The following is a 60,948-nucleotide window of genomic DNA, read 5'->3' as shown; positions in this document are numbered from 1 at the left end:
TTTCAATGATGCTTTCATTTATCAGCAGCAGCAGCAGCAGCAGCAGCAGCAGGAGTAGTAGTAGTAGTTGTAGTAGTAGTAGTAGTAGTAGTAGTAGTAGTAGTAGTAGTAGTAGTAGTAGTAGTAGTAGTAGTAGTAGTAGTAGTAGTAGTAGTAGTAGGAGTAGTAGTAGTAATATTAAGCACAGCTGCTGTTCAAGATTATTAGTAAAAAAACTAATAATGACTTATTTGAAATTAAAGTGACTATAAATGTGGTAAACGGTAATAATAAAATATATACAAATGATAAGCATAAAAATTGTAAATGTATGATATCACAAAATAAAAAACATCTCAACAGATTCTAGGTAAAAAAAACAGAAAAAAAAACTTTATGCCATTTTTAATTTTCCGTTTTTTTCTTCAGTTGTTTACAAAGTGTCTGTCACTATTGAACTTAACATTCAGTTCAAAGACTACGAAACATTTCTGTTTCATAAAAGTTTCTTTTGTCTGTCCTACGTTTTTTAACTTTGTAAAATGTACAAACAGGTTGGTTATGACGACAGCAAAACAAGTTAGATAAAAGTTTACATATAAACACACAAATATATATCTACACATACATAAATTCAAAGACACAAATACACTTTTATGTACACGTAAAAAAAAACATATTCATACATATTAACGTACACATCGAGATATACATCCTAGAATTCCTAACAAAAGAAAAAAATTAATTAAATAAAAAATAATAATTTTATCCAAGCATTTCTATTGGTAGAACACACGCTATAAAAAAATGTTTATTTTCATAGGCCGAAATTTTAACTCAAAAACTCTGTTTCAAATTAATATTAGTGCTAATTAAATTGTATTTTTACTTGTATTCTCCAGAGTATCAATAATTACTTGATGTTTTTCCAATTGCAATGTTTGCAAAGTACATTATTATGCTTTAAATAACATTGAATTAAGTTTTGTTTACGAAACCTTTTTAAATTATATAAAATTGTTGTAGTGAAAACATAAATCTTTATTCGAAAATTTTTTCAAAACTAGTTTATTTTTATAAATATAAAACCTTTTTTAAATTAAGAATAACGCATAACGCGTTGCTTTAGAAGAATGAGAAAAGTTTATAAGAAGTTGAAACTTTTTACTTTTATAATTAAATGGTATTAAATTTATTTAAATTAAAATTTTTATAATACATCTAACCGTACGTCTATTTTTAGGTATTCAATCGTTTTTAGAAAATTCGTTTTCACGCACGAAACTACTTAGTGACATTCAACATTTTTTTTACAAGATGCAAACAACTCAACTTTAGTAATACATGAAATGTCGGGTGTTGGAAAGACACATATTGTCAAAAAATATTGTGAAATATCTTATAATTTCTATCACAACATTGTTTGGATCGACGCAGCATTTGGAATGTTACAAACTTCAATGAGAAACCAATGTCAAATAATAGGACTCGAGATTCATGATTCGAAAGGAGATTATTTTGATATAAAAGTGATTGTTGGAAAAATTCACAACTATTATAAAAATGAAAAGACTTTGTATATTTTCGACAATGTCGACGATGAAAGTGTTAAAAACTTATCAATGTACATTTCAAGCAAACCGAATTCATTCACGTTGATTACCTCTCAATGGAGAACGTGGTCGAATCATGTAAATAAAATGCTAGTTGATGTTTTTTCTTCTGAAGAAGCATTCGCTTATGTAAAAAATAATACCAGAGAAAACAGTGACGAAAGCATACGAAACTTAATTAAAGAACTTGGTTATCATCCGTTTGCAATAACTCTGGCAATAAAATATATAAATATACATAAAATTTCGATAGAAAAATTCATAAATCGATATATATCAGAGCCATCAGAAATATTAGACAATAATAACTTTCCAACAGAAGAAAAATTAAAGTCTCCAATAAAAGCAATTAACTTAGTTTTAACAAAATTAGAAACAACTAAACCTTTTCTATTTAAAATATTAAACTGTTTATCTCATTGCGACTGTCAAAACATCAGTAAACACTTTATAACGCAAATCTCAAATCAAATAGAAACAAACAACGATTCTTTAATAGATGAAGCTATTGGATTACTAATGAGTTATTCTTTACTAAACTGTATTGATGATAAAAAGTATACAATGCACGAACTAACACAGCTAACTTGTAAAAGTTTTCAAAAGAAAAATGCGAGTACAAATGCATATCTTGATTTAATCGAAAATTATTTTAAAGTTTAATTGAATGATGTAAAAGATCACATGAACTACGGAAATCATTTTGTTTTTCATTTTATCTATATGTTTCGTACTAACGGAAAAAAACTTTCAGAAACCTTCCATCATATGACGACTTCTATTCGAAAATTATTAGTATGTAAAGGTTTAATTCAAGAAGCAATCAAGTTATTAAAAGTCGTTCAAAATTTTAATACAGAAACTTATGGTAAAAATAATAAAATCATGCTTGATACAAAAGGTAATATCGCAAAGTGTTTAAACAATATAGGAAAATATAACGAAGCTTTAGAAATTTATTATTCTGTTGATAAAATGCAAACTGAAGTTTTAGGTATCAACCATCTGGATACAATGACAACAAAACATAATATCGCAAGCTGTTTGGACAATATGGGAAAATATAACGAAGCTTTAGAAATTTATTATTCTGTTGATAAAATACGAACTGAAATTTTAGGTATCAACCATCCGTCTACAATGGCAACAAAACATAATATCGCAAACTGTTTGAACAAAATGGGAAAATATAACGAAGCTTTAGGAATTTTTTATTCCGTTGATAAAATACGAACTGAAATTTTAGGTATCAACCATCCGTCTACAATGAAAACAAAACATAATATTGCAAGCTGTTTGGACAATATGGGAAAATATAACGAAGCTTTAGAAACTTATTATCCTGTAAATAAAATACGAACTGAAATTTTAGGTATCAACCATCCGCATACAATGGAAACAAAATATAATATCGCAAGCTGTTTGCACAATATGGGAAAATATAACGAAGCTTTAGAAATTTATTATTCTGTTGAAAAAATAAAAACTGAAATTTTAGGTATCAACCATCCGTCTACAATGACAACAAAACATAATATCGCACGCTGTTTGAATAATATGGGAAAATATAACGAAGCTTTAGAAATGTATTATTCTACTGATAAAATACAAACTGAAACTTTAGGTATCAACCACCCGTCTACAATGATAACAAAACATAATATCGCACTCTGTTTGAGCAATATGGGAAAATATAACGAAGCTTTAGAAATTTATTATTCTTTTGATAAAATACAAACTGAAACTTTAGGTATCAACCACCCGTCTACAACGACAACAAAACATAATATCGCATTCTGTTTGGACAATATGGGAAAATATAACGAAGCTTTAGAAATTTATTGTTCTGTTGATAAAATACGAATTGAAATTTTAGGTATCAACCATCCGTCTACAATGGCAACAAAACATAATATCGCACTCTGTTTGAGCAATATGGGAAAATATAACGAAGCTTTAGAAATTTATAATTCTTTTGATAAAATACAAACTGAAATTTTAGGTATCAACCATCCGGATACAATGAGAACTAAACGAAATATCGAACGCTGTTTGAATAATTTAGAAAAAAAGCAAGCGAGTTGTTTTATTATTTGATTATTATATTAGTTTTAATAAATATAAAGTTTATCTGTTGATAAAATATATTATTGATAAATGTTTTTCTTTAAAAGTTAAAGAACTCCGTATTTAATTCTTATAAATAAAATCTTAAATTTTAATAAGTTTTTAAATAAGAAAAAAGTTTGTTTATTTCCGTGTTTATAGCTATAATATTTTTATATTTTAAAATTTGAATGTATTATTAATTATAAAAATTAAAAGATTCACCTTTTTTAAGTTTTCATAACTAAGTTATGGTTTAAACTTCTTTTATAAAGTATAAAATTATTTAAAAGCAAAGATTTTGTTATTGCATGCATCTTTATATATATATATATATATATATATATATATATATATATATATATATATATATATATATATATATATATATATATATATATATATATATATATATATATATATATATATATATATATATATATATATATATTATATATATATATATATATATATATATATATATATATATGTATATATATATAAGATGAACCAAATTAAACGATTCTCTCAGGAGTTAAGGTATGGAATATTAAGAAAACGTTGTTTGATTTAAATTTTAACTCTCATGATAATAATTTTCTATATGTTAGTAAAGATGATTTTATTCTTTCGTTATAATTAAATTAAATTAGAAAAATAATTATATGGAATTACGGCGTACACGTCAACGTACCCTATTATGCAAATTTTGAAATCATTTAGTTTTTTGTTTAAGTTAAGTGAGATTTTTAAATCATATTGTGACAATAAAAACACATGTAGAATGTGAACCACTACATATAAAATTTGTTCAAATGTAGGATATAGCCACAACAAACTCTGGTTAAATTTTATTTGGAAATTTTTACTGGTTAAAAGTTTATGGCGGTTTGAGTTTATATTTTGTTATTTTTTTGCTAGACTTCAAAACTAGGGTTGGTCACTTTTGAAAGATTTTGAATTTAGGTTTGGCTGGGCATTTTTCTTATGTCTTCGACCATATAATACTGAGAACCAATTCTCTTTTTATTTGCATTTAAGGTGGTATACCCCTCAGAAATATCAAGTTTTTCAAAAAAATTTTTGTTGTTTTATTTATTTTAAAATTTATCATGAAATCATATTCTAAAAACCATTTCTTAAAATTCAGTATGTAACTTGAGGAAAGCAAACTTTACTGAACCTTACTTTTTAAAGCCCCCTTGACAACCTCCATAGCAACGGTTAAATTTTTACTAGGCCAAGAAATTCTCCCCAAATATAACTTTTGATACGGAGAAAAAGCTTGAAGAAATGAGTTTATAATTTATTTCTATTTTCTATTAATCAAAACATCTATAAGATTAAAAGCAATAACTGGATTTCTCATAAATTTCTTCGAGAAGTTTCTTTAAACTGATTTGCTACCTTAAAGTTATAAATATATCTAAGCATCTGTTTATATTTACATAATTTAAACCTTATACTTTTAATGGGTAGAGAACGTGTGAAATTTGCTACTCAATACATCTTCCCATCATAAAATACTGGTGTTCTACAAATTTGACCACGTGCTCTATTTTAGCAAGGTAGTGTCCACAGGGTGTCGACCATTGGTCAGGCGCCAGACCTTCGAAACATTTTTGCTTTATGCCATTTATTTACAATGGATCCTGTAATGTTAACCTAAGAGAATAAGCACACACCTTTATTACTTGACTTTGTTTTATTCACAATTATATTCACATACTATGTTTATGTATCAAAATATTTATTTATAGGTATATATTTTGCTTTTTTCACTAAGTTACTTATTACTGTGTTCCTAACTGTGGTTAGACATTTTAAATATGAATCAATGTGACTATCAACTCATGTTGTATGTCTGTGGTACATATAATATGGGTAATGATAGCTATGTAAATGTCACTATTGGCATTTCTATATAGATATACTAAAACCCTAATCAGGGTTAGACATCAAGAGAACAAACTAAGATCAAAGCACATCATCCCATCATAAAATACTGGTGTTCTACAAATTTGAGCGCGTTCTCTATTTTAGCAAGGTAGTGTCCACAGGGTGTCAACCATTGGTCAGGCGCCAGACCTTCGAAACTCTATGATGACAACTAATGGTCCTGATGAGAATGTCATCTTGACACTACATGGGTAATTAGATAATAAAACACCTATATTTTAATCATATACCACTCAATAGACTGATGCTTGTCATTCTAAGATTTATACTAGTATTTTTAGAATTTATATTTGCTGATTTATGCCTATAGAGTTATACTTAACCCGAATTGGGTCATTAAAACATTACTCTAACACCTATTTAACACAATAAATGAGTGAAATAACCAGTGTAATGTATATAATACATATAAATAATTTATGGATGTCTTGGAATATATATGTATGTCCATGGGGGTATATGTGTGTGCATACCCATGCGTGAGCACATATATACTCATATGTGTTTGTATGAATATATACGTAACTATATTTTATCAGTGGGTGTATGTGCATATGTATGTATCTATGTATATATTTGTAGACAGATACATACCTATTTTTATGTATATGTATGTATGTTTAGGGGTGTATATAAATGTATAAGGGTATGTGTATATATATATATATATATATATATATATATATATATATATATATATATATATATATATATATATATATATATATATATATATATACATTTAGTTGGTGTGTGTGTATAGCCAGAATGCATGACCACTGCCCAGTACTACCTAGTTTCACATTAGGTGTCCAGTACTACATAATGTGCTTGTGCATATCAGGTTGTACATAATATGTCTAATGTTACTATAGATATACATGATATTTTATACATAATTACTGTCAAATACACTATAGGTACTACATCTAATATTATTTTTATAGTCACTGCATCTTTTTACTATATATATTTATCATACCTATAACTCAAGCCACACCACACTAACTATATATAAAACGAATCATTCTACTCCAAGTATTTCTACTTCAGCTCTGTTACTTGAACCATCTGTTAACTACTTAAAAAACGAATAATTCTACTACAACTCTGTAACATACACCCATACACATCCCTCTATAAAAGATAAGTAATAACACTTAAATTATAACTTAAATATACACACATGTTATTGGTAATGTATCATTCTCACATTGTTAAAATACTATAATAATTCTAATAAAGAGTTATTAAGCTAATGAGGAATAAAAAAACACGTATTCACATTATTACTAGATACCACATAACTCAATTTTGATAACCAGCTTCTTTCCACTAATATTGTTTTGATACTAAAACTCATACTAAAGACACAAGTCACCATGAATATAAGTAAACACTATCAGGGTTAGGGTTAGGGTGTAGGTTTATTGCTACTCAATACAAAAAGAAAAAAAAATTTCATGGAAATCAATATACTTAAAATAAAACAAATTCAGCAAATACTAGTCTTCTACTAACAGATTAACAGAGCTCAATAAATGTATATTATTCGAAGGTAAACCCTATTAATACTTCTGCAAGTTGTAATAAAAAAAACATATGTGGATACAAAATAATTGATAGCACTTTATTAGCCATTGTTGTTCAGTTGTTATGTTGTCCAGAATGTAAAACTTGTCGACTTAATTTAGTTGAAAAGGCAAAAAATAAATTTGGACTTTCCAGCTCATTGATTATATTCTGTAAATGTGGATTCAATCATGAATTTTTTACACTAAAGAAATGTGGTTCTGAAAGTTGCAGAGCCTTTGATATTAACCAAAGGTCAGTTTATGCGATGCGTTCATGTGGACAAGGCCATACTGGCCTTAAAGATTCTGTTATCTTATGGATCTTCCACCGCCAATGACTAAAAACACTTACATTAAAATTGTTCGAAAAATTGCTATTGAAGTTGAAGCGATTGCAGTAGAAACCATGTCTGATGCTGCACTTGAAATTATAACGGGTGATGCGGAAGTTATCGGACAAAATAAAAACGTCAATAACTTATTTATAAATAAAAAAACAAACAACTATTATTTTGTTTTTAAATAAAGCATTTATCTTTTAATAAAAATATACTATTTTTGATATGAAAAAACACCACCATCTGCAATTGATCTTAATTTTGCTCTGACGCCTTTCATATGCGACTGTAAAAAGTTTAAATCAATTTCTTGTAGTTTTAGTTTAATGCGATCAATCAAAACTTGCTCTGTTGAAGCTTGCCAATCTCCCTCGTAAACCTTCTGTGCCAAATGTCCCCAAAAATTTTCAATTGGTCGTGCTTGAGACACATTTGGGGGATTGGATTCTTTATCAACATAATAGACATATTGGTCCATCCAATTTAGAGAATCTTTAGAATAATGAGAACTTGCTAACTCTGGCCAAAATAAATAGTTAAAGTCTCCATCATACTTGTGAGTAAATGGAGGAAGTCGTTTTTCTAAACATTCATTAATATAGATTGATGAATTGATCGCTACAGCCTTGGAAGTGAGAAACAATGGCTCGGACATACCACGGTCAGATATGGCTATCCACATTAATAATTTTATTGAAAATTTCTCTTTTCCTATAAAACGAACACTTTCTGGGCATGTCTTTTTGTTGTTTGTGTAGTATCCAGAATTTCCAGGCATGTTGTCTTGCAAAACAAAAGTATTTTTCGTCATTGATGACTAGAAGCAATTTTGTGTTACAGAATTGGTTAACTAGTTTCCTGCTTCTTTTCTTTGCCTTTATTTGTTGTTCTATAGTGTATTTTGGAGTCTTTTCACGTTTTCTATATTTAGTATTCATTTTTTTTAACTGACGACCAATTGTCGATTGATTTACACCGAATTTAATACCCATTTTTCTCTGACTGACCCCTTTTCGATTGTTGACAAGTCTCGTTAATTCGGCTTTATTTTCTCTAGTCCAGGATGTCGGACGACCAGGGTGCTTTCTATCAGAAAACGATTGAACAGTTTCAAGTCTTTTTAGGTTATCATATATTGTACTTCGAGCAAATCCTTCCTTTTCAAAATGATTTATGGTTTTTTTTTATATATATATTAGGTTTATTTACAAAAAATATTTTTAGTCGCTTTCAAAAAGATTCTCGTTCAGCTGCAGTTAATCTCATTTTAAATAATTGTGTTTCAAATAATAAAGTTTATATTTTATAGAACGTTTATGCCTACGCATAAAACCAAAAAAACTAATTATTATGGTCAAATAATGAAATTAGGATTTGTCCGATAACTTCCACATCACCCGTTAAAAGCATCCCAACATACTACTGATGAATTCAATTTAATAAATACCAGTGTTTCTTGTGATGGTACTTGGCAACATCGAGGTTTTTCCTCATACAACGGTGTTTATACTGCAATATCAATGATTACAGGAAAAGTTTTGGATTGTGAAGTATTATCCAAATATTGCAAACAATGTTTTTTGATTATAAAGAAAAAAAAATACAGACCCTGATGCATATAAAATGTTAAAAAATACTCATTTTTGTAACCTCAACTATTCTGGCCCATCCACCGGTATGAAGGTCGCTGGAGCAAAAACATTTTTTGAACGATCCATTGAAAAATATAAACTTCGCTGTACTAAATTTTGTGGTGACAGAGATAGTAAGGCATTTTCATCTGTTGAAAGAGTGTATGTTGATACAATAGTTTCAAAATTAGAATGTGTTGGTCATAAGCGAAAAAGAGTTGGCACACGATTAAAAAAACTGAAAAAGGAAAGGTGCCTATGTGGTAAAGGAAGACTTACTGATGCAACAATTGACAGATTGCAAAACTATTATGGAATTGCAGTAAGAACCAAAAATCAGTCTGTTCATGAAATGCGCAGTGCAATACTTGCTTCATTGTTTCATATTGCTTCCTCAAAAGATAATAATTATCACACCTATTGTCCAAACGGTGAAAAAAGTTGGTGCCAGCACTATGTTGATTGAAAACATCCCAATCAACCTTCTCTCTATAAACCTGGCCCTGGTTTGCCACGTGATATAATTGAGTTACTAAAGCCAATTTATAAAGACTTTAGCTCTAACGAATTACTTGCAAAATATATGCATGGAAAAACTCAGAACTAAAATGAGAGTCTTAACATATGGGAACGAGTACCGAAAACTAAATTCTGTTCATTGTTACATTTGAAATTTGCAACTTATGATGCTATTGCAAACTTTAATATTGGAAGAAAAGCATCAGTGATGACTTATGAAAAACTCAATATGATTCCAGGAACATTTATGATAGATGGCTGCAATAGAGAAAGTAAAATACATTTGTATCAATCGTCATACAAAAATAAATCCGATGTAAAGTTGCGTAGAAAAAAATCAGGGGCAATAAAAAGAACAAAAATGATAAGGAAAAGCAAAAACAAGGAACTCTACATGCTGCTGGTAGCTTTTAAACATTTGCTTTGAAATTTACAGACATTGTTTATTTTAAAAATATGTTATTGCATTTTTTTTCTCTTTTTTAATTTTTAACGTGTTTTTTTGCTAACTTCTATTTTTCAATCTCCCGTCACAGTTATTTCATTTTCTAGTAATCAGTTTTTAATCAAAGTTTCAACAATGATGTGATTTTATATGATGTATGCAATCTGCCAAAAGTTAATTATTAAAAACATTTCAGAGTTTGAGATATTGCTGTTTCAGCACTAAAAATTTGCTTATTTAAAAATCTTCATAATCCGCGTAGTGCTATATGGAAACTAATAGTCAGATTTAAAAACTTTTGGCAGATTGTATAGATCAAACTGTTTTTTATCATTGGGCCAAATTTTACTTTAAATACTATATTAGAATCTGAGATATTTTTGACAGTGCGACGTGCATATTTTCCTATATCGGCCATTTCAGGTGATTGTCATGACAACATAACCACCTGTAATTTTATAAATCAATTTTGTTTAATAAGATCTTTCATAGGCTTAATTTTAATTTTGACTATAAGATTTCACTTCCAAGATAATTTTGAAGGGGGTGTACCACCTTAAAGTTTAGTCAGGAAATTTTCAGCCTGAAAATTTAAGTTTTATCATAAATATATTGTTTATGCGAAGTTATGGAAAATATAGAAACAATTATTCGTCATTTATAAACATTTTACAACGTTCTTGTTTTACAGTTTTCATCAATAAAATTTAAATAAAAAATTAATAACGACAGAAGCAAGTAGAAGACAGAAGTTTTGTCATGAAGCCCCTATAGTATATAGTATATATGCTAATATATTTTTAGATTCAGGAATTAAAGAGTAATTTATAAGAAAATATAGAAAGTGGTCGCTGATATCAGTTTTTAATATTCCACTTTTGATTTCGCAAGACATTACAATATAAGTGATAATGTTATCAATAATTGAAGAAGTATTGCGAGTTACGCGCGTTGGTTTGTTAATTACAGGTATTAAACTGTTTTGAAGTAGAGTATTTACAAACTGTTTAGCGTTTTAATCATTATTTATTTTTTGAATATCTATGTTAAAATAACCAATTGAGTAAATATGTTTTTTAATGACTTTTGGCAATACATTTTTTAAGTTTTTTTTCAAATGCCATTTTAGGTGGTCTGTAAAGAAAGTAATAAAAACATTTATGGTTTTCTGATTGAGATTTTCAATTGTTAACGACTCACAATTGCGTCATTGACACTGAGGCTTAGTAATTTTCTAATAGTAAAAGAATTACAAATAAAAACACATACACCCCCACCAATGCCGTTTTTCCTGGGTTGGTGTATTGAATTATAACCTCGTAGAAAAAAATTAGAATTTAACTCATCGTCATTTTGACACCAAGTTTCCGTTAGACAGATTACACTAAAATTGTAGTTTAAGTTTTTTAAAGTTATTTTTAGGGATTGAAAGTTTTTACTTATACTCATGATGTTCAAACTTAATAATGAAAAATTGGATTTGTTAAAAGTATCGTGTTTTCTCTAAGATATATCAAAAACATTCAAAATATTAATGTCCGCTATTTTTAAAAAAATGTATATATATATATATATATATATATATATATATATATATATATATATATATATATATATATATATATATATATACATATATATATAAAAGTGCGGCCGTGGCGCAGTGGTTACAGCGCTTGCTATATAATCAGGAGCTCCAGGTTCGAAACGACCTCTGGACATATTTTCGCGTCACGGTAAGGAAGGAGGCGTGAACTTCCCGGTTAAATGCACTTCCGCAGTGCTCTGTGACAAGACCGTTAGGACTTCTTGGGGCACCAAAAAAAAGAAGAAAAAAAAATTATACCTTTAAATATTGATTTAAAATATATATAACTTTTTAATTTTGATTTGATTTATTATTACTAAATTTAAGAAAAAAGTTTTTTGAAGTAATAATTTTATAACACCTAAGAAAAACATTTTCACCATTGGATTGTCTTTTATTCACTTCCGCCAATAACTTTTTTCTTCTATCTACAGTTTCACGGGAAAAGTCTTCGTTCACAAACACGTTAGTTCCTTTAAGGTTATATGATTCTTTCAGAACTTTTATCTTGTCTTTATAGCTAAGCAAATTAATAACAATTGTTCTGGAGCGTCCATTTCTTTTTAACCTGTTCGATGAGCCCGCCCGACATCTATTCTAGTTAATCCTTATTTATTTTCAAAAAGCGATTGATTTTTTTCTTCTGTTTCATTCCATCTTTCTTTTTCAGTTTCTAACAACCCATCAGTTGTCAGATTTTTTCTTCTGGATCTATCTTCAGATATTCTTTGTTTTTCCTAGATATTTTTATTAAATGATGTTTCTCGTCTTGATTTTTCGTTTTCTCGTTCGTTGATATTGGCAAGTTATTTATCGAACAGCTCCTCGTGGAAATTCAAGCTCAACTTAACATCTACATCATTAACTAATAACTTTGTTTCGTTAGAACTATCATTAACATTTTGTTCAATTTTTTCTAGTCTTTCATTGAATATTTAGTGTTTGCACTTAAAATGTCAATAACAATTTGTTCTTAGATTGACCGTGAATAGGGAAGTTTGGTACAATCATTGGATTAATTATAAACTGTATAATATCATCTTTCATCAAACAACAGCAAAAACTGGTTTACTGATTTCCTCTGATTCCAAATTGATTAAATCTATTAGACTATTTGATTTAGTGTTTATGACTGGTATTCTTCAATTTCTGCATTTTCTGTCTCCAACATCCTTATTATTTCTAACATCAATTATTTTCTGTACTGCAAATTTTCTTTCTCCTTCATCTGAACTACAGAGGTAATAAGCTTAGTTATTTACATAACTAAGTTTATTACCTTAAGCTCAAACCACATAATAGAATAAATCATGATGAACTCAGCTAACAATTTCAAGTTTTGTTTGACTTTGTTTTCTAAACCATGCTCGGAGCACCATATTCGAAGTAGTTTATTTGTAAAATTCAACCACCTTGAATGATTGCGTGGGTCTATTTAAATCTCCTTTAAATCATCAGGAAAAACATTTGATGCTATTGCATTATATATTATGTATAAATACTTTTGATCTGTAGACAATGAATCTATAATTTCATTCTCAAATGAATTAGGTCTACAACAAAATAAAGCTGAGGGATGTATGTCAAAAGAATAAGCTTTTGCTATGTTAATAAGTTTTCCGATGTTTCCTGAGCATTTATTTTCAGATAAAGTTTTTTCATCTAAAGCTGTCATTAAATGCCTAAGTGGCAATTCGTTGGTATGTAGCGCACAAATATTCCAGATAAGTTTAAATTTTAGTTTCTTCTCTAAAGATTGAATTACGCCACCCTTCCAATCCATAAAATTTTTTTATTATTCTCAACTCTCTAACTCTAACTAACTCAACTCTAGAGCTGAGTTGAAGAGCTCTTCTAACTCAACTTAAGTTATAAATTTTGAAAGTTTAGAAATAAATGTTTTTCTTATTAATAAAAATAAGTAATATGTGTTGTGAAAAAAGTTTTTATAATTTTTATTTTGCTTGAAGTTTTTTTTTTTTAATATAAATGCAGTAACTTTTTAAATTTTTTCAGGCTGTTTGCATTTCGTACCACATTGAAACTCTCAGTTAAAAGGAATACTTGAATAAAGTTAATTCATAAAAAGAAAGAAAGAAGGAAAACCTTGGGAACCATCAAACGACAGTTGCGTTTGCTCTAACCATTTTGTTGACAAAGAACCAAGCATGGCGTTTCCTAACCCCACTTTAAATCTAAGATTTAATGCAACTGAAACATTGGAGATGCTTTTATCTACAGGCAAACAAAGAATTATAAACTATCAGAACGAACCTTCTAATGAATTAAAATTTTTCATCTAATTCAAGTAGATCTGAGAGTTTTGATCTAGTGATTACCAAAAATGAATCTAATAAATTGGGAATCTTGCGTAAATGGTGAATGGATCAACAAGATTAGAAAGCATGAATCTACTTAAAAGCACATTAAAACCTTCAAATTTCAAAAAATTATTTTTGTAGAAGGAAAAGTAAGGGGCAATGTTCTTATACTTGTCCCGGAAGACGCATTACCAGCGCTTAACAAACTTGCAAGCAAGGACTTTCGAAACTTCTTCCCAAAATTTTTACCTATTTGCAAGCAGTAAAAGCTCAAAAGACCACACAGTTGGTTCGCACGCAGTACAAAGAGTAATTAAAAACTTAAGCTTAACTAGTTCTAAGGCAATATGTGCACAGGGCCGTTCCGAACGGGGGGGGGGGGGGGTGAAGGGTTGTTCCACCCCTCTAAAGCTTTCATATAAGCGTTTGAGTGGGCACATTGAGCAAGTTTCGAACTGTAATTGGCAAACTGCAAATATTGAGAGGCTTTTTTTTTTGGTGTCTTTAGTTGCCAAAAAATGTACACAATTCCCCCCCCTCTCTCCCTCCTTGGAAGACCTTTTAGGCATGGCCCTTTATGCGCAATATCGAACCACCACATAATCAGCTATTAGCATGCTTAAACCGATGTTCCTTCAGATGAGCGTCATTCATTTCATAACTTTATGGGTCATTCGGAGAAAATTAATGAAGATAGGTATCAAACGCCTTTAGCTTCAAAAATGATTTACGCTATTGGCTCGCACCAACAAAGGTGCGAGTCAATAGTGGTAAAGGTAACATTCACATTTAATTATTTTTTTTTATTTTTAATACACTGTATACTTTAATCAAATAATTCAAAAGTTATGCATACCTGTTTAATTTCTATTTTATTTAATTTAAGTTCTGATGACAAACTATCAACAAACAACAACAATAGTGGTAAGTAATAAAAAAATCATAAAAACATATCAACATGTTTTTTTTGACTTTGAACTTTAAGTAAAAATCTATGCTTTAGATAAAATTAACGTTTTAACGAATAAATAATTTTAACTGTTTAAAAAGTTTACTTTAACATATTCCTAAAAGTTTACATTAAAAGTAATTTTTTACATTTTTTGAAAGAAAAAATCAATGAAGATAAAAAAATATAAATCGTAAACAACAAACGCGTATTATAGTTGTAAATTTTAATTAAAGATTGTAAATTGTAAGTTTATTAAAATGATTGTTTTTAATTTTTAAAACATTTTATTGGTAAATAAGTAAAAGAAAAGATTGTTTTTTATTGTTAAAACATTTTATAGGTAAATAAGTAAAGAATTTATACTCAATATATTTTGCGCACTATATGTTGCAGTATTAAAATACTGCTACCATAAGTTGCAGTATTTTATTGTATAATTTTGATAAAAAGAAAAATAATAAAAAAGACTAATAATTGAAAAAATAAATCTTTTTTATATATAAATATATTTTAATATCATGGCGGGGTAGGTTGTACATTTGGGTTATGACTTTTTGAATTTTTTTTTTTTTTAATCAATTTCATGTGTCATTAATCGATGAACTTTTGTTAGAAAACATTGAAAACATGTTTCATTCCTCTTGGTTGTAAAAAAAGGTCACCCCGCAATTAAAATTATGAACCCTCATTTATTTAATCCTATTTCTGTTACGCGTGGCTTTGATAAAAATTATTTAAAACTTGAATAGATTAGAAGTTTTTAGGACTTAAAAACATTTTAGAAAGTTCCAGAATATGTTAAACAACTTTAGAACATTCTGAAACAACTTAGAACATTCTGGAGCAATTTAAGAATTCTCCAGAACAATTTAAAATATTTTAGCTCATTCAAATCAAAGGAAAAAAAGGTGCGAATAGCGGAAATTTCTAAAGAAGTCACCAAATTGTAGAAGGATAAACTGAATTATCCTCATCTATCTGATCAAGTTATACAAATAAGCCTAATAAAATACTGAAATGCTATAATGAATATGACAAAAAAGGAAGCCACGAACCCCTTGATGAAATTTTTGATATTACTAAAGTGGATGGAGCATGGTTATCTTCCGAGGACAAGCGATTGTAATATCTCCAAGTGGAGAGCAAAGAAACAGTGGGATACTCTACAGGCCAAGCGGCCAGTAAAGAAACAATTCATCCCTCTAAAAGGCAAAAACTTTCGAATAGATCATCCAACTCATTATCTAACTATTCTGGTTTTAGTGATTGACTCTGAGGCTAACGGCAGTGATTATGAAAACAATTAAGAAGAAGAGGGTGAGATTACTCCAACACCAAGCATAAAATATCATAAAAGCAAGATTGCAGCCAACTTGGTGACCTACGCAAGAGTATCAACAAACAAAGTTGCTAACATATGCAAGCAATTGGCTCGTAAAGGCATTGACATCCCAACTCCATGTCAATCAGCTATTTGCAAGTCAACAACCAAAGAAAAACTCAAGCTGAAAAAAAAAAAGATTGATAAGTTGCATGTGGAAAGTTGGTCCTTACACTTTGATGGCAAGCACTGCAGCGGAATCGATTATCAAGTGGTCGTCCTTAAAATTAAAAGAAGAGAAATCAAGTTGGATGTCCTGGGCTTTATAGATGGCAGGAGAAAAGTTTTTGCTCAAGGAATTACTAAAGCCCTCGATGAATTTCACCTTTGGAACTTAATACGGATGATTGTTGCAGATTCCATCTGCGTTAACAATGGTGTTGTTGAAATATTGCAACGAATGTTCATAGAAAAATGCATCAACAAACCTCAGTTTATTATATGGCAACACCATGTATTAGATAGAATACTCCGTTTGGTGATGGATGAAGAACTTGGAAATAAAACACAATCGCCGAGCATCGAATATCCATTTCTATCTCAACTGCTGAAGAAGTACAAACAACTAAAAAACATAGTTTAATAAAAAAATTAAAGTAATTCTCGAGACATTAGGCTGGAGAGATAATATGAAATTTTAATTTTATCTCACTCGAGTGGTCTAATTTTTTTATGATGAAAGGGACATTTTCCATTAATCAGGTTTCAGAAATTACCCAACATCAGCAATGCAAGGTGGAACTCCAGCACTATTCTAGCGATACTGGCCTTCATTTTAATACGATATAAATCAACATTTCTCTGCAGAACTGTTCTTCAACAAGGACAGTTCTGCAGAGAAATGTTGATTTATATTGTATGGCTGGACAGGCCATTGGTTTGCATACCAACTGTACAACGAAAAAGACTAGCAGCTTGGCTGAAGTACTGAATCAGTACAAAAAGGCGTAAAGCTCTTTAAAAAATCACTGGAAGCAAGAGCCATTCATACTACAGATCCCCAGAAGTAATCGTTAAATCGTTGAATAATCGTTGAGTGCGCAATCAAAGTAATGAAGGAAATGTATTCGTCATGCAAAAACAAAGATAAATTGCACCTTCTATTACTTCTATTCAACAAGCAAGAGCAAGGTCAACGGCATGAGTCATTGTTGGATTGAAAATTTATTGTATTACATGACTAAGACATCCTAAATACACATGAATACATAGTAGTACTTATGTCAAAATCAATTTTTCAATCGCGGAGTGAACTTTTTTCAAAAAATATGCAAGTAATAGTTCATTTCGTGCCTTTTAGGTAAAAGTTCATCAAACTACTGTACAGGAGCATGGCATTGGAAAAAGTCATAACCCTAGTATACATTCATTTAATATTACTTTTAATATTTTAATTATTTGTATTCTTTTTTTGTTAAAATCAAAACTAAACTATGACCTACTTGTGTTAAGGAAAACTATATAGATATATGTAAATGTTTTTTAATTTTTGGAAATTTTGTATATTTTTGACAAAAAACATTGTAACGACGAACGCCGCTCATTAACGTTAGAAATCTTATTTTTACACGAAGTTGATTTTTAAAGTAAAATCCTTACAAATAGTCTCAAATATTTTACAAAAATTTTAAACAAACATTAATCTAACTTGCTTTAAAGTCTTAAAAAAAATAATATTTAATTACTTTTCGAAGTAAAATTTATTTTAGTTATTTTTTTCAATTATTATTTGTAGATGATTTCAAAATCAAACTGGAAGCACGAGCCATTCATACTACAGATCCCCAGAAGTAATCGTTAAATCGTTGAATAATCGTTGAAAAATCGTTGATTTTTTTTTTTATCTTATTTCATATTAGTATTTATATAACAATTTTTTTTTTATTTTTATTATTATTATTGTTAGTACTGTTTAGATGCACTGTCTGTTTTATTTTAAATATTCCTCTATTAATCTTTATTTTTGTCTTGACAACTGTCAACATATGCTTTGTTTGAAAAATAATTCTCCTTTATTCTAATGTATTTCATTTCTTCTCTCAGGCGTTCACTGCTCGTGTGTGACCATTCGGCGAATTTTATATATGTTAGAATTATATATATGCCAAAGTTTATAAATAAATATTATTATTTGTAGATGATTTCAAAATCAAACCCTCGGTTTATTCTATCAAAAAATACGACTTGAGTAGAAATCGATTATAAGATTGTAAGTTTTTAAATTTTTAAAAAAAGTTTAAATATTTTCTACAGGGATCTCGGAATAAAAGATGCTGCAGTTTTTCCTTCCATGCTATTGTATATAAATGTTATATAAAAAAGTGTATTTAAATGTTTAAAAAGTTAAGTATTTTGTAAGAAAATATATAATTTTTCATTTTAAAATATTTCAGTAAAAAATTCGAAAGATTATGCACTATTTTTTGACTCATGAAAAGATGTTTGTCAAATAAAAAGATCTTTTTTCAAACTAAAATAGAAAAAAAAGATATCGTATTGTATTTTATTGTCCTTTTTTTATTATTAAACAAAATACGAAAGGGACTGTTTGTCCCAGGAAGCAGATATCCAAGGGGTGCTAAATAAAAAGAAGGCATTCGGAGCCCCTTCTAGGATAAATATATGAATAGCTTTCTATATGAGATAATAATAGCTACAATAAAATATATAATAGCTTTCTATATAAAACGGACATTATACGCGTTTTTAGCAACAAATGGTATGTATATACGCTAAAAATGAAAAAGATACAAAATGTTCAAAATAGTTCAAAGCCGAACAATTTCTAATTTTTTAGAACTTCAAACTGGCATCCGTATTTTTGCGTTAAATTTTTAAACTATTTTATTCTAGTAAAAACAGTAAACTTCAAATGTTAATAAGTAAGTTAGAAGTATATATAATATTGAATAATCACGTTATCCTAAACAGAAATTATTAAAATTATTTGTAAAACACTTTACAGCTGAAAGAAAATAAAGTACAAGTACAGTAGTTTTAAAGTGGTCCCCCCCCTACACCCTGTGTTACCGGGCCCTGAAAATAAAGGAAAGAATAAGTACAGAAAGTCAAGGTTTGTTGAGTTGTTGTTAAAATTTTGTATTTATAATCAATAAATTTTTATAATAAATTTATTGATTATAAATATAATTTATTAAAATTGGTTTAAAATGTTTTTTATTTCAAACAATTTTTTTATAAATTGAAGAGCTAATAAATTTTGGAAATATTTAATTGCTAACCTCCATTTCACTGTTTGAAGCTGTCTAATTTCATCTATGTATCTTAAGAGCCCTAGGTTTGATCTATAGTCTTTGGCCTCAAATATATTGAAAACTGTTGTATTATTATTTGAATTTGGTTTAGAAACATTAGCTATCCGATTGCTCATTTTAAATGAACCATCTCCGTGGTCCCCATCAATCTTTACATGTATTTCACAAGGATTTATATTTTCATATGTTAGTTGGTTATATCTACAATAATAAAGAAGAAATAGAAATTAATAATTATAGAATAATAAAAAGAATAGAATTTATACAAATTATTTAAAGAAAATTTAAATATATTTTGAACTTGCCTTTTTAATTCATACAGTAACTTGATTAAATGCGATGGTAAATCATTAATATATGCTGCAGGAGTATCTTTTACTTCAAAAGTTCCTTTTTTATTTTTAAATTCTTTGTTTTCAGCAATCAAATCATCGCCAGAACAATATTTTGAAACTTTTTGCTGATTAGAAAGTGATGGTAGTTTGACATTTTTTGTGTCGAAAAATCTGAAATAAAGATAACTATAAATAAATATATGTGTGCGTGTGCAGGGCGAGATTAACATCCTCTGGTCTCGAAGTACTTACCTAATCATTTTTTTCATCTTTTCCCAAGGTAAACCACAATCTGCCTTTAGTGATACAATATCTTCTGACCCTATCTGAACTTGGGGGAAGTTTGCTTTTTTCAGTATACTAATTTTATCATTTTTATTAAAAGAATTAAGCATAAGTGCTGCTTGATTATTTTTTTTTTGTCATTTGTCCATCTTATAAAAATTTACAACACTAAGAAAAACAAAATATAATAGTTTAAAAACGTGTTCATATTTTCGGTATCTTAAAGTACAAATCAAAATTATTGTAAATATCGAGAGGAAAACAAAAAAACAAAAAGAGACATGCGCACTATAAATGTCTGATAGATATCAAGACTAAACGACCGTTATAGGAGTGGAAAAATAAAGGAATTATGTTTAATTTCTTTTGCACCGTAGACATTTTTTAAATAAAAATCTTTTTTTTTTTTGTTGATTTTGAAAAGTTTTAATAAATGGATTTGTGTCCTTTTTGAAACGAATGATTCAATATGTTTTTCCATATAAATTGCAAAAAACAAAATCACAATTGAGTAGCGATGTTACAATATTTATTTCAATTCTTTTTATTCGAATATGAAAGTTTTTTCAGAAAAATAAATACTAATACTAAAAAGGCCGGAAATTGAGTGATGATTTGGGAGGTGCTGACTCTGTGTTAAATGTATTACAGAATCAAAAACATTTTTAACCGCCCCCCTCTCCTTAAAAAAATAAAACAAATAATGAGTAGTAGCCAGCTTAAGAACGGCGAGATCTGTGAAAACTGGTTTGATAAGGTTCTAACTGAAAGTTTTAATATTGCAAGAATTTAGCGAGAAAATCTTTTTTTTTTAATGTCTTTATAAAATTATTTATATCATTATTTAAAAAAAGAAATAATTTGTTTTCTAAATTCTCTTAATATTGAATATTTCAGAACCTTGGTAAAGAATCACTACGAGATAACAAAGTTCAAATCCCTTCTTTTTTTTTAGTTGCCAAATGTCCTTAGAACACCCAATCCCTTTTCCCCTTCCCTCAACTAAAAACAAACAAAAAATCCTTTTTCCGTTAGCCTGAGTATTGAATCAGTCTGTTAAATTTGATATTTCTTGTGCAGAAACTGTTTAATGACGGACGTCATGCTTAATTAAGAGGAACAGCCTTAAAAAATGTATATAGACTCTATATTAAAGAGTCAAAAAATAAAGGTTCTTACTCACTGCTTCAATGACACTGTTATGGTGTATGTTAATATATATTTATAATTAGACATATTTATAATAATTTAGACTGTATGTTAATATATATTTATAAATGTTTTATTTTATATTTTAACTAATTTTATGTTTTAATTAATGTAATGTTTTAACTAATGTCGATGAAATTATTTTCGATGTATTAAAAAATCCGAAAAAATTCTTTGGAAAATCGAAGCGAATACAAGTAAAGCACGACATAATTATTAAAAAACAACAAAGAGTTATAAATATGGATGAAGATCATCATTTATCTAATGTTGTATCACCTTTAATTGATCTAGGTTTGGGATTAGTTTCTCAAGTACCGTTAGACTACATGCATTTAGTTCTTTTAGGTGTACAGAAAAGAATGATAAGCTTATGGATGAAAGGAGACTTAAAGTATCGATTTTCATCAAATATTGTAAGTAATATATCAGCAAACTTGCTACATTTTCGAAACAGCATGCCAAAAGAATTTTGCCGCAAACCAAGATCTCTTAGTGATTACAAACAATGGAAAGCAACAGAATTCCGTCAGTTTTTACTGTATACTGGGTTATTAGCACTATTTAATATTGTACCAAAAGCAATTTACGATAACTTTGTTACACTTTCCGTTGCATTAACATATTTATTGAGTCCAAATTTAGTCAAATATGTAGAGTACTTAGATTATGTTGAAAAGTTGTTGGTAAATTTTGTTTTTAATTTTAAAGAGCTTTATGGAGAGACCCAAATAGTTTATAATGTGCATTCATTAATACATCTAGTTCAAGATGCAAAAAAATTTGGAGCATTAGATAATATTTCTGCTTTCCCATTTGAAAATCAGTTAAGAATAATTAAAAAAATGGTTCGTCGACCACAAAATCCGATTGCACAGATAGTATGTCCAATGGCTGAGAAGGCGAACGCTATTAATAATATAAACAATGTATTAAAAGGAACAGCATATAAAAAAAACATATACAAAAAAAAACAGACTTCAAGACCAGTGCCAGAATGCTTAAATCAATTTTTCTATCAGCAATACAGACAGTGCAAAGAAAATAATAAATTTGCATCAACTGCCCAAGGCGACAATTGCTTCGAAATATCCGGAAATCCATCAGTGCTGTTAAATATTCTTCTTAATGAAGATAATAAAGCAATTGTGGTGTATGACACATTTAAAGAGTTAGTATTTTTTTTTTGATTACCCTTTAAAATCCACTCAGCTAGAAATATACCTTGCAAAAAATTTGACTGGCAATTTAAAATATGCTTCTATTTCACAGGTTGGTAGGAAATTTGTTACAATGCCTCTGGACAGAAATTTTGTTTCAATTCCACTTCTTCACCAATAAGTTGATTTTATTAATGTTTTATTTTTTCTTATGCTTGTTTGAAAGATATAAATAGTTCACTCCGTAGGAGGTTTTATAAATATCCATATAAATTTGTTTTTTTAATAATGCCTAACAAATTTATAGGAAACTTGTTTGAACCACATTAAATTTTTTTTTGCGAAATGCTTGTTTGTTGAGCAAGAGGCTCATGGAATGACTAAAATATATATTAAATGAGTTAATTTAATTATTACTGATAAACTTTTATTTAGTGAAAAAAAATTTTTATTTTAAAAAAATAAGAACTGTTTTTAATATTTAAATAAAAAAAACAAAAACGATTTTGTAAACATCTGACTGCATTACATATTCACCTTAGAATTGGTGATTAAAACGTAACGTGATTAAAGTTAAGAAGGGTTATTACCATTCTTTTTTTATTATTATATTTTGCTTAATGTATTAGATTTACTTTAGGTTAAAAATATTTTTTAATCTTATTTGTGATAAAAAGTGCACTAAGTACAAAGTCTTGATAATTTTATACTTGTTAATAGATACTTAAACATTTTTATTGAAAGTATTGATAAAATTGGTTAACTATTTAGATTATGTTTGCAATAGTTGAATTTAGTGATTCAGTTGAAATTATTCCAGTGAAATGGTTTAACACAGAAGAGGAAGAGGAATGTTTTTGGCCTGAGTTATTTCTATTTTCAAAAGTATCAAAGCTGGTCAGCCAACAAGCTGATCCTAATCCTGGATGGAGAAAATATAGTGTTCGATCTTTGGGAAAGGCAGGTAATGCTAATATTTTAGAATGTCATTAAACTTTTTCACAATTTGTATTTGTAATTTCACAACTTTAGCTACTTACGAAAGAGCAAGAGAAAATTTAAAGCTTTCAGAAAACTCGTCCGATTTAAATCTGACAGAAAATGAAAATACAGAAAAAGCAACTGGTGTTCTAAAGCGGAAAAGGTTTTGAGTAGTTACAGTGTTTTTAATTATGATCTCAAATGTGTTAAAGCTGAAGCAAAATTCCAACCATTTCTTTTTAATTTTAATTTCAGAGTATCTACGCAATGCTTTCAATTTGACTCAGACAGTGAGGAATATAGGATGTTCTTCAAAAGCAAATTTTAAAAAGCCAAACTGCCAAAAGTCATACTAAATCATCAATAGCTAAAAAAGGTTTGATCATATATACATACATACATACATATATATATATATATATATATATATATATATATATATATATATATATATATATATATATATATATATAATATATATATATATATATATATATATATATATATATATATATATATATATATATATATATATATATATATATACTCCCTTGCGAGTTTTCCCTAAATCAGTCGATGAATGTACTGAAGCCCTCGCCTATCCCTAAATCAGCGTGACGTCATATCGCTGACTAATGTCTGCAATATCAGTTATATATATATATATATATATATATATATATATATATATATATATATATATATATATATACATATATATACATGAATAATTCAAAGACAGAATCATACATTTTATGTTTAATTTAAAGGAATAAGAATATCCCCTCCCCTAATTAACTAAATTTTAATTTTAACGTTATTTTAATTATTCGAAAAGTTATAAACATTAAATTGAGTTATTTTATGTAGGTGCTTTATCTACTTCAATTTTACTGCCACCACCTCCTCAAATAGTTCACAGACAATTACCAGTTTCTAACAATTCAAACTCCCAAGAAAGTGAGTATAATAAATTAATACAATAGCATAAATTAAAAAAGATTACTGTGTATATACATTATAAAAATATAACCCCGTATTGACTGACAATCGAATAACCAAAGGAAAGGTACATCCATTTGCAATCATTTATCAATTGCAATTTGCAATATATATATATATATATATATATATATATATATATATATATATATATATATTATATATATATGTATATATATTTTGTAAGTTTTATATTCATTTTTCCACACTAGTGTGGTTTGGATAGTTCTTCATAATGACATAAATCCCATTATGAAAGAGTTGAAGAAATATTTTACAACCGGATGCCCTTCATGACTTTAACATGAAGCAGGTTGTACTGGATTACATGTTACCAGTAGCAGGATATCCTAACTTGACGTAAGGATAACCTGACCCGACAATATATATATATATATATATATATGTATATATATATATATATATATATATATATATATATATATATATATATATATATATATACATACATATATATATATATATATATATATATATATACATACATATATATATATTCTTTGTAGTTTCATTTCAATAGTACCTTCAAAAAAGACATTGCTTAAAAAAACAAGCAGTTATTCATTTAGCTTCTCTCCACTTCCTGAAAGACCATCACAGTTGAGAGGTGACTCTTTTTTAATAACTTTTTTTAAATGAAATTATGTTAAAATTAAATTTTATTTAGCTAATAAATAATTAAATATATTTTCATCATTTTAATGATGTTTAAATAAAACCTTCTGTAATTGCCTTTATTACTTTCAAATGTCTCATTACTTTAAATGTATTTTTTATTGCAGAACAATCTTCGTTTAGTACACCTACTTCATCTAGTGACCACAATATAGGTATATACAGTTTCATGCTTACAGTTTGGTATATATAAATATTATACCAAACTGTATAATATTTATATAACTTATATAATTATAAAAATTATGGGAATCCTAATCTTTATAGATTTACATGAAATTTTTTATTTCTTAAATTATTGTTTTTGAATTATTAAAACTATATTGTTACAGTTGCAAAATCTGATTCTACAATGTCGTTACTTAAAGAAATTATTAAATGTCAACAGGAGATAAAAATTAATGAAGAAAATCATAGCGTAATTTTAAATAGTCTGTTAAGAAACCACAACATTAACTGTCAGACTACTCAGTTACCTGACGAAATCACTTTATTGCTACCTCTACAAGGTTGAGAAGCTGTGGAAGAGTTTGAGGTGAAACTGAGAGATCCTGATATCTTTAAAGCTATGGTATACACAATGTTAATATGTATCATAAATTATGTAGTTTACTGTATCACCTGTCTACTTTTAAAACCACGTAAAATATTTCTTCTTTAATTACACAGGTTTTATACTTAAGTGATCAGGGAGGTCGCAGTCTTGTGGAGGCTATTGGTCGTATGATGGAAAAACTAACTTCGAATGAATTAGCTTGCAGTTGTAATCTTAGTGGTCGAAATGGCAAGAAAGGTCCTAAAGGATCTTTATTGTTACTTATTCTTACTAGTAAGTTTTTTTTATGTTATTAAGTTTATTACTAATTTAAAGTATTCAACTAGAGTTTAATCAACTTTATCTATGGTTTATGTGCTTTAACTAATGTTTTTTATTAAACTATTAGACAAATTTATAAAAATATATGTATTATATATATATATATATATATATATATATATATATATATATATATATATATATATATATATATGTATATATATATATATATATATGTGTGTGTGTGTGTGTATATATATATGTATAAATAAAAATAAATTGAAAAAATAAAATTTTATATCAAAATAATAAATTTAAACATGTACAAATAAAAATATAATTAAAATAAAAATATTAAAAGATATATGTAAAATAAAAAAAATAAAAAAATTGAATGTTGCTAACGGGAACAAAATTTACAAAAAAATGTCCCCGATAATCACCCACTAGTAGGTTATTTAATATAATATATATTTAATTTTTTTAACATTTTTATATTTTCTTTTTTTATTTAAATTAGTTATTATTTTAATCTGATTTATTTTTTCTATAGAGGCTGTAAAGAGGAATGTTCTTACATCAAAAACGAATGTGAGAGACGTAGAAATTGGTTTGTCCAATTGGCTTACCGGCTCACGTGACCGAGATCGAGCTAAACGTGCCAAAGCCTCAAAAAACAAAAGGTTTCGTCATGATGTATCTCCTGACGTTTCCGGCAACGAAGAATCAAATATAGAATGAAGAATATTATAAAATATTTTATTAGAAATATAGTATTATTTACTTGTTATAGTATTTTTATAGTATAATACACGTTGCCATTATAACTAAATATATTTATTACTAAATATATATATTTATTATGTTATATAATATATTTCCATTATTCTAAATATATTTCGTTGCCATTATTAGTAAATATAACCGCCATGCCGGTCAAATATGACCGGCATGGCGGTCATATTTACTAATAATGGCAACGAATTAATTTCAAATACATGTAAATACGGTGAAATACATATGTATTTGACCGTATTTACATGTATTTGAAATTAATTCGGCTACATTTGCTAGGCTACATATGTAGCCCAGCAAATTATAAATGTATAAAAGATTAAATAAACAAAGACTATAGGTGAAAAACATTAATCGCCTTAACTAAATCTCTTATTATATTTATCCAGTTAAGTTAACCAAATAAAAAGCAACTTTTTTGCTAATACATATCATAGGATGCTCCTTTTTAGTTTTACAATCTAGCCCATATAGGCCCCATGTGGCGCCCGCGGATAAATATTGAATGGGCCCCATGTGGCCAGCCCATATGGGGCCCATGAAGCAGCCCATGTTGGGCCTATATAGGCCCCATATGAACATGTTGGCTGGGATGTAGTTCATTATTTGGATAAAACAGTTGTAACGCTTTCTCTACAGATTGATCAACTTGCTTGCTCGTCATTCTTTTAAAACTGACTGTATTTTAACATTTTCAAAGTATTTATACCCATTGAAATTACCTTTTAAGGGAATGAAAAAAACAATGTTTCTGGTAATAAACTGGTTTTTTTCAAGTTTTTATTAACAATACATTTAAATATCTCCAAAAAAAAAATTAATAATATTTAAAATTAGGCTTCTTCTTCTTCAGTTTCTTTTTTCAATTTTTTATTGTCACTTTCTTGAATGGCATTTTCTTTCGCAGCTCTTTTTAAATTTTGATTAAAATTTCGATAACCTTTTTCTTTCAAAATGACGTTCATCATGGGAGGTTCAATTGCGGCCAATCTTTTGATTCTGAATAATGAAACATTTCATCATCTTTTGCAAGTCGAATTGCAAAATTGGCAAATTTAATTTCTTTATAAATTTTCGTAACGTTGAACGCGTACACATAAGCTTTATTTTGAATAATTTCCGAATCGCTCATTAAATTTTCCAAAAATTTTTTTGTCACTTTACTTTGCGTATGATGTATAAACGCTTGATAGTTGTTTTCGCCGCCTTTTTTATTTAAAAAACTTTTGTTGTCTTTACTCGTTTTTATTTCTGCTCTATACAGAAAATGAACTTTTTCTCTGTTTTTGCATTGTTGCCTGTATTTTTCAGGAAGCAATATCCATTCTTCGTCGTTATGATTAGAATAAACCATTTCGTTTTTTGTAAAATCGAATTAAGCGACTGGTTTTACCGGGCATTTTGAATATTGCCCAGCAATGACATCTTTCTCTCGTTGAATGTCACAAAGCCACAATGTATTTGCAGCCAAATCGCCAAATTTCAAATAACTTTTGTCGTTGCAATATGTAATTTCAAAATCAACGCTAGCCATTTTTTTTTGTTGAATGAAAAAATATTTTAAACAACTTCCTTTTATACGTTTTATTTTCATTGTTTTTTTTTTTTTTTTAAACAAATAAAATTCAAGATTAAAAAACAAGAATAAAACAAGTTTTTTTTGAACAATAAGCAACGTACGATTGTTGAACTTTGAACTCGATGACGTTTTTTTTGTGTACTTTTTGCTTTAAAAAAGAGTATAAAAGGAACCGTTTAGTTTAAAAAAAAAATAGAGTGCAAGTGAGGTTGAAAGGTATGTATGCGCTAAAAGTTTAAATGTTTTTTTTAAATGTAATTCTTTAGATACATTATTTTTTTAATGTTTTTTTTAAATGTCAGTTTTGATTGAAGATTTGGAAAACCATTCTTTTTATGCTACTTCGGGTAGCGCCGGTCTTGATTTGAGAAGTACACAAGAAGTTATTCTTGAACCGTTTGAAAAAAAACTTGTTTCGACTGGAGTTTCTATATTTAAAATGGATAACCATATTCAAGGTTTTATAACTGCAAAATCAGGTCTTGCTTTAAAATATGGATTAGTAGTATTCAACTCGCCTGCCATCATTGATTCTGATTATACTCGAGAGATAAAAGTCATGCTTTTTAATAACAGTAAAGAACCTTATAAAGTCGAAAAAAAAAGTTTTATTGCTCAAATCACATTTGTACCATTTGTTCGAGCTCAAAAGGTTGAAGTTGAATTTGAAGGTTGTCAATCTTTGCTTCATGTAGCATCAGCCGTTATTGAAAATAAAAGAGTTGCAGGATTTGGATCGACTGGACAATAAATATCATATAAAACTTTTTTTGATTATTAGAACAAAAAATTTTCAAGCATTGCTTATTTTTTTTATTAATTAACTATTTTTTTTTTTGAAATTGACAGTTGTTTTTAATTTTTAAATAAAAAATTTTTTTAAAAAAAGTCGGCAGGTATAAAAAAAAGTAACTGAATGTCAAAACTTTGTGACAATTTAAAGGAATTGACTTGTAATATGCAAATTTCTGACGAAATAAACGAATGTTTGTTACAATTTCATAAAGAATAAATTTTTTTTAGGATATAAAAAAATGAAATGCAACAGTAGAAACAACTCTGGCAAAGAATGCAGTTTTAATAAAAACGTGGAATGGGCAAAACATAAATGTGAACGTTTGTATATATGGAACCGCGTTTTCGATGAAAATCCAAAACATTATGAACATTTCAAAACAATTGGAAAAATTTTAAAATATGACAAAGACGATTGGGAAACAAAATGGAGCTCTGGTAGATTAACAAAAATTTTAATGGAATTAAAACACGATATTGAGAGCATTGATAAAAATTTATTAAGTTTATTGTACATGGCTTGCATTTTCAAAATAATTAAAAAATGTCACAAAGCCATTTTGGAACTGGAAATTTTAATAAATGAAGAAAATAAATTTATTTTCAATACGACTTTAAAGGACAAATCTTGCAAAATTTTAATTATTTAACACGCAAAGAAAAACTTTTAGTTCATAAAAAAATAATAAAATCTGTATTTGGATCAATTATAAAACCTTTTTTTTAATTTTTTTTAGAATGTCACAAAATAATTTAGTATACAAATCTAAATCTTGGAGAAATCTTGCTTGGTTAAACTTTGAACTGTATGAATCGTTTGTCAGTTTGTTCGAGTGTAAAGGCAGTGGTGAAGAAGAAAGCGGTAATAGAGAATTATATGTCCGTGTAAAAGACCATATTCAATCTGAAGTGCAAAAGCACTTTGACCACGACGGAATATCTTTAATAAATATTATTTTAACAAGTCTAAATGATGTTATTGTGGAATATAATCAAAGTATTAAATTAAATCAAGATTTACTCCAAAACTATTCTTTGTAGGCTTACGAAAATATGTTTGCTTTTTTAAAAGAAATTTTTTAAAAAAAATGATTGAAGAAAATAGTAATCTCGAGTTTGAAAAATTTGTTAGAAATGATTTGTATTTAATGTATTGTAAAATTATGAACGATATTATTAATCTTTAATATATGTATCTATAAAAAAAAAAATATTTTTTAGTCAAGTAAAAATAAAAGTTATCAATTGTTCTCTAAACACAAATGAAAGAATATGTTTTGAAAACGAAAAAGGATTTCAAGATTGTGAAAAATTAATAGAAAACGGCTATACTAATAATAATTTTCCATCAAAGTGCAATTTTAATAATACACCTGTCGGTCGTCAATTCATAAAAGAGATATTGATATGACATGATTGGTTTGTTTGTTTATGTCTTTGACAGTGTCGAAAAATGATCGCTTTAAAACAGTTGGACAGTTTTGTTGAAATGATTTGGAAATTTAATAAAGTTTGTTCTTTAAAATTTATTCAACAGGCGGCTTTGAAATGTTTACAAGAAAATTATAGCACGGACATTTATCAAGTTTCTTTTTCAAATTTTGACGACTGGGTTAAATTATTTACGCTCGAAATGAAATGTTTAAATTTGACAAATGTTGAAATTTTAATATTATTACAACACTTTAAAAACTGTTGTCCGTTTTATTATTGTCAAAGTTTTGATGCTTTTTATTTTTATTATAACAATAATAAAAATAAAGAAAAATGGTTGACTGAAATAAATGAAATAATAAAAAATGTTGAAAATATCGAATGGCATGATGATTAAATTTTTTGATTATTTTATTTAGTTATAAAAATAATGTGTCTTCTCCATATCATGTCGGAAGAAAAATTGAACGACTTTTTGCGACTCTTATACAAACAAAATTGTTTTTGTCCAGCTACATTAAACGAAATTCGAGTTTTCATGCTGTTGTGTGAAGACAATGAAGACACGTGGCAAAGTTTTTTCATGCACGTTGTTGATTTTAACGAATATCCGCAAAATTTAAGAAGGATTGTTTTTCAAACGATAAAAGAAAATTTTGGCAATTATTTTATAAAAACTTTGACAATTTTTATACGTTTTATAATTCGGAAATGTTTGAAAAATGTAATTTTTTATTCAAGATGAACGATAATATTGCCAATTGGAACGAACAATTAAGTTCATTTGTATATTGTTATTTAGCTTATAATTATTTAAATAATTTTTAATTTTTTTAGATGATTAACAAACAAATAATTATTGAAAATGTAATCAATTGTCAAACAAAGGAAGAATTTGAAACTTATACAAAAAGTCTAAATCCAGAAGAAATAATATTTTTGACAGCTTATTTGCCTTCTTTAAATAATAAAAGTTTTTTAAACAACGATAAAATCATGTATTTTTTATGGTTTGTAAAATTTTTATTTTTGTTTACATTTTCAGAATAAATTATTTTTAGTCAACTAAAAAAAAAATGAAACTATCAAGTGAACAAAAATTAGCTTTTAAATGGCTAGATGACGGAGAAAATTTTTTCATAACAGGCGGAGCCGGCTGTGGATAAAGTTATTTAATAGATGCGATTGCCAAAAGTGAACAAATTTATAAACAAATGACTGTCACAGCAAGTTCAGGCATAGCCGCCTATTTATTAAACGGGAGTACCATTCATTCTTTTGCTGGAATTGAAACTGGCACCAAAAGTGATGACTATTATATTCGGTACATGCATCCAGAAGTACACAAAAGATGGTTACAAACAGATGTCCTTATTATTGACGAAATATCAATGATAAACGCTGAAACTTTTGATTTATTGCACTGATTAGGTTGTAAAATTAGAAAATGTGAAGACGAATTATTTGGAGGGATCCAAGTCATTGTGTGCGGTGATTTTTATCAATTAAAACCCATTGTCGGAAATTATGCTTTTCAGTCTTCCATTTGGAAACAGTATATTGTAAAAGTGCTCAATTTAACAACGTGTTTTAGACAGAAAGATGACTTGCAATTTTTCAATGCGCTCAACGAGTTACGTTTAGGTCAAGTGTCTGCCGACTCGATAGAATATTTGACAAAAAGGCATTTTATTGACGAGGATTCAATCAACGACGAATATAAGCGTTTATTTTTTAGAAATTTATCTGTTCAATTTTATAATCATAAGAAAATGAAAGATATTAAATATAAAGAATTTACTTTTTATTCCAAAGATGTCATAAGAGATCCAAAAGCGTCGGCGTTATTTCGAATTCCTCAAGTTCTCACAGTTAAAGTCAATGCGATTGTTATACTGATTAAAAATATAAATGTCGAAAAAGGTTTGTGTAATGGTGCAATTGGAAAAGTCATTCAAATTGAAAATGACGGAGTTTGGATATTGATGAACAATCGTGAAATTAAAATTGAAGTGGTGAATGAAGATATTTTAGACAATGCCCATTCGACCATTGCTTCTCGTGTTGGAATTCCGCTGCAATTAGCCTTTTCGTTAACCGTACACAAAGCGCAAGGAAGCACCATGAAAAAAATAGTTTTAGATTTTAATGAAAACACTTTTATCCCTACTCTTTATTACGTTTCGTTGTCGAGAGTTTGCAATATAAACGATGTTTATATTTTGCATAAAAATAAAGATCAAAATAAAAAAATTTTTTTAAAAATATAAAGATTAATCAACTTGTTAACGGTTATTATCAACAATTTGTAAAATAATTTTTTTTTTAGATATAAACAATGAATTTCAAAGAAACTAAAAATGAAGAAACCTTAAAAAATGGAAACATTTATAGCGAATACTTTTATTACATCATGGACAACTATAAAAACGAAGATGTCATTCAAGAAAAAGAATTGAATTATCAACTTCAATCACCTGATGACATTGTTTTTCATATCAACGAAAAAACCCAACACGGTTTTGAAATTGAACTTGACAAATGCAAATCTTTATTAGAAGTATTTCAAAATTTTCTAATCGCTTTTAATATTGTGACATTATGTGCCAAAACTATCGATAATGGTTGGTGCAAGATAATAAAAAGGTGTTACATTTCTCCTGTCTATTTCATTAGGCCGTTAACAGGACTTGTAAATTTACAGTATATTAAAGATAACAATATCCGTTCTGTATTTAATATTTTAGAGAATGACAGTCAATGGCGCATCATCAGATTATGCAATTTTAAAATCAAAAGTCGATTGACCGAAACTTCAATGTCAAACTTAAGGAATTTTAATTTATCTGGAAAAAGAAAAATAAATAAAGAAGACAATGATGAAAAGAAGTTTTGCAAATATGGAAAAAACAAAATTGCAGATGTATGCCATAAATATTATAAAAAAGATAAAGACAAAATTGCAAAAAAACAGCTTGAATATTATGAAAAAAATATAGACAAAATTGCAAAAGCTAGACTTAAATATTATGAAAAAAATAAAGACAAAATTTCAGAAAAACGACTTGAACATTATGAAAAAATAAAAGTCCATCTTTCAAAAAAATATCATGAAAAAAGTAAAGACAAAACATTTGACGAATGGGAAGGAGAATGGAATTGTCCACATGACGGCAATATTCGTCGTCCGACAACGCGGACAGTTTTAAATTAAAATCAGAAAAAAAAAATGTTTTTAGATTATAGCTGTTTATTTGATTCAGGTCTTTGTTTTTATGCTGCTTTAATGATCGGTTTGTTAATTCGAAAATGGAAAACCAACACATTAAAAAAATGGAATCTTAAATTATTTGAAAACAACTTGTCGGATTTTAGTTCTGAAGACGAAATATATCGAATTTTATTTTAAAACACCGAAGACGGTCACTTGTATACGGCCTTACAATCCTTAAAAAATAAATGTTACAATATGACATATGAACATCTTTAGAATTTTGCGAAATATTTTACGAATCTCCTTTTGACAAATTAAATTTTAAAATTTTTAGTTTGAGAAAACAAACAAAAAGAGTTCGGCTTTTACATCCTCGATTAAAATCGCAATACAAAAAATAATTGGAATTATTACTTAAAATTATTTACGAAAGTGCAAATATAACAAGAGAAGACCAAAATCCCTATAAAGACTTTCTTTCAGAAATAGAACGTCAAAAAGCAAACGAAAGAAAAAATGCTAACAACACCATTAAAATTTGCATAGTTCAAAAACAAGATAACTTTCACGCACTAAGTATGCTTAACGAAAAATATACCGTTTTCCACGAAGAAGGAATTTATCACTGCGAGAAGTGCGGACAAAAATTTACAGCAAAAAATTCGCATAAAAAAATTTGCAAAGGTTTTTACGTTCCTGACAAGTTTATTTATAATAACAAAAGGACTTATTACGAGCCACAAGATCAATTTATTAGAGCAAGTTGAAACTGTTTTCCGTTTTTCATTACTTATGATTGTGAAACGGCTATTTTACAAAGTAATAACATTGCTTCAGATACAATAACGCCGTTATCAGAATTAAGTTATTATTGCCACAGCGTTGTTATTCAGTGTGTAAATGAAAGTTTAGCAAGAGAATGTTTTGGCTTGGATATTTTTGGAAATATTATCACACAGTGGGTGTTTTATACGAAAACACAATAGACAGTCTTCAAAAAAATCCTTTAAACGAATTGCCTCTTTGTTTTGAAAATCATCTCGATTTTACAAAAGACTCATAGAGACATTATGTGGGAAAAATTAAATAACACAAGAGATACTTGTAAAAATATAGAACAGTTAAAATTAGAGTTGCGAGTCTTTGATATTATTATTTTGGCAGATACTTTAGTGAGATTTTCATATCAAATTTTGAAACCTCGCTTTGAATTTTTAAATATTTCAAAGAAAGATAGAAATTTAATATGGGAAAAAGAAAATCAGTTGTGCAGTATCTGTCGACTCCCGATAGATAAAATATCATATATAGATATATATAACAAACCGCTGACTCTTCAAGAATTTGAAATGCAAAACCATAACAATATTAAAATTTACTCTGACCACCGTATTCGAGTTGTCAATTTTATATTTAAAAAAATATCCAAGTTAGAATTGTTTATGACTCCTAAAAAAGTTCAAAATTACTTGATATCGAACAAAGCTGAAAAAATTAAAACTGATCTCTATCAAATATTTTTATGTTTTTATATTTGTTGCAAATGGTGGACTTGTTTTCGTTCTTACAGAGTAAAAAACGGATTATTAAGTCAGTCGGTCCGAATAACAGCTTATGATATTATATCTCATCTTAAACTTTTATGTACGCTCATAATGGATGGAGAAAAAATAAAAATATGGTTTGAAGATGACGAAGTTGATATTATTCATAATCAACCTTATTTTTTAAACAATCTCTTTCAAAAATGTGTCTGAATTCTCTGTCCCATCGATATATTTACAGAATAACGAAATTGATCTTGTCACATTTTTATATTTTATTTCAAAACTAAATTTTTTATATTCACAATTGTGGTTTCAATGCATGGTCGATATTGAAAACAAGTATGAAATTGTATTTGACAACTTAGTTCGAAAAAAAGAGTCGCGAGAAAAACAATTTGCTCGTTGTAATTTGTTACTTTCTACTTTTGAAGACTATGCCGTTATTGATCACGATCATTTTACTGGTGAAACGTACGGACTCGCGCATGATTTTTGTAACAGGAACTTGGGCAGAACTGATAATTATTTAGCTTGTCCCATTTTTGCCCATAACGCTTCCTTTGATAACCGGATAATGATTATGGAAGGGTTAAAAAAAATACTCGACATTCATTGCGCTGATTCTGAAACAGAATCTTTCGACGCATTATTAAAATATAGCAACATGGAAAACGTATTTGTTATTGCAAAAAACACAAGCAAACTGAATATAATATGTATAGGAAAACATATAAAATTTGTCGATACGTTAAGATTGCTCAATTGTTCGTTAGATCAAGCTAGTAGTATGATTTCCAAAAAAGCTCAGCGTGAAATTATTAATACAATGACACGTTACTTAGAACCGTTTTATCCACAAATTCAAAATTTAATTTTCGATGATGAATTTACAAATTGCTTTATAAAAAAAACTCTGTTTCCCTATTCACAAATTAATGACGAACTGTTAAACATTGAATACAAAAGTGTGCCTCCAATAGAACTTTTTGCCCAAAACGATCTAATGAAATCTAAAAATTTGGAAGAGGAAATGAAAAAAATTAAAGATTCATACACGACAGTTTCAAAATTATGGAGTTTTTTAGAAATAAAAAATTTAAAATCGTTATTGCAAATATATACAGTTTTGGATACTGTTCTTCTGTTATGATACTTGCTTCTGTTATGATTGATTTTAATGAAAGAACTTTTAAAAATACCAATTTTCGTATATTGCCTCATCTAAGCATGTTTAGTTTTACAAGTAAATTAAACTTTACAAAGAATTTAATTCAAATACAATACCCTCCAACGGCTCAACATCAACAAATGATTGAAAATAGTGTTCGAGGAGGAATGTCTAACAACGGAGCACAACGATACGCTTTAGACACTGATTATTTTGATTCGAAAATAAAAGAATTGAATTTAAATAATAACATAAGAGGTTGTTTATTATTTATAGACGAAAACGGACAATGCGGAGGAGCTCAATTAAAATCTTTACCTTTTCAGATGAAGTATTCGCTCGATTATGAGTGTCGTTCACTTGGCAATGTGATAAAAAAATATTATCGTAAAAACCCGAACGGTTTTTCTACTGGCGCGTTGGTACATTGCAAAATTGCGATGGACCCTGCATATCAAGAAAAAGTTGGAGGTTTTTCTCCCATGGCTGAAAAAGATTGTATTCCGTTGGAAAATTATTCTCCGACAGAAATAATGGCAAAACGTTACTTGAAAGCAAACGGGCGTTACGGCATCTAAAAAGACGAAACTCTTAAATTAATAATGAAATTAGGTCCCCACGAAACATGCGAATTTTTAGACACCTTAATATGGTTAACAAAATCTTGCGGTTGCAAAATTTTAGAAATTTATAAAGTTTTACCTCTATGGAGATATCCTCTTGCTCGAGACATGGTAAGGCAAAATATAGAACAAAGAAAAGAAGCTGTTAAAAATAATGATAAAGTCAAAGACGCCATTTCAAAATTAATGACAAATGGCCACTATGGTACTTTGTCAAACAAATAATAACCAAATTAAATGTCGATTTTTTAGTTCACGAAGAAAAAGTTTTACAAGATTTAATAAATAATATACATGAAATTAGAAAAGTTTTATTAGTTAAAGGATTTTCAGATCAAGCTTTTAAAAGTTTGCTGCCTCTTCATATTCAAAATTTATTATATAATGAAGAAAATTAACAATATAGAACCAAATCGTTATAAATTGGATTTTTTTTAAAAAAAATTTAAATTGATCAATACGAAACTGAAGATTTTACTTATGACAATTATTTCAGAGATTTGTTAATCATTTCAAGCAGAAATTACAACACAAAAAGCATCTTGATGTTAAATAACAACGGAGAAATGGGTGATTTATTCGATCTAATAAAATCTGACGATGATTCGATAAAATCATCTCTAATTATAAAATCGTCAGATAAATGCAACATGAAAAACAAATCATTAAGAATTGTCGCTTCACAAATTTTATCTTTTGCCAAACTCAATGTCGGTCGTTTTAGCTGGGATCTTAGGATCTTGGAGAAGCTTTGCGGAAACACAGAGCAGAAAAACATTTAGTTATAACAGATACAGACTCTGGCTGCTTTTTTATTACTCAAAAAAAAGACGAAGAAGAAAAAACTTTTTTTCGACACAAAGTCGAAGAATGGTTAAACAACTCGAAAATTGGACAAAAATGGATGGACTATTCAAATTATCCAAAAGACCACCCTTATTATTCGATAGAATTGCAAAAGCCAGCGATCATTTTCAAAACGAAATTCCGCCACCGCAGTTTATAGTTCAAACATTTGCTTTAGGGCCAAAATGCTACAGTGTTCATTCTGTTAACAAAAATATAGAAAATAAGCATAAAAACCGTGCAAAAGGAGTGCCAAATTATAAATTAGTGCCATCTAATTATATAAACGCGTACAATACATATCGAGTACAAAAATATTTTAGAAATTTACCAGATCAACTTGATAACGAAATTCAACCTATTCAACAAAATAGAATGTCTGTCAATTTTAAAAACATTAGTATAAATCAGCACACCATTGGTTTTCTAAAAAAATTTACTCAAAAAAACTACGTTTTTGGTGATGGTATACTTACCGAAATTCGAGACTGTCATACCCTCTATCCAATTTTTGATGCAAATTTCAAAGTTTTACCCGACATTGAAAAATTTTGTAGTGATGAACATATTCAACATTTGCTAAACATTGAAAAAAATATAATTAAACAAATCCGAGCGTTATAGTACAATGACAACGTTTAATAAAAACATTTTAATTCCAATATTATATAAGTTAAAATCGAACATTTAAAATTTTTTTATTATTATTAAAAATGGAGTGCGCTCTCTGTGAAATTACTGAAAAATTGGCAAACATTTCAAATCTGCAAATTAATAGAGATCTCGCAAAAGGAGAAACAAATTATAAAATTTTAAAACAAATATTAGAAAATGTATTGGAAGATTCAAAATTATTGACTTTTGTTACCTTTTGGAAAAGTATTCACGAGAAAATTGCAAATAAAAATAGATTATGTAAAACACATGCACAAATGTGTGTGTCGACATCAAAAACCGTTGTTTTAGTTTCAAACTATAGTGCAAAACGAATAAAATTTGAACGGCAAATACAAACTTTAAAAAGAATTGTCGCATCTCAATAATGCTCTCGGTAATAGTTTACTTGCACTACATCTTGTCAACGATGGTATCGTAAGTCAAGAAAGTGACATCTTTGACAGCAAAAACAACGTTATTCGTATAATTGCGAGCACTGTCGAACAAATAAGAATCGGATTGGAAATAATGGTGAATGCCAGTTTTAGAAAAAAAGACGTTAACGAGGATATTAAATTGGAGAACAAAAAAAACTTTTATTTGGAAAATAAAAGTTTTTTTTTGTCGAGTTTATAATATTATTTATTTTTTTTAGAAAAAATAAATAATATTATAAACTCGACAGCATTTTACTGCTTAACAGTACGAGCAAAAATGCAACGAATGTTAACAGACATTTCACGAGGTATAGCGAACGAATGGAAAAGATGTGCCAGATACTTAAATGTAAGCGAACACGAAATTGAAATGATTGACAATGATCATAACCGAGTAACGGACAAAGCTTACGACATGCTCCAAAGATATATGCGAAAACACAGCAATATAGATATGATCATGTCAGCTTTGGTTGCCATGGGAAGAAACGATTTAAAATATTCAATTTTAACTCGATACTATTAACTTTTTTTGTACTATATTATAAAATGACTTGAAATAAAAATGATTCAAAGAAAAAAAAAAAGTTTTTTTTGTTTAACAAAAAAAATGGACAAGGAGACAGAAACTAAAATATCAGACACTCTAAATCAAGGTTCGAAAACGTTAACAGAAATTTTGAAAGAAAAAGGTTTTGACAGTTTTCAAATTAGAGGAAAATCCAAAGAGCCAAATTGTCAAAATGAAGCTCCAAAGTTTAACATTTTTAAACCATGCAAAGATGTCTATCCTGAAAATACAATTATAACTGGACCGACTAATAGCGGAAAATCAACCATGGCTCGCGATTTAATTCACTTAGGAAAATATCCTGATGCAGAAATGGTATTTCTAATTTAAATAAAAGAACCGAGCGAAGCACAGCACAAAATATGGCAAAGCATTATAAATTCCCCAAAAAATAATTTACAAGCCTATGATCTTTTAACAGTCGACGGGCCTGAAAAGTTGGACGAAATTGTTCAACGCGTTATCGGTTTTTCCAAAGACAAATTTGGAATTCAAAATAGTGACTACCGTTTATTAAAAACAATATTATTTTTTGACGACATTAGCACTTTTTGTTTAAAGAGTCAACAATATGTAAGCGCGTGCACGAGCGGATCACATCACGGTGTTGGAACGATAACAATTTTTCATTCGGTTCCTTTTAAACAAAGTTCGTCTTGGAATAATTTATTATCGCATTATAAATGCATCATCACCTTTGATAATAACAACGAAATTGAAAAAATATTTAAAAACGATTATTCATCGTGTGGAAAAATGAATCACGCAATGATTTATTAAATAAAGAAACATCCAAACCTCTCGGTCATTTGGCTTTATTTTAAAAAAATTGCTCTTTTGCAAGATTGAGAACTAATATTACTAACATTAAAGAACAAAAAGTATTTATTCCGGTCGATATTCAGGTTCAATTAGATTTTGACTATAACGGAATGAGTTTCAATAAAAAAGTTATAAGTTTTCAATCGTTTACGTATGCAAAAACTCCAAATTTTATAAATTATTATTATTTAAAATCTTATCAAAATACTTTTCAAGGTGGAGAAAACAAAGAAGAAATTGAAAAACCTCGCGAAGAAGTGCAAAAACCAGACGAAGAAGTGAAAAAAAATATAAATATCGAACAACCGATAAAAAGAAGGAAATGGAGTGAAAGCGAGAAAGCAGCGTATATTTTAAAAGAAATTAAAAGAAGAAAACGTTATGGAATTTACGACTCTTCAGACGAATCTTCAGAACGAGAATCTTCAGAATCAGAACGAGATTCTTCTGAATCAGAATGAAATTCAGACAATTGAATGGGACAGCGATGAATTTTTCAAACTATTACAAAGCGATTACGAACGATGTAACGTCATAAAAAAGAAAAAAACAATAAAACGACAAGACATGCGAAAAAAATTAGCTGTACGTGGTAAAATTTTTATTCCAAAAATGACAAGTCGAAAAGATAATGATGAAAACGAAATGAAAATATGGATAAAAGAAATTTTAACTCGATTTAACGCCGTAAAAATGCTCAAGTGTGAGTTATTATCTGAGAATGAAAGATTACAAATCAAAAACGCTTTTCAAGATAACGTCTGTCTTGAAATTAAACTTTTTGTGAAAGAGTCGTTATATCCGTACCCAAAATTTAACGAAAACGGGAAATTGGTTGTGAAAAAAGAAAAAATGAAGGAAAGAAATCAAGCGATATCTGATTTTGTTTCTGATAATTATAACGTATTTAAAGATTATTTCAACTCTACTCGTTTTAAACTTTTTCACGAAATAATAAATTATTACTCTAATAAATTAATATCATTTCATACCATACAACCTACAAAAACTGTTATCGATTTGTTGAGACAACAATTTGATTCGGATTACAATAAAGAACTTTATTATACTAAAGATAATTTATATTTTTTACATTACGAGTAGATATAAACCTTATGATTTTTTGTCTCCTTTACTTACTCTCCGTAAAATTTTATCTCAAAACGCTTTTCATACCGACATTTATAAAAAAAATAGAGCTTTAGAAGAACGTCAAGAAAATAACACATCGGATAACGCAACAAGTGAACCGCAAGGCGAAAATGATACAAATATTTCTTCGACATTGAATTTTTACGATTTGCCTCAATCTTATAATTATGCCGACAATATAGATTTAGAAAATAGGCTCAATGGCGAAATTCAATTTCAGCAAAATATGAATAAAATTTTACCTGTGGAAAATTTACTTAATGGCGACGTAGCGAGCGGAATACTTGCAGATCAAGAAAAATGGAAACTCTATATCAACGTTGGACAATATCCTTATGCTTTTAGTCAAATTTTATCCCAAAATAGACAAAACGAATTTAATTCGCAATTCGACCAAAAAATTATAAGCGAGACTTTGCGGTTGATAAGAAATTCGCAAAAGTTTTCCAAATTTTCCGATAACAACAACCCGATCGAGTCACAACAAAAGCACTCTTTGGTTCAAAACAGTTTAAACCGACTTCCTCACTCTGCTCTCACCAAAAATATTGAACAAACTCGCTCAAAAATTTACGTCTTGACACCGTTGGATAAATTTTTGTTTGCAAACGAAATACCGAAAAAGTCTGAAGTTGTTACATTATTAGCAAACAATCAAGATTTGAAACAGCAAGAACTCTAAAAGTATAATATCATTGATCACTTGATAGATATGTGTCAAAATCAAATAAATTATCAATACGGATCTCATTAAATAACTTTAAAAGTGTACAAACCTAGAACAGAAAGAGCTACTTTGAATAATTTAAAAATTTACATTATATATTTATCGAAAGTTGTAGACGTGGACGAATCGTTGGCAAACATTATACAAAATATAACAAATACCACTTTTGAAAAAATAAACGATCCTAAACAATATTCGTTTTATTCAAACGAATTTTTTAACTTGTTAACATCTCCAAATACTATTGGAAAATTGAGATTTGTTGCCGACTATTATCAAATTAAACATCTTACCTTTGCTAAACTGTGGAATTTTATTCAAAAATACAACTTGCCATTTCGCAACGAAAAAAATTTAACTTTGGAAGTTTCATACAAAGCTTCAATAGAAAGTGAACCTTATACTGTACAAACGTCGGCTTTTTTAGAATCTGATTCGATAAACACTCAAAGTTATTCAGCCGAAAAAGCATTTAATATATTGTCAAAATCAAAATCTTTGGTCAACTCGTGGCTTGTAAAATACGCTGAAATGTTTAGAGGCAACGAATATGATATTTTAAAAGAATATATTCGTAAAAATCATTATTTGTTACAAAATCAAAATATATACGAACTTTTGATATCCAACTATAATGAAAACGCTGTCAGTAACACGCCCATTGGAGAAAATATGTTATATCTAACATTTAAAACTTTCTTTTCCGATGTTCCTTCTTTACCGTTTCGAGAAACTGACGAAGTTGTACTGCTTAAAGAAAAAGTATTTCAACACGTGCAAGATTATGAAATGTTTTTGAACGAAATGATCAAAAATTCAAATCAATTTTATGATGTTGAACCCAACATGAAACAAAAATCATTATTAGAAATGATGATAATAATGGGTACATTGTACAATTCTAATCTTGCACGTTTAAAACCCTTATTAATTGCTTATAAAAATTGCTTTGATATATCACTTTACGATGATAATGTTGAAATATTTATATTCATGTCAAAACAACACACGGCGTTACCAAAAAATTTAAACTTGTACATTTATCCCAAGTCTGTTCTTCCGCAAACATTTCCATCAGATTCGCTTTTATTTTCAGAATTAAAAAAAGAAGAACCCTTTGAAGAACTGGCAGCTCAATTGACTTACACACCAAAATCAATTTCTAGCGAAAAACACAAAGCGAATTCTAGTGAAAAACACAAAGCAACACAAATTAAAAAAGTTAAATCGGAACCAAAATACAAGTTGAGAGATAAAAAACTGAAAAAAGAACGAAAATTTGCGAGACAAAATTGACCATTTAGTAACAAAACAAATTACAAACTTGTCAAGTCGTTTATTTGGATTAACAAATACAAGTCAAGTTAAAAAGGTTTTGACGCAATTCGGCTCTATATAAAAAAACGGCACAGATTTGAAATTATATGAAGAACTGAATCAATTACTCAACAATTCTCTTTTTGCAAAATGGGAAGGCATGATTACCGCATGGTCCCATCAAACATTATTATTTAAAAAAACAGCAAACGCGTTTTTAAAGAAAACGCTCCAAGAAAACTATATGTTTATGAAACTCGCCGTTATTCGTACGAAAATGCGCACGAATATTTTCAAGCTGATTTGGCCGACATGAACAGTTTTAATTTAAATTTTAGTCCCCATCGACCTGAATTTTGTTTGGTTGTTGTAGACGGAGTATCTCGAAAAGTTTATTTAAGAGCGACCAAAAATAAACGCGCTGAAAAAGTGTTGAACAGTTTTAAAGTTATATTTAAAGATATTGACAGACCCGACAATAAAAATTTTATATATTTGCCAACTGACCAAGGAACACAGTTTTTTAACAACAAAATGAACGATTGGTGCGAAAAAGAAAATATACATTATTTCCATTCTAAAAATTATGGCAAAGCTTATTTGGCCGAAGCAGCTATCGGAAGATTAAAATTGCTGTATCAAAAATTGGCAAAATTAGGCCAACTAAAAAAACACAATTGGAGTAAATTTCTTGAACAAATGGAACAAAAATTAAACAGACAAAAAAAAGTAACCACAGGCATTAGCCCTGAGGAATTGGATGTTAATGACGCAAACGGTAAAGCGTTACGCATGATCAATACGCTTTCGACAAAAGACGACAATACCTTTTAAATCGAACATGTTAAACAGAGTTGAAAAAGAATACAAAAACCAAAAATTAAAAATTTTAAAGCCGTTGACGGTCGGAACAGAATGTTATTTAAGAAAATATTAAAAAAGATCCACGAGACACGTTTAGCAAATCTTCAACTCGCGATTGCAGTTATTGGGACTCTAAAAAAGTAATCATTTTAAAAGTATCCAAACGCGCCAACCCGTCAGTAGACGGTTACTTACCAGTTTATATATATAAAGTAGGACGAGTAAACGATTTAAATACGACTTGTAAAGTAAAAAGAAAAGATTTATTTCCGATCGACGAAAACGATAAAGACATTTATTATAAAAACTTTGACGAATATATAAATACATTTTACAAACCGTTGAAAAAATCTTAACATAAAAAACTCAATGTAAAATGAACAACTTGACTTTTGATGATGTTTTGGATTTGAATAAATATACTTGTAGTACTTTTTATTTTAACGAAATTAAAAATAAAAAGGAACAAAGTACGCATTATAATGTTTTGAATGATTTTACTTTACCTTTGTCAGCTAACGATTTAGATGAACCTAATTTTAAAAATAACACAGTCGTTCATTTAATGTCATGGACGTTCCTACAAATCTAACTCGTATAGACAAAAATTTGTCGATATCAGAAAATAGTTTTGGTTCAAGTATGGAATCCAATTCGACTATTAAACAATGGTTAATAGACGTTCAAAATGATATGATTTCAAATCCTACTCGACAAATTCCTTTTTATCTTTTAACAAAAAAGATTGTCTTGTATGTCAATCATTCGACTTTGCCTGGCGATACTTTCCCTTGTTACGACATATTAGATGTAGAAAATATGACCTATAAACATCTTAACGAACTTAATTCCGTGATAGCTGACACTAAACTCTACGGTTCGTTAACAGTAAGTCCTTATCAAGATGATTTTTTCATAAGACGACTTGAACTTTTCAATACGTCTTTAAACAGAAGGCTTACGTTATCGGACTTTTTTTCAAATTATCACAACAAAAATGAAAATCTTGCAATTTCAAAATATTTAAATTTGAAATATTGTTTGATTCTAACACGCATCTGCGTTATGTAAATAATAGCGAAAACACAATTATTTCAAAATTTAGTTTGGATAAAGACAATGTTAAGTTGTTATTACAAAGTTACTCTTTAATCAACGTTCCCAAATATAATTTTTTATGGTATTTTAAAAAGAAAATAAATAAAAATAATCCTTCCGGACTGTATCCTATCCGTTCGACCATCGATCTATCCAAATCTTGGGAACGCGGATTAACTTATTTTGGTTTTTTTTCAAACAAGACAACAAATGCTCAATTTGCAATAGAAGATTTTACAAATTTGTTACAATACGATTACAATGTCACTAAATCAAGATATGACAATTTGTATAATTTTTCTTTATCAACGCAAAATAGCAAAAACTTGATAATCTATGTTAAACATCCCAATGTGACTGCAGGAGATATAAACAAACTTTCACCTGAAAAAGATGTCATTTTAGACAAAACAGAAGAAACTTTTGTTCGCCCTTTTATACATATTATGATTACGCCTAAATATGGGGGAGCTGTTACTAAAAATGCGTTAAATGTAATGGTACCCAACACGAGTGATTCGAATATTTTAAGTGTAGACTTGGATGTTTATGTTAATAATTTATTAAGCAGTTCAGAAAGCGTTAAATTGTCCAAAATGAAACACATTGTTCCTTGGCAAATTGCATTTTTTTTATTAAAAATATTAACAAATACAAACACTATTAAAACTGTTGGCAACGCATTCAATATCGAAACAGAACTCACTTCTGTACCTATTTCTATTAACGCATTGTGGAAAGTTTGGAACAATCATGTAAACACTGATACAAATGAAAAACAGTCTGTAATAGATTTTGCAGTTTTCCTTAAAGCAGCTTTTATATCTATATCGACAAAGTATCTTTACATAAGCTCCTCAGCGACAGGATTTGAACCTACAGAGCTATTGGCAAGTTTTTATCAATTTTTTTTTCCCAAAACAAACGAGCGAAAATGTTATCGATTTAGTTTGCAAGATATACCGCTTTCTTCTTTACCAATACCTTTTTTTAACGTTGAACAAATTATATCGCCTGAACGGAAACTAAAAATGATGGATATTTTTACAGCTGCTCTAAATTATAGTTTACCTAATAATTTACTCAATTTAAATTTAAACAACATTGCATTCAAAGATTTTGTTTACGAAGGAACAGATCCTAAAAGCAATCAAATTTTATTACGAGGTTATTATATTTTAAAAAATCGCTCTTGCATTCCTGCTGACAAATTTAACAACTTTTATTCCTTTTGGTGTCAACCTTCATTTGAAAGACGGTTATTATTGCCAAAAAAAATTAGTTTGTCACTCTTAAATGCCCACGCTGAAAGAACAGTCGAATTGAAATCAAATTCGTATTCACCTTATCATATTTTAAATCAAAATAATTTACCATTGGGAACACCCGATCTGTTTGCCACACCGTTTCAAGTTTTACCATCAAACTTACCTTTAGATGTATATAATATTATCACAGCTGATTTATCTTTAATTGCAAAATATAACGCAGAAACTTTTATCGAAGTTTTACTCTATTGCGAACAAACAAAACCCATTTACTCTCCTTCGATCAAAGTACCACTTTTAACTACGGCCTCTTTTGAAAGAACTCATACACCCAGTTACAAAACATGGTTAAACGGATCAAAAGTCATATTAAACGTTAAAAACGCAAAAGAATTGACGTTTTATAGCTCATCGCTCAACGGTCAGTTTATTTATCAAAAAAATTCGAGTAACGCAATCATATCGTCTTGGGCAAACAGTTTACCGTTGAAAAATATCATTTAAAATATGTATCAACCGCTTGCAAACAACGCGATTCCTTACACACTCTTATTACAAAGAGATCAATATAGCTTAACCAACGAGATTAACCCGTTTACAATGTCGGTCGATCAAAGTATGGTCGACTCTATGAATCAAGATTTTAAAATTCCAAAAAGAAAATTCTCTTTTTTAAGGTGCGCATTAACACAAATAAGCAACTTTAATAACACTGTTTCAAACTTTCCGAATAGCGCAGATAATTATATTTTTATCAAATGTGATCATGCAACCAACTGCGGCATGTATTTAAACAGAAAATTTGATTCAAATATTGTCTCTTTTTTTAATTTTGCAGACTATAACAACTTTACACAAGTAACAGGTAATATCGATTTTTCAAAAAATCGCAAAACCGAAATTCAAGGACAAATAGCGACATTTGACATTGTCGATATCGGCGATTGGAAACAAACAAAGTGGTCTTTTTTAAATTCAAATAAAGAACCGCTTACTTTTCCAATATAAGTAGCACAGATTATTTCAATCCGACTTTAAAAATACAAATGGTACCAATTTACAACTAAAATTTAATCAAACATCTTGCCGTTTAAAACTCTTGAAACACGTTATAACAAAAATTTAATCGACTGCGATATTGAACTGTCGGTTAATCCAAACTATCAAATGAATCAATTGAAAAATCATATCGCGCGTTTGCAAAATCAACTCTTACAATATCCAACAAAAACCGACGTTAAAAATGTAAAATTGGAACTTAATGAAAAATGCAAAATATTAAATAAACAAAATAATTCAGAATCGAACGATCAAATAAAGCAATCCAATCACTCAATACCTTCTGAACCAAAAAAAAACAAAAAAATTTATCGGAAAAGAAAAATTGAAGAAGTTTCTGAAAATAGCAATTCATCTGATAGCGACACTGAACACAATAGCAAAAAAAATAAAACAAACACTTTATATAAAACTGGTTTCCCCAGTCACGTTTGTTCTCAATGTTATCAAGAAGTTACCGCAGTTGACAAAATATACGGTTTATGTAAAAATTGTATAATCCAACAACGAGCTATACTATCCAGTCCACTTTTGCAAAACAACAACGAGAAAAAAAAAAGAAATTGAACAAAAAGAGTTTAATTGAGCTCGGTTATACTCGCGCTTTGAAGGATGTTAAAAATAAAAAACTGCCATTTAAAAAAGACGCAACATATTCCGACGAAGAATAAATATATTAAAAATATCCTTCTTTCATTTTTCAAAAAAAAGTGTCTTCAGCAGCAAAATACCAAAGAGGAGGCGACGGAAATCGATATACTCCCAATGTGGACGGACAAATTACTCTTGAAGACGTTTTAGCAAAAGCTGAAAATGAAAATAAATTGCTTCAAGAAGCTACCAATGGCAATATAAGCGCCGAATTTAAACAGCAACTCAGTCAAAAATATCCCGGTTTTAAAAGAGGAGAAGCTCAAGACGAAGTAATCTCTGTCGGATATCAAAAGTTTTCTTTTAATATGTCTTCTGATTTCAGTACTTTAATAACATTTATTTTAAAACTTAACGAATGGACTATCCCGCAAGACTACTGGTTGGAATTTGATTGTTTTTTATATAAAAATTTGAGCACACTGACTAAATTTGGAACAACCAACGAAGAAAAAGCTTTACTCGACAAAATTTGTATAACGCAAAATTTTATATCCTACTTGATTAAAACAATGAGATTGTATCCCAATTTGCAAATGAACAATTCTGTACCTGCTAATAATGTCAATTATAACCGTTCGTTTGACAGATTTAAAGCAATGTTGGTAAAAAAAAAACTATTTGAAAAATTTCAGAGATAACATTATTAACAGAAATATGTGTATTTCAGAAAATATGGAGGGTTTTGCAACTTGGGCCGAAACAAAAACATTATGTCAATCTGCTGACGCAGCCGCCATTATTAGAGCCAATAATGGAGCAGCCGCAGGTTACCAAACCGCGCTAAAAGCTTAAAATGCTTTAATGACAAATGATAAAGGTTACAGATTTAGAGTCCCCCTTCAACTTTTGGACCCTTTCTTTCAAATTAAAGAATATTTTGGAAAAGCTAAAGAATTTAAGCTTGAATTTTTTTATTGAAAACGACATGAATCAATTATTAGAACTAGTAAGACCCTATACAGATGCCAACGCCACCGCATTAGCAGGAGTTGGAGTCGCAATAAGAAATCCAGTTATTTGGGTCAATACTTATCGAATTAAACCAAGCATTCCCTTGGAAAAGGCTTTATATTTAAATAGCAAACCCGACACGCCTTACACGGTTGTCAGAATGCCACATTTTGAACAAGTTATTACAAACGTAGAAGGCACGACTGAAATTACAATTAACTTGGGCAACATAAAAACTTCTGACTTGGTACCTCACACTATCATTGTTTCATTAATGTCAAAAAAAGAAAATGATCATTTAAGTAAAGCGTGCCTTACACCTGTTAAAATGGCTTGCACTTATATTAAAAAAAAATTACTCTAACAATTATAGAAGAACTTTTGTCAATTCACCAGGTGACACTGTTAAAATTGATTTGGGCAACAAATTAGAAGATCAACAATTTTGTTATAGAAGCTTTGTTGCTTGGTGCAAAGGAAATTCAGCTTCTACTTTAAATCTCAATAATTTTGCAGATTTTTACACGAAAGACGACGACACGTTTATTAAATTACCAAGCGACTATTATAGTAGAACTGCAAATTTAACAGAGCTTTTAGTCATTGACTGCACAAGCGATTTGCAAACCTCCAGCAACAATCGCAGGAAACAACGCGTTTCAGATTCATTTTCAATTTATAGACACATTTAAAGGAGTTCTTACTTTGTACCTGCAATAAGATTCTGCCATTGTTCAAACTGGAGTTCAGCAAAATGAAAATTATAGCTATGCGCACGCTAAATTTAAGTCGTCATAAATTTCAATTCAAACATTTTTACTTTAATTAAAATGACCTTGTATTTAAATTATTCATGTATATATAATATTAATAAAAAAAAACAATATTTGTATTTTTTTTTACTTTATAAAAATGACTTGAAGACGTTGTCGAACGAGAAAAGGAGGTCAAAGACATAAAAGAACATGAGGGAAAGGATTTTTAACAAAAGTTAGAAACTCAGCCAAACGATTTTTAAAATCTGATATTGGAGGTTACGCTTTAGATTACCTACAAAAACGAAGAAATGGTTAGAAGAGGACGAGGAAGAGTTTATTTACCCCCACTAAAATGTGCCGGTAGAAGACGTTTAAAAAGAAGAATGCGCGGTAAATTTCTTCCAATTTTACCTGCTATGTTGGCGCCAACTTTATTATCGTCTATATTGCCTCGATAATAAATTAACATTTGATTTTTTTTTACAATGAGGAAAAGAAAACTTTACAAAAGACAGTTTAAAAAGAAAATACGCGGAGGTTCTCTCCCTCTGTTTATGCAAAAATTTATTGTTCGAAAACTTGTACAAACTCTTGTCAACTAATTATCTAATGCGTAAAAAAATATCACGTAAAAGACGAATCAAACAAATCAAACGAAAAAACAGTTTTAAAAAAAATTACGAGGAGGATTTTTACTACCATTTTTTAATCCATGGAAAGCTTATAAAATTGCACAAAAACTAGAACAAAATGATAAAAAAACATTATAACAGACGCTCGTTTCAAAAAAGACGCACTCACCGTTTCAAAAAACGGTTACGAGAAAAATTTTTAACCATTTTGACCGCGTTAGGTGCGCGACTTTTACCCACATTAGGAGCTTCGATATTACCCACAATTGGAAAAGCAGCTTTAGGCGGATTAGTATCTGGCGGAATTTCGTACGGAATTAATCGAATCGGAAAATAAAAATGAACAAATGTTAAAAATAATATATTTATTCGTTTACAACTGTCTCTTTTTTTCGTTCGTTTTGATATTCGTCGACCAAACAATAAAAAACGTAAAAAAGAACAAAAAAAAACATTGCAATACCATTGAAAAATTTCATGAGTAAGCAAGGTATCATTTCCACTATGAATAAACCAGTCAGCCCCAAAGGCACGAATACACAATTAAACGCGAGTTTTAATATTTTAAACAATTTGGATCTTTTAAATTTATCACACCGAGATTTAAAAATACGCGCTATCGTGCGAAACACTATTCTGATACTTTTCTTTTGAGAATCGAACTTTTTTTGACTATTTCTTTCAACTGTGAAGAAATAATATAAAAACATTTTTTTTTCTTTTTTAACCGGTTAGTTTATGGCAAACGACCCTATCGAGATTATAAACGTTGTTTTTTTTAATAAATTCAATAAAATAAACGCAATTTTTTTATTCTTTTATAAATCACCATGTCACAACATGCACACTGTGACAAGAATGACCCTGTCACGCATGCGTCATTTTCACTTATCACCATGTCACCACTTGTCACCATGTCACCACTTGTCACCATGTCACCATGTCACCATGTCATTTGACCCACTTGTTACACCCCTTGACGCCCTACCTTTTCCCATTTAACGCCCTCACCTTTTTGGTCAGTCCACCTCAACTTTTCGGTCATGTGAGAACCATTACAACCAATCACGTTCTTAGGGCGCAATTATCATGATGATAATGAAGAAAAAAATAAAAACCGATTTATACAACTCATCATATATACATTTATATGAGTGGCCACTAGTAGTAGAAATGTCTTAAAATTTTATTTGGTACTGGAAAAAGTCATGGAATTCCATAATTTTTTATGTAAGTCATGGAAATTTTGTGTAACTTTTTAAAATGATCTTCTTTTTTTTCTACTAGTGATATTTTTAAAGAAAAGTTCTGCTTTGTCTAGTGTAATAATTTAGCTGCCTTTTTAAAAAAGATATTATTGCAGTGTAAGCTATTAATGATTATTTTATTTTATTCAAACAGAAAACAATAATGAAAACATTTTCAATTTACAAACAGTCATAAAAGTCAATGATTTTTATTTTTAAATTTGAATGGAAACCCTGATATTTGTATATATATATATATATATATATATATATATATATATATATATATATATATATAAGTATATATATATATATATATATATATATATATATATATATATATATATATATATATATATATATATATATATATATATATATGTATATATATATATATATATATGTAATATGTATATAAATAATATATAAAATATATATTACATATATATATATTATATATATATAACCAAATACAAAATAAAGTACAAATAATTATATGTAAAAATTCTAGAAGGAACCCCTGAGTTGTGTATACTCAAAGAGCTAAGTTAATAGTTCATGCAGCATTTGTAAATTTGTGATATCTATTTAAAAATATTTAGCTGCCTACCATACAGTTGTGTTATTAACCTTCTAGCACACAGCATTGGGTTGTTAAGAACTAAAAGGTGCATAAATTGTATTATAAACAGTATTAAACAGGTAATTTATAGTTAAAATAAAGTTAAAAAAGTAAATAATTTAAAAAATTGATTAAAAACTATTTCATATTTTTTTTATTCTAATTTAAAATAATTATTTGAAAGTTATGTGGAAGATGTTAATTTGGATAAATAGTAAGTTCTTATTTGTTTTTTACTTCTACTAATTGGTTAACTACCAGATTCTACGTATAATACAAGTTTCTTAATTGTTCTTTATTGCTAATGTTAAATGAACTATTTCTTAAAAACTTTAACTAAAAATTTTTATCTTATTTAATTATATTTATTTAAAAAAAGAAAGAAAAAAAAATATTATACAAATTTAATGTTAATTCTCAAAAAAAATTCAATTAATAGAAAAAAATATTTTACAGGAAGTTATAAATTATTATAAAAAATTTTTAATTACTATATTTTTTTGTTAACGGGAAGTTACAGAAAGTAATAATGAAATAGTTTTCTTTGGAATGGGGATAGTTTAATTTGGTCATTTGTTTTTATAATTTTTTAAGAGGTATTTATTTTCGTGCCTACATTTAGAAATTAATTCAGATTTTTTATTTAATAAATTTTCTTGAATTAAATGAGTAATTATTTCAAATATAATATATATATATATATATATATATATATATATATATATATATATATATATATATATATATATATATATATATATATATAATACACTAACGTAAAATACACTAACATAATTTACATATGTATATATATATATATATATATATATATATATGTATATATATAAATAGATATATATATATATATATATATATATATATATATATATATATATATATATATATATATATATATATATATATATATATATGTATATATATAAATAGATAAACTGTTTTTGTTTTGTTTTAAGAACTAGTATTAGTGCTAGATGTAGAAATCGGAAAATTTCAGAATTTCCAATAATTCAAATTTTTAGTTAGTTTTATTTAGTTTATTATCAATATATTTTTTACTTCATCATTATGTATTATTTTGAAAAGTGTAATGTAGTTTAATTTTAAATTTTAATTCAATGAAATGAATAACAATGTGTTGCAAAAATCTCCCATTTCTTTTTACCTCAGAATCAGCCTCTAACTATAGGGTTACTCTAAGGCATTATCAATATCCAATTAGCAGTAGATCAAAACAATTCAAAAGTATTTATAATTATTTTTCAATGTCCAATGGGATCAGATTTTAACATGAAATGCAAAGGAAAAACAATGTATGACATCAAGTTGATGAAATTACGTATTTATTTTATATGTATTAATATTTTTATATTAATAAATATAAATAATGATATTATATATTAATAATATAATTACAATAAAATATATTATAAGGGTTTAACCAACAATTGTTTCTTCGAGTTTAATTCTATATATTTGAACAGATTTACTTATGTGAAGGATGTTTAGCTCAGTATATTAAAATAAATTTACTAATAAATATTATTATACTAGATATGTAAATAATGCTTTTTATTTTTTTTTTTAGATTTAAAAAATCATAATAGCTTTATAAATTTTACTTGATTTGTTTACACCTAAAGTTAGAACATTGTTACGATTTAGCAGCTAACAAAAAGTCATTAATATATTTGGTTGATAATAAATTCAATTACAAAAACAAAATGTTTATTTTTTTACCATTGTTTTTCAATTAGACTCTCATCTTACATATAGTAAATCTGCAAAAGTAAATGCAGCCCAAAAACCACATAGACAACTGCGCTACACATACGCAAAACTTTTCTGTATTTAAATGGTCAAGGTTATGTGGAAAAAATCAGTTTTGCTTTGTTAGAGGTTATTTGCAAATTACGTCACACCTAAAAACAACTTTTGTAAAGTCCTTTTCCTCTTTTGTCGCAAAGTGTCTCAAAATATTACACCCCTTCCCGAAACTTTTGTTATGTCACACTTAAAGTATTTTTGTTTATCCTATAAAATAAGATAATTTTAATTAATGAATATTTTCCAAACAGGATCAAAATGATCTTCAATACAATAAATTGGAATTAACTGTTGTTCACAACGTAGCGTTACCTTTAGAAATCAATAAAGTTTAATTCTTCTCCTTTTAAGATATTTTATAATAAGTTCAATAAGTGTCGTAGGCCCTGTCAAAGAGTATATCCAGAACTTGGTTATTTTAAAATTGCATATATAATTCCATTGTTAAAAGATTTTTACATATTGGGTCAAAATGACCTTATCGGAGTTCTAGATATGTGAAATTTCCCGTTGTTCTAGTGTTCTCAACCCGAACCTTTAGATCGGTTATGACTGCCGTCATCGAGGACTTAAAGAAAAGAGTCTCTTTGGAGGATATTTTCTTCGATATTTGCAAAATAGTGGAACCCATCTATGTTCGCACTAGTATAACTTATTGCACTCTTAAAACTTTTTCCACATTTAAAAACGCAGTGCACTGTTGCTCAACTGTAGTCCAACTTTTACGTTAACCGTTATTTTATTTTGATCATGCATATTTTATTTCCTTTTTTTTTTCAAATTTGAATTATCGCGCATTCAGGTTATAACGGTACATTGGTAACAATCTGCTCACGAAAAGAATGCACGATTTAAAACAAATTGGTAGGTTTTTTAAATAATTTTTGGTAGTAATTTTGTTCAGGGTTTTCCTTTAAAAAAAATTAGTCAAACAATTGATTTATAGCAGACATGATGTAGTGGTTAGGCATCGAACTCGTAATCTAAGGCTTAGAAGTTAGATCCTCGCTTGAAGCACATAAACGTTATCGGTGGGTTGGAAACGGAGAGGCCTTCTTGTTAAATTTGTTTTTTGTTTTGTTTGTTTGTTTGTTTGTTTACATTTGTTTGTCGTTATACAACTTTATATAATCGATAATAATAATATAAACTTACAATGATAACGTCATTAATAATTGAAGAAGTATTGTGTGTAAAGCGCGTTGGTTTGTTAATTACAACTGTTCTGATGTAGAGTAATATCTACGTTAAAATTACCAATTAAGTCAATATGTTTTTAATGACTTTTGCCAATATATTATTTAAGTGTTTTTCAAATGCTTCAAAAATACCATTTTAGGTTGTCTGTAAAGAGAAGTTATAAAAATATTTTTAGTTTTCTGATTAAGAATTTCAATAGTTAACGACAACTAGCGTCATTGACACTGAGGTTTAGTAATTTTCTAAAAAGTAAAAGAATAAAAACACCCCCAATGCCGTTTTTCCTGGGTTGGTGTATTTAATTATAGCCTCGTAGAAAAAAATTAGAACTTAACTAACCGTCATTTTGACACCAAGTTTCCGTTAGACAGATTACATTAAAATTAAGTAAAAGTCTTCAAAAATATTTTAAAGGCTTTTTCAAAATTTGCATAATGATCGAAAATTTTAATAAAGTGTTTTTTAAATGCCTTTAGGGATCGTCCATAACGTACGTACGCTCGGACGGGGTAGAGAAGGTCTTATTTGTGATAGGGATGACGGGCAATTATAAAAGTAAGGAAATACTAAATTTAAAAAAATATCAAAAAATATTGGGATGGTTGATTAAAAGCGTAGGTAATTTTAGGGAGGTAGAGGGTACTCCAGTAAAATGCAGAGGAGGAGGGGGAGGGAAAAGAGGGGTTCGAAAAAAAGGCGTACTTCCTTTATGGACAACCCTTTCTAAAGTACCAATTGTTTCTTACATATAATTCTCCAATACTTTGATTTATTTAACATTTTAACCTTGACCGGCAAGAATTTGTTTTCGCAGGTCAAAATAGTAATAAAAAAAACACGTTTAATTTCAATAAAAGTTGCAAAAAGAATCTGTAAAAAGAAAAGTACAATCCACAATACATGTATAATTAAATAAAAGTTATTTCACTAGACGTAGTTTAAACTTCAATTTGAGGGGAAGGCCCCCTAAAATTTTAAAAAATATGTTAAGTCAGTAAAATTGATTTTAAATAAAATTGTAGATGTAAATTTTATATTTCAGAAATTGTGATTTGTTGCCATGGAAACCAAAAAAGCATTGAAACAAAAAATAAATTATTTGAAATAAAAACTACATAAACTAATATTTTAATTAGTGTTTCAGGGGGCAAATATGCAAAAGCAGTTAAAACATGAGACTAGATTTTCAAATGTCGCTAAATAAAGTTTCGATTTTGTATATTGCACAAACTTGATGTATATTTTGAATGTTGCCATATTTTACTGTTTATTAACCAAAATATAACTTTTTAAAAGGATGCAATCCCATAATAATTTTAAACAATCTTTTCTGAGTTTGTAATTAAAACTGAAGATGCTCAAAAATCTAAATGTATCAAAAACCTAGCCAAAGTTTCTTAGATTACATAAAAAAAATGAGTATTGAGAGAATTCGTATTCATTATATGTTAAATTAATTTAACTCTCATACTAGATGTCGTCACTTATAATATATATAATATATATATATATATATATATATATATATATATATATATATATATATATATATATATATATATATATATATATATATATATATATATATATATATATATATATATATATATATATATATATATACACACACACTAGACACTACTGTGCTGACTGCTTAAAAATACGCGCTCTGTCTATTATCTATTCTTTTTCTATCAATGTGATCTTTGAAGACATTTATCGAGAATGAAAAGGCTACGTTTGACAAAAGTGCGTTCCATGCATTTACCACGCGGCAATATGCGTCGCTCTAATACAAAATGAGGAAATAGGCTTATAAATAAGAAGCATTCAATGGATTGAGCTGACTTTTCACAAGACATCGAACCTTTGCTTATATTTCTATATTTAAATTAAGAAAATCCGGTTTTTTTTAATAAAAAACAGTTTACTGTATTTTGTTTCGGTTCATCCGGACTCATTTCTGACAATTCCGGAAAATTAAATATGTCCGGATATTTTTACTAAAAAAACAGTAAGCATCGAAATTTTATAGAATTTTATAAACTATTTATTTTACAAACGGTTTAATAATAAATGATATCATTAAATACAAAATTATAAACAAATCTGCAATCGTCTGGTTCTCTGTTCTTTAGTTTCTTACAAAGTTCCTCAACGTTCTATTAGAACGATGTTTTTAATATCTTGTGGCTATAAAAATAACCCCTTTTTAAAAAATTCAACGCAGAACAGCATATCAATATAACATTTTGCTCATGATATTGATATGCTCATAATATAGATCTTTTAAGATTAGTCAATTACTAATTTAAATTTTATAAAATTATTTCTTCAAAGTTTAAAAAAAACAAAGCAACAACAACACTTCAAATTGTTTTTATAAACTATATTAAGATTTCTTTGCCAAAAAAATAAATAAATAAATAGTCTAAACTACTAATAGCATAAAATTCAAAAAGCACTCAGCAGAGGTACATATCAACAGAGGTACATATCAACAGAGGTACATATCAACAGAGGTATATATCAACAGAGGTACATATCAACAAAGGTACATATCAACAGAGGTACATATCAACAGAGGTACATATCAATAGAGGTACATATCAAATATTAAAAACAAATAATTAACTGTATCCCTAATGTTTTTTGCCAAGAAAGTTAAATGTGCATGACAAACTCGTGCAGTTTTGCTTTCTTTTTTCTTTGGCTTTAATAGCCCTCTCAGACAGATTTTTTTCTTTTAACTATTATGCAAAAACTTATTTGTTCATTATCTCAAAATGATGTTTTTGGACATTTCCTGTGCAATTCCTTTTTATACTGACGATATATATAAATATATATATATATATATATATATATATATATATATATATATATATATATATATATATATATATATATATATATATATATATATATATATATATATATATATATATATATATATATATATATATATATATATATATATATATATATATATATATATATATATATATATATATATATATATATATATATATATATATAATGCAAACTGCCACGCAAATGGAAAAAAATATAAATATTTAAAAAAAAAATTTTTTTATTTTTTTATATTTTTAACAATTATGAAAAACTTATTATTTACAAAAATTAAAAAAAACAACCTTTTTTTTAAATTTTTTTTTTTGTTTATAATTTTTTTTATAAATTTAATGGAACATTAATATTCATTTTTGTATAGTTTGTGTCAACATTTATCTATGCACCTACATAATTTTATTGAACATTTTTTAGTAGCAGGCACCTTTTTTTAGTGCCACTTTGCTACCTTTTTATTTTTTCCGTAGCCGATTTGGAAGGCAGAGGGGCTACTTAATTATTTTATATTTGATTTAGATGAATTAGTAAAAAATGTCTTTAAATCAAAAAATCTATGAAGAGTTTACTTATTATTTCATTCAAATCCATTTCTTTATTTATTAAATTATTAACATTTCTTTAGTTCAATATAAAGTTTTGACACTATTTTTAATATTTCCTTTCTTTAATTTAAATTTTATTGAAATTTTTTTTTTAAATCATTAAATTTTTACCCTTTATATTACAAAAATATTTTTAAAAATTTTAATAAAAGTTAAAACGTTTTTTATTATAAAAGTTGTATGTATGATAATCAAAGGTTTAGGTGATAGCCAGATTTTCAATAGGTTATTTGTCAAAGATAAAACATTTTAAATGTCATTTAATAACCAAAAGCATTATTTATAATAAATATAACATTGTTTATAATACATATAACAAATAAAAAAAACATTTTTTATAGTATTTTAGTTATTTCATCTTTTCAATATCTTAAAAGTTATATACTTTTTAATAGAGATCAATATATAATCAATATTGTATTATGAAAATTGATTTGTAAAAAAAAGTTTTATTTTTAATCTTATTTTTAATTTAAAATTGTTTAGATGAAGTTAATCGAGAAAAGATTAATATAAGTCGATAAAATTCCCGTTTTATGATTTATTATTTTATTACATAATTGTTAACTCTTAGTATTTAATTATAGTTATTTATTATTGATGTGGAGGTTGTTGTCCAAACACATTATTTTTTAATAGTTCTTATATATTTATTCGTTATTTTTTATTGAGTTTTTTTTTTCTATAGCCAATTTAGAACAAACATTCCATAAGCTAAGTTTGAATTGTTTAGATGTTTATTCATTTAGAAATATTGAAGTGCAGTTTTTGATCCAATACGATCCAATTACAAACCTACAAATGCAAACCTGTCTTGTATAATTTCAGAGTAAAAAAAAGATTAAAAAACCAAAAAATGACTTAATTTACACCATTTCTTACTGGAAAGATGATGAAACTGATATTGAGGCTGTTGACTATTGTATGAAAAAGATACAACTAGCTGCAGATGTTGTCTCTGGAGAATTATAATTTTATTAATTTGATTCCTAAAAATTGTTCAATCACAATTGCTGTGACTTGCAAAAACTCATTGCAAGTGCTGTGACTTTCAAAAACTCATCGCAAGTGCTGTGATTTGAAAAACTCATTGTAAGAGCTGTGACTTGCAAAAACTCAATGTAAGTGCTGTGACTTGAAATAATTGATAGACATTCAAGGTAATTCAAGGTAATTCAAAGTAATTCAAGGTAAGCTCTGGCTTACCTTCACTTGGTGTCTATTGTTAAAAATGATTACTAAATAACTTCTCTAATGGAATTTATCATTGTTATCATTTACAAAAATCCAATACAAAACTATATAAAAACACTATTTTTTCTTAACAACATTTATGCGTTTTTTAGTTTGAAACAACTTTTAAAACCAAACTTCTATTAAGCACTATATGAAAGATTGAAAGATTTATAAAGGTTGGTAAATGC

The 60,948-nt window shown here is 27.9% G+C and overlaps 4 protein-coding genes across 5 annotated transcripts; all 4 read left to right on the top strand.

Annotated features, from left to right (window-relative positions):
• The first annotated feature begins 2,315 nt into the window (after positions 1-2,315).
• Positions 2,316-7,569, top strand: LOC136074238 (uncharacterized). Its single transcript, XM_065786544.1, has 4 exons — positions 2,316-2,586; positions 2,839-2,964; positions 3,091-3,594; positions 7,295-7,569. Exons 1-4 carry the CDS (start codon positions 2,316-2,318, stop codon positions 7,567-7,569), a joined length of 1,176 nt encoding a protein of 391 aa, XP_065642616.1.
• Positions 7,570-21,752: 14,183 nt separating this feature from the next.
• On the top strand, positions 21,753-23,147 carry LOC136074237 (uncharacterized). Its single transcript, XM_065786543.1, has 2 exons — positions 21,753-22,681; positions 22,783-23,147. The coding sequence occupies exons 1-2, from the start codon at positions 21,753-21,755 to the stop codon at positions 22,904-22,906; spliced, it is 1,053 nt and encodes a 350-aa protein (XP_065642615.1). The 3' UTR covers positions 22,907-23,147.
• On the top strand, positions 22,647-24,649 carry LOC136075208 (uncharacterized). 2 transcript variants are annotated; one of them, XM_065787690.1, is made up of 5 exons: positions 22,647-22,782; positions 23,442-23,634; positions 23,703-23,814; positions 23,907-24,027; positions 24,522-24,649. In XM_065787690.1, exons 2-4 carry the CDS (start codon positions 23,445-23,447, stop codon positions 23,977-23,979), a joined length of 375 nt encoding a protein of 124 aa, XP_065643762.1. In that variant the 5' UTR covers positions 22,647-22,782; positions 23,442-23,444; the 3' UTR covers positions 23,980-24,027; positions 24,522-24,649. The 2 variants fall into 2 exon arrangements, with proteins under 2 accessions (XP_065643762.1, XP_065643761.1); XM_065787689.1 differs by lacking the exon at positions 22,647-22,782 and having other exon boundaries at positions 23,226-23,634.
• Positions 24,650-28,835: 4,186 nt separating this feature from the next.
• On the top strand, positions 28,836-29,291 carry LOC136074236 (deoxyuridine 5'-triphosphate nucleotidohydrolase-like). The gene has a single exon (XM_065786542.1). It carries the CDS (start codon positions 28,836-28,838, stop codon positions 29,289-29,291), a length of 456 nt encoding a protein of 151 aa, XP_065642614.1.
• The last annotated feature ends 31,657 nt before the right edge of the window (positions 29,292-60,948 follow it).

This window comes from Hydra vulgaris, chromosome 01, assembly GCF_038396675.1.
Source record: "Hydra vulgaris chromosome 01, alternate assembly HydraT2T_AEP".
Lineage (NCBI taxonomy): Eukaryota > Metazoa > Cnidaria > Hydrozoa > Anthoathecata > Hydridae > Hydra > Hydra vulgaris.
Note: the sequence above shows the minus strand (reverse complement) of the source record. Positions and strands in the feature narration are given on the sequence as shown.

What these genes read in the sequence shown, in the direction of transcription:
- LOC136074237 (XM_065786543.1), top strand. Translation starts at nt 21,753, where the DNA reads ATGGATGAAGATCATCATTTATCTAATGTTGTATCACCTTTAATTGAT. An exon ending in GTGTATGACACATTTAAAGA is followed by an intron (nt 22,682 to 22,782) that starts GTTAGTATTTTT and finishes TCTATTTCACAG; the next exon opens with GTTGGTAGGAAATTTGTTAC.
- LOC136074238 (XM_065786544.1), top strand. Translation starts at nt 2,316, where the DNA reads ATGTTTCGTACTAACGGAAAAAAACTTTCAGAAACCTTCCATCATATG. An exon ending in AATACGAACTGAAATTTTAG is followed by an intron (nt 2,965 to 3,090) that starts GTATCAACCATC and finishes CTGAAATTTTAG; the next exon opens with GTATCAACCATCCGTCTACA. An exon ending in AATACAAACTGAAATTTTAG is followed by an intron (nt 3,595 to 7,294) that starts GTATCAACCATC and finishes GCACTTTATTAG; the next exon opens with CCATTGTTGTTCAGTTGTTA.
- LOC136075208 (XM_065787690.1), top strand. Translation starts at nt 23,445, where the DNA reads ATGTTTGCAATAGTTGAATTTAGTGATTCAGTTGAAATTATTCCAGTG. An exon ending in TCGATCTTTGGGAAAGGCAG is followed by an intron (nt 23,635 to 23,702) that starts GTAATGCTAATA and finishes TCACAACTTTAG; the next exon opens with CTACTTACGAAAGAGCAAGA. An exon ending in GGTGTTCTAAAGCGGAAAAG is followed by an intron (nt 23,815 to 23,906) that starts GTTTTGAGTAGT and finishes TTTTAATTTCAG; the next exon opens with AGTATCTACGCAATGCTTTC.
- LOC136074236 (XM_065786542.1), top strand. Translation starts at nt 28,836, where the DNA reads ATGTCAGTTTTGATTGAAGATTTGGAAAACCATTCTTTTTATGCTACT.